The following is a 71932-nucleotide window of genomic DNA, read 5'->3' as shown; positions in this document are numbered from 1 at the left end:
TACACTTCGGCCACTACTTGCTGGCTTTTTGTAATTTTTCACATAGGCAGCCGGGCAAATGCATAAAAAGCCAGACAGCTGAGCATAAAATATTGTTGTTATATGAAAAGCAGCCCTGGCACAAAGGAGCTCGAATGCACGAAGGGAAGAGTGCAGGAGTAAGATGGTAAGATGCTGGACTGGACTGGCAGGACATTCAGATACCCTTAAGTGCGCCATAGACTCCAGTTTTATATTTTGGTTTACACTAGGTATAAAAGTGAATTTGTTCAAATATTAAACCAATCAAGATTGAGGGTGGGGGATGAGTTATCTATATGAAGGGAGGTAACATAACAATTTCCAAGCCTTAAGGATATTTAGAACTTGAATAATATAGTTTTTAATCCTGCATACCGTTTTCTCCAAAGGGTATTTAAAGTAATAAGGATACAATCAGCTGCAGCAGCTGCATTGCGCAGACTGCGTCTGTTGCTTTGTATGAATGAAAAATGAAGTGAAACTGAACTCCGACCGAACTTGGTGAACCCAACTGAAGGAAAGTGTCGCTTCCCAGCCAGTTAGGCTGTGTTTCGCCTCGTCATAGTCAAAGGTTTGAGGAAAAACTGGGTAAAACGAGTAATGCATTGAGAAAAACGTAAGGAAAGTGTAAGAAACGATGAATATAGGCGTTACCTGAGGTACAAATTAGACGGTCACATTTAAAGGAAATACGTTTTTAATGCGTTCCTTCTGAATGCGTTATTGATGCTTCTACTTATTAAATTAAATCACAAAAATTTGACAGTTGGGATATTTTTTAAGGTGTAAGGAAGAACTAGCGCGCTGAGAAAATTCCTTTACAACATCTTTCGCTGCCATAGAAACTTACCAACTGGCTGTAAATGTTTGATAAGAAGCATTCATTGATGAACCGGACAAACGAAGTTGCGATACTCTGTCGAAAAAGTACACAGACTGGCAAGAAAAGTAAGGGGGAAACTTCCCTATGCAAGGTGTTCGTTCAAGTATTCAATGGCTGGCGCTGCATTTTGTCCATAATTTCAATGAACTGGCGTCCATTCAGATTTACTGGCTTGCAAAAGATATGGGGAGAAATATGAAGTGATACGGATATTTATGGGAGCATGTGCATATTTATTTATGAAATCAATATGGTGCACACAAACTTTTTTTTCAATGGCAATGTTGTTGAAATAATTCAGTTTTTCAGTTTTTTTTGGGGTATTTAATCAACGGATTTTATTTAAAGATTAATGCCATTTGTCATGCCTAATATAAAAATTATAGGCCATTTTCAAGGTAGAACCTTGCAATTTTACAACATTTTTCTGTTGTTATATTTTGTTGTAGTAAGATTATTTTGCCAGGAAAATAACGACTAAGCCGCAAAAACTTATTTGCGCTGAAACAGAATTGCCAGCAGCTGCTGATGAATGACGGTATGTCATATCCGAGCTCTAAATTGACACGCGCCACTATTTAAGGTTTTCGCTCATGGGTGATGGGTGGGAATCCTGAGAGTGGAAGGCGGTCGGAAAATTGGGCGGAAAAGCTGGTACAGAAGCAGCAATGAGCTCATTGTTATGGCGGCGAATGCGCCGCTTCAAATCAGCGGCATAACTCAATGAAAGGCCATTGTTGCCGTTGCTCCCATGCCGCTCCTGCTGCTCCTTCTGGTGATCCAGGCAACCGTGCACATATTAAATAAGCAATATAAACAGCCCGAATCCGTATCCGTATCCGGATCCGCAGTCCGTAGTCCGCCGGCGCTGAAAAGGTAAAACGGGTCAGGATCCGGAGGCAAATGGGGGTTAACCGCAACATAAATTATGGCAGTCGGTTGGCTGCCTCATCACTCAGGCATCGCGTAGTTTGTTGCGTATTTTATTGGCCGCGTATGCGCGTCGACAGCCAGTGGCATAATTTCGCAGCAAATAGCTCGAAAAATTTGCATACGCAAATATGTGCGAGTGTGTGATTGGGTGCGGAATTAATTTCGGCGAGAAGGCGGCAAAAGTGGCAAATTTTACGGAAGGGTGCTTCTAATCTTAAGGCAAAGCGTACTGCGCCTAATTGGAAATTTGTGGCTGCCAAAGCTGAGACAATTAGAAGCATTTGGCAGTAGTGTGCCCTTATCGCAGATTACTCTACAATGCAATCAACAGCTTGATGAAAACATTTTTTAATAGTCTTTAATAATGCAAATATGTTTATTCCCTTACTTAGAATAGGGGTATAGGACAGCTATGTTCAGATTTTGAATTCCAATGGTACAAAGCCCACATGGAAAAACTTAGGAGAAGTATAAAGTGCTCGGTGATTTTTCATCCCTATCTAGATTGCAGAAGCAGAGTTTTCCATTTACATTTCATTTACTGCCTACCAGTACTGCCATGTGTGTGTTCGCAAAGGAAATTAAATAATTGAAAAATAGTGCAAAAATAAATTACACGTCAAGCTGAAGCTGAGACAAAAAAGCCTTGTGGATGATTTCAGGCAAAAGAAAGGGAAACGGAGATTTAGAGCGCTGTAAATCTCTGGATAACTGCCAAAAGGCCGCAAGATGTGGTGACACAAATAACAGAGGTAAATTAACTCTTTCACTCAAGTGTACTTCAGCAGTTAATTATGAACGAAGTTGCAATCAGATGCAAATGGCATCGTATAAAGAAAAAACCAGTGCAAAATATTAACACTCTGACAGTTCAATCAGCCACTAGATATGTTTACTCAGTAGCCAGTATACAAATGTTGTATGTAAAAGCAAACCAATTCGAATGTCGGACTACAAGAATTTTTGGGTCAACTAAACAAAGGATTTTCCAAGTCACACGTGCATGCAGGAGAAGCTTTCTGGAATATCAAATTTTATGGTAAACTTTTGAATGCACAAGAAAAAATATTATCGCTTAAGAATGTTTCTTTTCTTCTTACATATATCAAGTTTTAAATATTTTCTAATTCCTTTGTTCTTTTATTTAATCTGACATTACAGACATTTTAAAAATAATAATTACTATCTTTCAAGCAAGCTCAAAAAATCTCTCAAGATCTTATCTCCACTTTAATGTGGAAATAAAGTTGCAAATTGAATCCATCTGCGCGTTTTTCCACCTGCATTAGTGCGTTGCGAGCCTTTCGGTTTGTTTTCTTTTGCGGCCTTCCCCGGTTCGAAGGACATTAACATAAAAGCGTTACTAATATACGGATACCAGGAGACCAACAAGAAACACTTAATGAAGCAATTTTTAGTAGCTGAAGCAAGAGCAGAATCAACTGCTGCAGATGCTGCATAAAAAGCAACATTTTCCAGCTAAAGCCAGAAAGCTCTCAACATGTGGTACCCTCTGGCATTCTGCCGCTCTGCCCCATCCTCGATCCCATCCGGATGCCCATTCTGCGCGTGGGAGTAGCAGGCTGTGCTGTTTGCTTGTGCAAAAGTGTGTACAGGTGACTTAATCAACATGCAACTCATTTTGTTTTCCATGCAGGTGCATGGACTTTGCGACCATGTGAGTGGGCGGGTCGTTCCATGTGGCTTGTTTGCTTAGGCATCCAATGCCGAGTGGCATGAGGAGCCAGAGGAGGTGGCTCCAGTGGCAGGTATTTAGCTAAAGCTCTGCCTAGTTGCAGGCGAACTGTGCAGCAGCAACAACTCAGGTCGCATGTATAAGACACTAAATTGTGTTGATATCAACAATGAGCCCGAAACACTGCCACTACACGAGGAAAGGTCCTGAATGTGTTGGTTGGGTTGGGTTGGGTTAGGACAAGGACTCGGAAGTCTCCCAGGATGCTCTCGGTAGCCAAGACAAAGATACCCAGCCATCCACACTGAGAAAAAAAAATTATAACTAATTTCTAAAAGCAGGACAAAACGATTTCAAATATGGATTAGAAGCTTAAACATATTTGTTCTTTAATTGTTTTCCTACAAGATTTATCATTTCCAATACACGTAGACTGCAGCATAATAGTTTTAAACGATTTTTTTCTAAGTTGCATTGTAGATCTACGAATGGGCTTAGAACCGGGCTCAGTTAGGCAAATGCATACAAATGGCATCTCCATATGCCTTCGGTTCGCGCATAAGCTTTCCTCCATTTCCACCCTCAGTTTCCAACGACCTGTGGAAATTATGCACATGGAAAATAAGGTGGGAGTAGTGTGTCCTGTGTGTAACCCTGGCAATAGATACTTTTGGGTGTGGACAACATATTGATGATGGCCTGGAACCAAGTTGGTAGTTGACACCCGATCCCAATCCACACCTCCCGCATCCTGGAAAAGGACTCCAAGTGCAGAAGTCACTTAAAGGTGGCCGTCGTGGGATTTCAGCAAATTGTCGATTGCATTTCGGCACTGAGTTGCCTTCAATTAATTGAAGCTGTACAAGATTGCCTCTTCTTGTGTGTTTTTAGGTGGGCTAAACGGGCCATGAAAACTTGTAACATTTGATTGGGTTCGGGTGCTGAATTTTAATTATTTCAAGGACGGAATTATTTTGTCTGAATTTGAAATGTCTAGATGTCCTTAATGATAATAAAATTCATATATTTATGATTAATATTTATTTACAATTTTCTTTATATAATTGCTGTTTTGTTTTTTAAATCTCTCCAGTTTGTTTCCCAAACAAATAATAAATCCTCTCTGGCCAAGCAATTTGTTGTCCTTCCAGTTTTCAGCTTGTAGAGGAGCTCTGTCAAATAACTCGGCATATTAAAACACTCAAATTGCAATGGCAGCAGGGGGAAATTCTAGCAAGAAAAAAATGAAATGGAAAACAGAGTCAACGAGCTCGGCTTGGGGTCAAGTGTGACATGGCACATTCTGATTCTGGCTCGTTGCCGGCTGTCTCACCTGTCAGGTGCAACACTTTGGCTATTAGAACGCAAAATTTAACAATGTCGCCTGGGCAACCTCACCTGTGTTCCCTCCAGCCCCTCCAACACCTGGGGGATCCCCGGAATGTCCGCTCTGCAGGTTTATCTCGGTGTAAGTGTAGCGCCACAGGTCATAAATTCAATTTGGCTAACAAACACGTTGCACTCACACAAAGACAGTGGCAAGTTGGCTGCAACATGTGCGAAGTTGTTTGCTAGAGCCATTTTTCATTCCAGCAAATGGCTGCTGGAGATGTTAGTCTTACATTTCTCCATCTTGATACCCTACAAAGGTCTAAAACGACTATTGAGCAATCACAAATCCTCCACCAAAAATTGAAATTACTAACTCAAAACACTAGACTATTAATTGTTTTTTTTTTATTTAAGAAATATATTCTGATTTCACTACCATTTTACAGGTTTATGGTACCCCTTCTATACATTTTTTATCATTACTCTTATTATACATTCTTAGTTGAGATACATTTCTCCAAATATTTATTAAGTATGAACTAGAAAAGGTATAAGCAATGTCGTTCTACGATTTCCTGGGCATTCCATTCATGTTTTTTGTTGAGTTTTCCGGTTTCACCTTGTTTCGTTTCGGTGAAATCAGAACTGTAAACTAATTAAGATGATTAAAATCTTTTGTTTTGTTCTGTACGCCAAAACTGGATGAGGAAAAAAATGGACGAGGGCATATGTGTTGCCCACAAAAAGCAACGTAAATTTGATTTTCAAAAATTTCCCATTTAGTTTTCCCTGTCAAATGGAATCTGTAATAATCTATACAAAAACACTTGGATGGGAGAGAAAAACTTAAATAATATGAAACTGGCAAACGGAAGCTGGAACAGCAACAAACATCCGATTAAATTATGCTCAAAGTCAGAAGCGCAGACAGAACTGGCCAACAAACCACTTTTGGCCAAGTTGGGGGGGTCTGGTTGCATGAAATAAGAAAACTTTTCGGCACACTCTATCTCCATTGGCCCCTTCTGCAGTCTGCATTCTGCGCTTCGCTCCAAAAATAAATCAAATAATTCAATTTTAAGCTAAACTTATTTTCGTATTAAAAATGAAAATCAAATAGAAGATAAAAAAGGATCAAGCTGTGCTAGGAAATGCTCTTATGTCGGGCTGCACCGCCCATCCACCCCCTGTGACAGTGGGCGTGGCCGACAGTCATGCCGACGCACAAAGCTGCAACCGCATGTGAGGCCATATTATGTATATACAAACGTACATATATTTCTATGTGTGGGGATGTTATATCTGAGGGTGTTCTGGCAAGACACTCCTTATTTTTCGAATTAGGCTAAAATTCGAACTCTGCTCTATGTATCTGAATATCACGAGAGGAGCTTTAATGGCTAACTACTTTGATGATAAAATTTCCAAAGCTTCTATAGATCTATATTCTATGAACAGTAATGATATTACGAAGAATCCATTACGAAACCTTATAATATAATTTTTCTGCATTTTTCTGTATTTTTCTGCATCTGAACTCGTTTTGGGTCTGTGTAAAATCCCTACTCTATTCGAGTGTTTGTAACTCATATCCTTTTGCAATTTTCGTCGCTGTTGGCCACTAACCGCACTCATATACCAAAGTCCAGGGATATGTGCGAGTGTGTTGCCTGCGGGCAGGACAATAAAATTGTTTGTCGTTCAAAAGGACCTCTCTGGCTATCTGGCTATCTCCCTCTGTGTAGCAGGAGCTTAGATTTATGCGGACCAAAAAGTATCCGACTTCTCCCACTCTACTTTTATGTTTCTGCCTGCCTGCAAATTGCACGAAAGTTAAGCAGTTCAGTTCGGTGGCCAAGAGCTAATCCTGCGCCCCACTGCACAAAAGCCACAATAATCCGATGGACTGGGATGAAGGCATCTATATGGTACAAAGGCTAAAGGATCGCTGGGCGACTTGGAAACTACGATGGACCGAGAGACAAAATCAATTAACAGTTTTCGGTTGACCGCAGGCGTTCTTTAAAGTTTTTCCCACCCTCGCTCCGCATTTGCCAATTACCCCACGCAATTTGCTTGTTGCACTGGACTCTCTCACCGTTTTCATTCAGGGCATTGTGCATTGTCTGCGGGTTATAAATAATAAATAAATGTTTGAATCCACCTACAACCAACAGAAAAACCACAAGGCAGGGTGGCAGAATTTGGCAAAGGCAAAGAGGGAAAAAATTGGAAATAAAATTTTTCATAATCGAAAACGTGACTGTAATTTTTGAGCTGCCGAGCCAAGTTGCCATTTAAGTGGCGTTCTCCAAACCGTATTCCTCTGAATATCTCAATATTCACCTACCAGTGAGATTCGAACGAAATTTATTTGTTTATTTTTCAGAATAACCAATTGGATAATTAATTGTTGGAAAATTTCGGTCATTGTTAAAAGCCATATTGAATAAAAGACATTGCAGGCAATATTTACGCTTTCACTCGTTTTGGGAATGTCTTTTTTTCTATGAGGGGATCTCCTTTTATTTTCGATTTCTGGTTGGACGGCTTTTGTGCGAATGAAAATGCGATTTGCGCTTTTTATGATTGGCATGTGTTAATAAATTTTCAGGGCTCATGGCGATGAGTGGCACGTCACGTTGTCCATGATCCTCTTTTTAGCCCATCCTCTTATTATCAACTCCCCCGAAGGATTCGCGTGTGTGAGAGCTGACACATGTTTTGGGTCCAGGCTAGATGCCTCATGGGCTCACTTCCACTTCCTCAAAAGCTTTCTGTAAATTAGCTCAACACTAATTTTGTGCTTCGGTGAGCAAAAGTATTTTCCAAAAAGTGAGGCCAACGATGAGGGGAGTAATGAAGGACTTCTGCGTTTGATGTGACGACAGGATATGTTTTTATCAATAACATAAATAATTCAAGTCAAATGTCAATGGCTCAATTTTTGTACCGGCAAAAAGGCTAGCACCTACAAAAATATTTAAAACGAATTCCTGGTTTATTACTATCGCCAAAAACTTCATGGCAAATTAACTTAAAACGTTTTTTGCATACGCAAATAAACACGATGTGTGGCAGTGGCGGATTGCAAACATTTCCCTGATCTATTTATGCTATGAAAATACCTAAAAAACACAAGCCAAATAACACCAAATGGAGCGGGAATTTCAGCATATCCACACCAACACACGGAAATATATATAAATAAATTTTCATTTCGTTTCGCATTCATCAAACATTTTGACAATTTTATCTCAATGGGCGTCCGAGTGTCCTTTATTTTTCTACGTTTTTGCCATCTAAGCGTCGGCCAGCGTTGGGCAGCCAAAAAGTAAATTTATGTTATGTTTTTCGGGCCCCCGAGCCAAATTCTCACTCCCGAAACCCTTGGTCATATCGACTGGACATTGCCATGCAGGAAATGCGTGTTTAGCAAATGTTTTTAAATTGTATAACGAGAATTTATGACGAGCGCTTCATGGACGCGGGGTATCGCAAGGTACCTAATACGAGTAGGTACAACTCCAGCAGAAACAGCAAAATTTTCATGATTTCAGTTCGTTTAGCATTTCGTTTTATTATTTTTCGGTGTTGAAAGAGACGCCCATTTGAATGTGTGCATTTTAAACTTATTTGGGTAAGTTTAGAACAGGAAATTTACGTTGAATAGGAAACTAATTTAGTTAAATAGGCTAATAAAAAGTGCAATAAAAAGGTAAGAAACACATGAATATTAATTATACTGTTTGGTAATGAAGTTTGATTGACATTGACACTTGGCCCCAAAATGTATGCTACATTATTGCTATGTAAATACCCTCAACATTGTTGATATTGGCCAAGGCATCTTGGTGTCCTAACTGAAACAACCTTATCCTTCCGAATCATTACTGAGCAGCAAAATGATATCCCGCCCCGCCATCAATCCCCTTCTTTTCCCACGATTGCCATTTATTTGAGGCTCGTGGCACTTGGGCCCGTTTGGTTTGTGCAGCATTTCAATGAGCAAATGCAAATAAATTATAAACAAAAAGGGAGACGGAATTCAAATAAAAATATTGATGCTGCTGCTGGATGTCGGAGAACGTGACGAAATGTGTTTTGTGTTTGTTGTTTCTATTTGTCGAGCACTTAAAAGAAATAACCGCCACGTTCTATAAATTAGATGGCGTTTCTCGCTTTCAGGTCCTGGGGTTGCCTGACTAACGAGGCGTATGCGCCATGTCCTGACAAGTGAAAAATGTCCCGCACACGCATATCCTTGTCACTTCTTAGCCCGACATGTGTGTGTGTGTGAGTGTATGCACGTGTTCGACTCAGGGGCGCTGGGAGCGTAAGGGGGCGTGGCAAAGAAGGCTCGCAAGTGCGAGTGAGTGGTTGCGGTCGGCTGGAGCTGCTTCTTAATCCTGGCAGCGCCAACCGCTTAATTATTCATTGAAGCCAATGCATTGGAATGCCGAAAGCCGCAGGCTTATAAATAGCATGCGAACAGCGGAACCTCACAATTCTGCGGCCACCTCACTCAACATTAATCAGTTTACGGTCGCAGCTAAATTGATTCGAACAAATATTCCACAGCGTTCTCTCTCTGCGGAATTTCTTCTAAACTCGCGCAGTGCCATAACTTGGAACTTGGTCAGAAAATCGCTATCGCACCATCAAATAGGCGTTAGTTTGACTTTGAAAAGGGAGGCAATAAGATGGATTTCCTTGATACCAAATACCTCGATAGTAGCAAGTAAAATACCTATTGTTCGAAATATATTTATGAAAATATTCAAGTCTCGGATCTGCAAACATCTAATTGAAATATGTGTACATACATATGTAACAGCAATATTCGAAATTATTGTTAGCAAAATAAATATTGAAGAATCTATTATATGGATGTGAAAATATTCCAAGCCTTTCAACATTTCCATGCAAAGATCCGAACTGATTCCGGCATTTTTTGAAGTCTGCTTGGCAAACATTTCACACCCACCAAACACACATGCATGCATGAAATTGTGGGAGCCTCCTGTGCGTGCTTCCTAGTCCTTTTGCCGCAATCCTATTTTTTCTGTTTTTTTTCCCCGTCTGCTCCCTTTTTGTGCAGCATTTAGCAGCATGGGGCGTGCTTTCGACTGCGTTTTGTGCACCAAATGACCGAGTTCTTTGTTATAGTTACTACTTCTGATTCTGCTGCCTTTGCTGGCGGTTGTAAATGCATTGTATTCATGTGTGTGCAACTGTGTTTTTGCGGCCGCATTTATGAGTTTGCATGTCGTGTTTGCAACACTCCCTCCCAAAACCTCCCCTAACATCATCACTGCGCACAGCTGCCAACACTTTCAATTGTTTTCAACACTAAAAATCCTCGACAATGAGCCTGAAGTCGCTTTTTGCTATATGCGAACGACGGTTTACTTTCCTTTCGCCTAAATTGTGTTTTTCCTGCGGCAAAGAGTTCGTGGACAGAACCATTTTTTATTGAGTTCCTTCACTCGGCAGGTTCTTTATAATTATAGTGAGGTATTAAAATTGAAATACTTCTAATTGCATATGACTGTGTATATTAATGGGAATACTTTAGATTGTGATAAAAGTATCGACTATTACTGCCTATAATAAAAGAGTCATAAAACTCACGGGAAATCGGAAAGTTACTCTACTTTGTTTAAAGAAGTATACAATTTATCTGAAATTAAAAATAACATTTTAAGCCCGCATTTTGGGAACCGTCATCAGGGCAAAATGCGTCATTTGCATGCGACATGAAAGACAATTAGAGATTGAAAGATCCGAGAAAAGATTCATCCCGTAATCAAATGTAACATTTCCGAAATTATTTTCCAGTCTACTCTGCACTGGCACCATAAACATAAAGAAAATCCATTTGTATGCAAACAAGATACTGCCTCCGACTAAAACTGAGACTCCAGCGAGAGACTCAACTCAACTATTTGGCACTGACTCGCATTTACATGCTAAATAGCCTTTCGCTCGTCCTTGGCAAAAGGACCTCGACTCCCCTACTCACATGCCACTCCCCCATTCGGAATCGGACTACGACTGAGATTCAGTCTCGTCGCCGTGTAATTGAAACGTTAAATAATAAAGCCGCCTGTGGAGTGTAAGAGATTCAATCAGTCCATGACGAAGACAATTAGGGACTGGATTTGCCTGACAAAGGGACGAACTTAACAGGATCTAGAAGGAGAGAAAAGACATGGAGCAGACCGCAAAGGACAGGTCTTCTCACCTACACTGAATTTCAAGCAATCAAATTTATGCAATTTGCACAGCCACACACAAAAACCAAACAAAAGATACATGTCGAACTTAAACAAATGATGTTATAAAGTAGGTGTTAGGGCGAAAAGACACCCATTATTTCTTTACTAGATCTGCCTAGAATATGACCGTCAAATTGAAGACTTTTTGGAATTGGAAAAAAATGTGTTGGCTTCTTGGAATAAATTAGAAATCATTAAAATGTTTTAGAACAAGAAGTCTATTTATAAAGCGATGAAATGAATTTTCCTTCTTGAAGGTAACACTTATTTCTAGAACCCATATACTTTGCTATAAAAACTCCAGAGAACAGAAACAACTTGAAACAAAGCAAGTTGCAGAAAAAGTTGACGCAATCAGTAACAGTATTTCTATCTCTTCTTATCTCTCAATGTCTCTATGCCACCATCGCTTTTTTCCATCCATTCGAGGAAAAGGAAGCAAAATTAGTTGGCTGCAACCTGCAAAAGAAAAGTTTTACGCTTAAGTAAAAGTGCAAATGCTTGCCATTCTTTCTTCGCCCATCAGCCTTCTCTTTCGCATAGAGTCGCCCCATCTCTTTCCCCATTCAATGGCTATATCTGTATGTCCCTTTCTCTTTGGCATTGCCTTTGGTGCTTCCGACGCCTTTCTTCGCGCAAATTGCGCACAAATTAGTTCAAGTTGAGGCGCATTTCAGCGTTATGACTGTCAATGAGCCGATGCCGGCAGATGCACTGGGAGAAATTATAGTGGACATTTGGGAAGATTTATTAAATATGTATTGTAGCGATTGGCAAGTGAATTAGAATAATTTTTCATTATTAAGCATATTGTTGGATAGTCTAAGAAATAATGCTTTCAATGGCTATGGGCAAATATTTTATTCGCGGTGTAAGAACTAGGAGAGGCGAGTGAAAGCCGAAGTTAGAGAGAGGGGGGACTAGAAAGCGGAGAACTCCTAGCTGTTGGCTCAACTTCAAATTGCCAGCGGGGCATGTGCAGCACAAAAAAAAAGTTGGAGCCCCTTGAGCTAGGGTTACGATGGTCTAGAAATGATGTGAGCGGTGGGTTAGGGGATAGACGCTTCGGGATAGGGGTTTTGGGGCACGGAATTGGGGGAGTGGCAGGCTCCTCGCCCGATTTGCTTGCTGGCATTGTGCCCCAGTCAGCAGTTTTTGTTTGGGCTAATGATGCGGAGGATGATGTCGATGTTATTGGTATTTTCTATTGATGCCTCACTGGGCAAGGATCTGTGTTGCTTGTCCTACTTCCTACTTCTCCAACTTCCTCTTGTTCTGCTCCTTGTTCTTCCACTTGTTTCTATTGTTTTCGTTGTTTACCAATGTTGTGTGCGTATCATAGAAAATGCTGTTGGTGCAGGCTCTGCGGGACTTAACTAGGCATTTGACGAACATCATCTCTGGGTTTATTTGGAGGGGCAAGCGATGGAGTATTTGCACGAAGAAAGTTCTACTAATTTGCTGTATTTTTGTTAGGATCTTAAATCTTAACTAGTGATTAAATAAACGTATCACTACATTACATCCGCTTGCGTAGTGCAACTGGACTACCATATGCATCTCCAGATAATCATGGCATTAAAATAACTAATAACTTTTTTAATATTGCTCAATAAGAATAAAATGAAGTTGATGAATTTTAAATCGCAATTTTCAGTTTGGCCCAAAAATGGCATTCTGTTGTGCTGCTGTTAAAATTCAGCTGACCTGTAAATTTCCCACTATTTCTGCTGCCCAAGCTATAACATCCATACTGTTAGATGGGCTAACATATCTGTTAAATTACATGTGTGGAATATGGAATTGAAACAAACCAACCGCGAGCTCTCTCCCGCCTTCTCTTACTTTCTTTCCGGACAAAGAGAGAGAGCTCTCTCACGGTCGTAACTCGCAACCTCAGACAATGCGAACCAGTTTGTGCGTTCTAGTCGCTTTTTATCCTGATATCCGGTCGTCGTTTTTCAGTTCGGGAATTGGCTCGTGTGTGTTTTCGAGTGTGCGGGGGTCTGCAGGGGTGTGCGTGTTGGGCGCCAAGTAAAAACCAGGTAATAAGGAGAGCGAAGCTTTTAGTCTTGGTCGGTTATTGGTGCTGTGTGGTTGGTGAAGGCGACACAAGTCCGTGTGGCGGCAAAGTTCTCGATTCTCGATTCTCCGTTCCCGATTCTCCGTTCTCCACTCCAGTTTGCTCCAGTCCCCGAGTCCTGAAAATCGCGATAAAACCGAGGACACTCGTGCGTACGTGCGATTGTGTGAGTGTTTCATTTGCCAAGGTGTGTGTGCTTGTGTTGCAGTGAGATGGCAAATTATGAATAAAATGTAAGCGAAAGTAAGGAGAAACAAACTAAGTCCACTGCAGTTGGGTGAAAGAAAAGAAAACTAATCCCCCTCCCAGTTGAAATCCACGAATTTATTCTCATCAGCGAGTGGAACTTTCCCATCTCTTCCTCCTTAGTTTGACAAATTAAAATGCATAAATTATGAACGAAAGTACCGTTACGTGCGTGACAACCAATCATTTGTTATTATTATGCACGTGGGCCAGCGCCAACAAAAACGGTGAGAGAGCGAAAGGTAAACTTGGCTAAAACACTGTCGCCCACAAAAACGCCATCCCACTGAAGTTCTCTAAAGTTCTCTGGAAAAATAGCGCTAAGCCAAAAACAAAAGAAAGGCATCGCCGGCAAGGCAATAAGTGAGTATTATGCGACATACAATTTCGCTCATATTTCTTAAGGGATTTTTCAGGACAGATAGAGAGGGAAACACACCAACGTAGCAACACACAAATTGTAACTTAAAGTTTTATTAACTTGGCGCGGACCTAGGGGCCAGTTCAACTTGTGCACACGCCTCAGGTGTCAACATAAATTATTATAATTATGAAATTCTATAGCCGGATACGGGCCAACAGCAATATACTACGGGCAAGGGACAGCCAAGGACACAATAATATCGACTAACCAGAAGTTGTTGCTAAACTGTAAGCTTGCAAGGCTTTGTTGTATTTTTAAATTATTTTTTAACATGATTATATCATAAATTCTTAGTCCTTTGGGAGGTGATATCTATGATGAGCACATTACTTAAAAAACTTACGAATTAAATTGACTGGTCTGATACCCATTAAATCACGATTAAAGGTAGTTGCATTAAAATATGTTAACAGGAAAATACGACACAATAGATCCTATAATTTTGACCACAGACGTGTGGACACCTCCATTTTCCGCCATATGTTTGAAATGCCCGTACAATGCCAATTAATTTGAGTTGCCGAGCTGGGACATTCTCTGTCCGGTCTTTGAGTTATGGGCTTTCATTAGTCTCATTTAGATCAGGGCGAGTCGGGGGAAAATCAAGGAAGCGGGAAGAAAACTCCTACCAGCACATTCTTAAATTGCGAAACTCTGCCAGAGGTCAGTTCCATGGCTCGCTGACCCTTATGGCCTTATCAATTGACACTTAAAACTCAAATATTGCGATAAATAAAAAGATTACCACCCTCGTTATTGAGGGAAACATATTTTTCAGTTTCATGTAATTTATCTCATCCGCTCTGGATTTAATGGTTCAGGTCTTGGCAAATACTTTTCTTATTTATTATGATGTCATATTTTTGGAACGTGATGGACTGCTCAATAAACGTTTAAATTTAAAACGTTCAATAAATTTAAAAAAAACGTTACTTTTTTTATTATATAAAGAAGAAGTCTCAAATGTTATAATAATTAAGACTTCTAAAAATTAAAAATTTCTTTTTATATGCTTGCAGATGCTTTAATAGCATAGCACAGTTGTGGCTTAAATTTTAAAGCCATTCTCAGGTCCGTAGAACTAACGTCAAGGGCTGTTCAAGGCCCCAGAACTCGCACACATACCAACGCAATACCCACAATGGGTAACACACACACAAGCACGCAGAGGGCAATGCCAGTCATTCAGTCAGTCAGGCATTCAGTCAGTCAGTCAGTGAGGCATTTCTCGTATGGCCATTCAGTCAATTCTTCATACGGCATTCAGAGAGCTCTCGTTGGAGGCGCTTAAGCCCCAAAATTCCCCTTCTCCTTCATCGCCCCCAAAAAGTGTGTTTGTGAGTGTTACAACGAGCTATTGGACATGGCCTTATAGGCAAATCTTTTTAAAGCGCTGGACAAAAAACTCTTCCACTAGGGGATTCTAACCAAAATGAATTTAAGAAGGAAAATCTAGGAGCTATGATTTTAAAGATGTGAGTGACCTGCGGTGTCTAAGTCCGCTTAGACCTTGCTCTCCGAATATTTGCATATTTAACAAGCCAGTACCAGGCCTGCCACATAATTAATTATGCAAAAGACTCGGCTCAGGAGCCAACATCAAGTATACGCAGCGTGTGTGCGCTCAGGGTCCGACTCGACTATTTTGCATAAGCCACTCACCGTTCGACATGTGACTCAGTGTATGCGTGTCTCTTAAAATAGATGACAACAAGGTGCTAAAATTATTCATGGCCTCTAATTACAAAACATGATTTCGGAAAACTTTCTGCCCAAAAGGCTTTCACAGATTTTTCCCCCAAGTGCCTTGGATGCTTGCCGAGAGTTTTTGGTTTTAATTGATTTTATGCAAATTTAATTCTGCCTACCCGAGAACAATTACACATTTTCGGGCCATACAATGGTATTGTTAATTTATGCCTTTGCTCAATGATTTTTGGGTCTGAGCTGTGGGCTTTGCCTTTGAGCTTTCGCTTCGGAGGGCATTTAATTCAAATTAACAGTTATTGGCCATAAATTGTATGATTAATTCATTTGGTTTCTTGTTTCTATGCAATGACAATTGTAAGCGACTGTCTTTGTTGGCTTCAGGACATTGGCAGCTGGAATGTTGAGCTATGAAGAAGACTTACTCAGTGCGAAATTCAAAAATTTCATGCAGTATTTAGGCAACTCGCAATTTAAAATAACTTTTGAAATGATATGTAGACAGAAAAGATCAAATTCAGAAGGTGCGTTTTAAATACTCGTTAAAGGAGTTTAAAAGGATTATTTAGCAGGTAATTATGCGTTACAAAATGGTCAAAAAATTAAAAAAAGCCAATCTATTACCAACTTTCCATATACAAATATATTATACGATTTCTGTGGTGCAATGATCGCTAAATTAGGAATAAATAAATACGAGTTGAGTTAGTTTTACGCAAACCTGAAATATAATCCCTTTACCGTTCCAATAAAATATTGTTTTAATGAAACTTTAAGATTTAATACTATACGGATGACTGCAGAGACAAGAGCCAACACAGGTCCAAAAAAGGGGGAATTAAAATAGCTTCGAGTTTCCAAATATATAAATTTTATGGGGCCCAGAAGTGGATACCGGTTACATTAATTGGCAGCCAAAAATAGAACCAAAGAAAATGACAAATGACTTTTCCTGGTACCAATAAAGGCCATTATACGCAAATCAAACCACTCAGGCCAATGATTAAATAATAATAGAACAACTTAATTGTTTGACAAAACCGAGCTTTAACCAAGATAAATATTATACATTTTATTATTTATTCTATTTTCAGATGGTCTTAGGCGAGTTTTGCTGATATTTCAATTAAATTCAGTGCGTTGGGAGACACAAAAAATAACGAAACAGGAAACTACACCGAAAAAGGAAACGAGACTGCGAGACAAATACAAATAGTGGCAGGATATAACATGTAAATGTGACTGGCCATAGATGTCTCTGTGTGGGCGAATGCTTAATAGGAAAAGCAAATAGCAACGAGCTCATGGAAAATAAATATAAATAAGCCAACGACAGCGACAAGCAAAACAACAAGAAAAGCAATTGGTTGACGCTTTCCCTCGTTGGCGGTCAAGGAAAATTTATTGCATTGCACAAATGAGACATGAAGAAAACGCAAACGAATGAAAGGCAAACATAGAAAAGCGCGAGCATGGACAAGAAAAATAACCGAAAATTCCGCAACAAATTGAAAAACTAAAGTTTTAGCAGAAGCAACTAACAGGGAAACGCAGAGTGTGAAAAGAAAACACAGCATGGATCCTGCAACAAACTGTCGATATTCATTAGCCTATGGCGCCCTCATCTTTTTGCTGCTCCAGCTATGCTTCGGTAAGTTTTAAGCTTACACACTTGTTCCCTCTAAATGCAATTCATAATCACGTATTTCTCTGCGAGATAACTTATTTGAAATTCATTTAATAATCGATACTGGAGAGCCTGCCAAGACTTTGTTAAGTTCAGAAAGTCATGCGCAAAGTCAAGGCAGTCAGGTCGTGAGGATAAATCCTTCCTTAAAATCCCTTCAGCTCTCAAGACCTCGTAAAGCCTTTAATAAACAGCAAGTTTGCTACTGCCACCACCGCCTCTTATTTATTTTTAATTAAGTTCAACAAACTGCTGAGCAAAAACTAAACAAAATTAACTGGCAAACAAGCGAAAGTTGCGGTTAACCACAAGGGAGAATTAGCAGAAGACTTTTGATTTGCGGAGATAATGAAGATGTCGATTGGAGTTTACTGAAGTCCCTAAATATCCTCTTCAAATGGTAAAGGGGTTAGAAAGAACGATTTTACTATAGGTTGCAAAAGAAAACCAGTAATACTTGTACACAATTTAAAACGACTGATTCCTTTCCATGAAGCGGAATATGGTTTTAGTTTTTGCTGAAAAAGAATATCAGTTTTATTACAGCAAACAAAACTTGCGGATGACTGAACCATAAATTAAATTCACTTAGTTGCGCATCCTTTTTTGGCGCCCACCGCAATTAATATATTTTATTAATATTAATTTTTTGTGTGTGTGCGAAAACCTTCAACTTAATTAGCTTGATTGCCGAGTGGCAGAGCAAAAAACAAAAAAGATATCTATATATGTATAGAAAACACCAGTGAAACTTTCCTGCTGCCGCATTTAATTAAATAAATAAACATGCTCAAGTTTTTTTTTGCCATTTCCGCTTCCGCTTCCCTTTGCGGCTGGGTTGTCAAAGCAAAAAAGTTTCTGCGGCAGATCCGTGTTTACTATTTAACTTAGCTTTCCTTCCACGCTCAATTGCGACAGCAGAGCGAAGTAATAATAATGACTGACAAATACAATTTCTGTCTAGACAAACGGGGGACACTGAAATGATTATTATTTGCGGGCACTTAGCCGACTTGGGTTTGAGCGAGCGCTGCCTGAATTATAGATAGAAATCTTATTTTCCTATTATGGGGTCACGTACGCATGCCGCACAAGGGGGAAAAAATTGGGGAAAACTGGGAGCGAGCAACAAATAATGAAATTAAGTTAACGTGGCGCACACTTCTGGCCAAATTGTAACTAACAAAGACCGAGCACCGATGTCCGATGTACGATGTCCGATGTAGAGGGAGGTACACATTTATTGGCAGCACATGAAACTAATGTTGAGCGACACGCACTCCCCTCTTTTCCCACCCTCGGCACTCTCCACACTTCCAATATCTTCCGATATCCCCTTTGATTCAGTTAATGAAAGTTCCTGCAGACGGCAAACACTCGAGGTTCCTTCGAGTGGAGTTTATTAAAGATTTCGCTTGGCTTGCAAAGGCATCATAAATACCTATAAGGATTATTAAGTGCCTTTCCCAGCGATTAGGCTGAGTTAAAGTGTTCTTGAGGGCCCATCGAAGGGTCCGAAGTGGGGAGGTGCGAACAGATTGTCGGCTTACGTGTCGGCTTATTGGCCATCAGCATGAATAGTAAAAAGGTTGAATTCAGTCTTATGAATTCCCCTTATTAAAGTCTATTCGTAATTATATTACAAATGTATGACAGCAATTTGACACTATATTTAAAGCATATGCAGGCATTCTTTCTTAATTAAATTATCATAATTTTTTGGCAATCAGTACTATGATTAATGATTGAAGTTCGTGTATTTATTTATGTGTATGCATGTGAGGGATAATTTGCGACTTATGCATTGACATCTTTGATATTATTTCGCTTGTCAGGCAAAGTGAACTTTAATTATATTATTCCAGCTGTGCCTGGTTGGAGTAATTTAATTGATTTTCTAATTAAAGAAAATAAAGTGCATTATGCATGTCCCTTTGATAGACGATCCACCTTGGCCTGGTTAATTTTATGCAGTAGGTATTTCTCGGATTGATGACTAACTGAATTGGAGGTAATTATATGGAATAATATAGCCCCTGCATAATGAATGGATTTGTTGACACACAAATGTCGAAGGATTAAGCTTGTAATCCATACAGCAGTCGCATATTGCGCTTTTCACAGTGCTTACAAATGACAGTCGTAAGTTTGTAACAAAATTCTTTTAAGTCAAGTCGATATCGCAACTTTGCGACTTTATGCGCCCTGCGATTAATAGTCTAACATGAAACAGACTCAATGGGATTCGATCGATTGTTGCTAAGTTTTTAGCATCTCTCATCTTTCCCCTTACGTTATGGCGTATATTTTTTGTTTTTCCCTGCTGTTTTCTTTCGTTTTGCGAAATATGCAAATGAAAGTGCGCCTGCAATGCAGCAAAAACTGAACTGAGTTGAGCTGAGCTGAGCTGACAACTGGGAGCTGTTGGCTTTGGTGGCCAGAAGGGGTTAAGGGGCGTTGGGCCGCCCAGGGGGAGTGGCAGACGTGCTCCCGTTTTCCCGCTGCAATGACAACGACCAGGACAACGAGGATGCACTAGTCGTCAAAAGGAAGTGGAAAACGTTAATAGCAACGAAGAATTTAATACTCTTGAGATATTTTTAAAGGGAAAGGATCGGATAACAATGATCTGCTTTCGAAATATTAAGCGATACCTACATGCATCCAAATTTATCTATATCCATACAAGATATATAAAATGCATTGCAATCAAATCAAAAGTATAAAAAGAATGCTTTTGGTTTGACAATTACATAATACATGTGCCTGCATTGGGCAACAATATTTAGTAAAAGAATCCTTATTTAGATATGTAAAAAGGATATTAAGTTTATGCACTTATTCTTTTCACTAATGAGAAAGGATTACTTTCGAGACTCAAATTACAATACCCTTTCCAAGAGTATCGCGTCGAGGCTGAGACTGAGACTGCAGCTGAAATAAAGAGGGGACCGGACTCTAAACTAGACAGAAAGACAGACGGAGCATAGGAGGAGGGGCAGGCTTAAGAGGGGGAGACCAACTTCCGCCTCTGATTGCAGATTAAGCACGTTCTAGGCGACTGACTTGGCTGGCAAGAGTGGTTATGGTGAATCTGCGGAGGATGCAGGCGGGGATTGATGCGTATTGACGCTGCTGGCGTCTGCGAAACATTGGAAAAACATCTTTATTTGCTCAAAGCTCCGTATCCGGACCCGCAACGCCGCCCACAACCCCTGAAAACCCATGGGTAAGCTCTCGAACCCAGCCGCATCATAATTTCCTTGTCTCCTCTGTGCTGTCTGGAAAAATTTGCATTGTAAGTGAAGCCTTGGCCGGGCCGTAAATTCTTGGCTTGGCAACCTTCCGCACAATGGCCTCCCTTATGTGGGCCGATTTTTCAATGGACTCTAATAAAATTAATTGCATTTTGCATTTGCCAGTTGCCAGTTGCCAGCTTTATTGATAGGAGGAGCGAAATAGGGGAGTAAAATCCAGGCTGAGCTGAGTTGAGCTCATGTGACAGTCAGATGTGAATTGAAAATTGCAATTGCTTTGCACAGAATTTTCCGGACTTATTTCCCGAATGATCAAGGGGAAACAAGTGCCGAGATTGATACACAAAGTTTGCATTGTGTAACCAATCCGCTTCAGTGAGTTGGTATCCTCGTAATTTGACTGCAAAATGGTCTCTATGCCAAATATTAATTCTCTTGTATGTTTGTTTTGTGCCGTTTTCAAGCAAAATTCCATATAGCGTTAAGTATTTGTGACAAAAATAGGAGCATTTAAAAAAAATGCAATTTTAAATTTCCTATCGCACCCCTTCACATAATTGGTTATTTGTTTCTTCTATAGGGAAATGTCAATTTAAAAAAAAAATTTTTGTGCATACAGATGAATTTAATTGATATGTCCGTTCTACAAATTCATCAACCGTCCCAGATCAATTGCCCGACAAGTTTCGCCTTTAAAATCGACCGCCCTCAAACTTTGAAAAGTTCATTAGTTACTTATGAAGAGCACCCGCTGGCACAATGTTTAGGCTACTAAGGACATTGCTCACCCCATCAGAGAACCATAATGATATGCAAAGCTAAACTTTGGCAGTAAAGTTCTGCACTTGACACCCATCCCCAGCAATTTTGGGCTCCCCCTAACATTGAATTAGATTTCGAGCACAACTAAACCTCAAAAAGAAACTCATTTCGGTAAATGGGGGTGGATAACTTTTGTCTGTGGTTGACATTTGTTGCCCTCGGGTGGCAAATGAAATCATTTAAAAATCAACAATAATTAAGTAGCAAACTTTTGTCTGTGACGCTTCGTTTTAAGGTGAGCCGAAGAAAGTGGTGAGTGATCCCTTTTCGGCCATATCTATGACGTTTACACGACATCAAATGGAAAACTTTCCGGCTGTGTCAGGCGCACAATCCTAACTTGGCTTTCTGGCATTGGCTTTTCTCAATTAAGTTAAATGACAAAACTTTCCAATTTCTGTCTTATTAATTAGCTGCTGAAGGCCTACAATTGCGCACTTGAAAATTTTCAAAGCAACACACAGATTTTGCCATATAAATGAGTAAACACCTCTTACTAAAGCTAAAAACTAGCGACGACTAGTACTAACGTACAAAATTTGGAATATCTACTTTTTTTAAGAAAATTTATATTTTGATTATATGTTGTAAAAAAGGTGTCTATTGAAAAGGATTTTAAATAATATTTCTGTGGGTTATGTCAACAGCCGAGTTAGTCCCGATTTTTATTTTGTTTACTATTATCGCTTTTTCTCCTGTACCATATAATTTTTAATTGGTATGCGATCTCTTTAGTTTGTGTCTTTCAATTGGTGTCGTCTTTGCACACTCTTCTGGTGCGATTCGTCACTACGTGGAATGCTGTTCACAGTGATTACTTTGAGTAAGGACTCTTGGAACGAATTAATTTTAAAAAACTATTCATTTCTGACAAACATTTTAGTATTTGCTTAGGATATTTTATTTGGAAGTATTATCAAAAGTTTTTCCTGATAAATAATTTTTGTATGGGCACTTTTGTTTATCCTTCGGACAGGGTCCGCTTATAAATGATTCAAAAGCTGCAAGTACATATAATAAATATCTATAGTTTAATTTGTATATTTCTACTGTAACCCACTCGCTTGGTTTTTATGGTAAAAAACATTTTTATGCAAGTCTAACAAGCATTTGCTATTCAGTGTGAAACCGCAATCCTCATGTACAACACAAATTGGATTGTAATCAAGAACGCAATTTGCTATATCACTCCGAGCAATTGTCCCACTGAAAGCTGCAAAAGAAACAAATTATTGAAACCCAAAGAACTTTTAAAAGCCAACCAAACAGAAGAATTGAAAACAAGCCTTCATATCGAAACATTTGAAATACAATAGAACTTTAAATAACGAATGGCCCGAAGAGGGCATCGGGGTAATTAGAAATCTGGCAATTTGGTTAAGGCGTGGGATCAGAAAGTGTTACGGTTGATTTTTTACATTAAGTTTAAAAATACAATTATTGGACTATTATGGGACCATACAGCACACAATTTAACCATAGCGTTCGCAATTATTTCGTTTTAAATTTTACAGTGGCTCTAAAGTAAGCTTAAAAATGCACAAAAAATGAGAATTCCTCAAAGTCACTGGCCGGCTAAAGCTCCTTAGAACATTGTTGTGCCTCAAGGATGTTTTCATAGTGGTTCCTTAAAAATTCTCTTACTTCGCGAAGAAAAAGGAGCACTGAGGAGCCTTCAGTGTCGGCGGTCCTTTGTGTGATGGCCTTTTGGCAACGCACTTTGTTTGTCTACCGCCAACGGAGCAGCAGTAAACAAACTACTGGAGAGTGCAAAATGCTAAATTATACTTAAGCCGCACATACACAGGTGAAATACACTCGTAGATTGCACAAAGTGTCCGCCAAAGCGGAGCCACGCACCGGCCGGAAAAAAAGAACTCAAACGACGCCGACGTTGCCTCCGCCGCCGCAAAGCGGAAATGCACTCAAAGGGGCAAAGCCCACGGAACGGCGTGGCACGAGCACCACGCCCACTTCCCGGTAGCCCAGCATTTGCCCCATCATCATCTACGTCGTCATCGACTTCAATGGCGGCGGCTCTTCTTTTTTCTGCCTTTCTGCATTGTGCTTTCTGTTTGTTTGTTTGTTTGTCGCTGCGTTGGTTTAACTACCACAGAAAGCATGAAATCGGAAAACTGGCCGAGCTCAAAACATTTAGTACCCTGTAAAGACACCATATAAAGCTTCTTTAAAAAAACGCACAAGGCCTCATCCTTTTGGGCAATTAAATTGAGCCCTATATTTAGGCACACGTCATTTTTGTCTTTCGAGCCGCCAACACTTGTATTTTTAAACATTATTGCTTTGTTATTTGTGAGCCCGTCCAAAAATAAACTTCGAAAGCTGTTGACGGACTTAATGCTAAGAGTGGGATTTTCTTTGAGTTCTATTTCTGAATTGACAGCGAGAATATGTGTTTACCATGGCTTTAATTGAGCCCAAACATGGCGTTGATTATTGTATAAATTGTATAAATTGGTTCGAGAATTACATTAGTATGAGGGGTGAATAAGTAAAGGTCTTGGTTAATTTACCCTTTTGTATTTTGTGACGCAAGACATTCCAATTGAGAGTGAGTAGAGTTAAGCCTTTGAAAGTTAGGAATATTTAATGAATTGAGGACTTGTTTGGTAATGATATTACAAGTCAATACAATACAATACAATACAAGTCAAACAAGGCCTCTCATAAGCTAAGGTATTTTAATGAACGATTGGCTTGAAAAACGAAATTAAACACAAACAGGGCATTTTATAGTTCTTTAATTTATTTTGGAAATTTTATTTACCATTTTTTTTTTTCTTTAATAACAATATTTACTTTGTTCGTTTAGAACGCTACAATATGAAGAAAGAAAAAAATAACTTTTCCGTCCCTCACCCGTGGTACCCAAGTTGAAATGTTTTTAAAGAAGCATTTCAGCCCGCATAGATATACAGATTGTACAGAATCAGGCACATCCTAAATTCCTGTGGGATGGCTTAAGCAGCACAATCCCCTGCTCTACCACGGATTGCCCCACTTTCCGACTGCTCACTTTAGAGCTGCAATATTAATTTCATATCTCGATTTGCGTGACCCAAATTGCCCGCCCAGTTGCGAGCGGGCGTACTACACACAGTTTTCCGTCATTGTCTTGGGCTGTTAAATAAGTTGGCAACTTTTCATTTCTCTGCAGCATTGTCTCGAGTACTGAGTTATACTTTGCCGAGGCCCAAGAGCTTTCCACCGCCAGCACCCAGGCAGCATCTTTGCCTGGGAAAGAACTTTCCAACCAGGACACGTTGCTCAAGTTAGTCGCGTTCACTTTCTCTCCCAGCCAACTAACCATTGTGTTGGCAAAACAAAAGCGCATTGTTCTAGTCTGGGGGTGGCCTTTCTGGAGTGCAGTGAGTGGGGAGGCCTTTCCTTCGATTTCCTTGACTTTTATGCACTTGCTGCAAGTTATTTATGTCCTGCCACTGGCATTGAAACCGCTAACCAGCCCACGCCTAAGGACCTATTAAAGTCGTACACACTACGTCTGAATTTCAAGCAAATAACTCTTTGTCTCTCCTCCGCTTTTTGTCTTCCAGAATCCGTGGAATGCCTGACAATGACCGAAATCAAAATCCCCAAGCACATCATGCGCCACGAGGATGCCGTGCTCGGCTGCAAGTTCGATCTCGACGGGGAGTCACTGTACTCGGTCAAGTGGTACAAGGATGGCTTCGAGTTCTACCGCTATGTGCCCAGGGACATGCCCCCGGGCCAGGTTTTCCCGCTTCCAGGAGTGGATGTTGAGGTAAGTAATAACTGCAGTGGCTTTTAGGGACTCTCCATTAATTATAAATTGCGACCAAATTAGTAACAGCAATTTCATAAATATACTACAAAATCTTTTAAGAACTTACAACTTTGTTTTCAAATCATCAAAGATTTATTTCGTAAATTTGGCAAAGAGAAACATTATTTCAGATACAACTATCGGCGTTTATAGAATCCCTAGAAATAATTGTTAGGTTTGAAATTTTAGAATGTATAGTTCTTGAAAATTGTTTCATTAGATTTTGGCCGGGCTTAAAATGAGCAATAGAAAGTCAAAATTGGTGCAATCGCTGGAGGAGTCGGTGCCGCCCATCGATCACGAGGACGTCGTCCGTTTGATTGCTGACCAAATTCGCCAGCCTATGAGCGACACAATAGAAAGGAATTTAAGCAACAAGGAGAATCTAAGCATCTTAAATCTCGAGGATGCCATTAAATTCAGAGATTCGATGCGGAGCTTTCACGTCTCGCCCACTGCTGAATCTATAGATGAAGTGATGCCCGTGAAGGATGAGGATCTTGGGGAGATGCTGGAGTCCCTGACCGAGCTGATCCTTGGAGAGGAAGAGGATGAGAATGATGGCGATAATGATGATTATGAAGGGGAAGAGGAGGAGGGAGACGACGAAAAGAATGAATACGATGAAAAGGACGCGGATGATGACGACGAAAATGCTCCAAAAACCAACTCAAATTTAGGCTGGCTATTTTAGATAACTGGATACTTAGATAACTCCAGATGCATAGCATTAATTAAATTTCAAGTTAATTCTTAATCAGAGTTTGTTACTGGATATATGTACCTGTATTGTAAACTAATAGTAAACTCATAGTCCATTCTACTTTAGTAGGTGTGTGCATATATTGTACGTAACCTAGATTAAATGCAGACTGCAATATAACATGAGACTAATTCCATCCTTACTCGATATGTAAAAGGATATACTACACGATAACGGCCGCAATATCAAAGCTCCGTATCGTTGAGTGCTCAAATATTTGTTCAATAGCTATCTTTTAAGTTAAGGAAATCGACGTTGCCTATTTTTTAAACATTAAAATTAAATTTTATTATGTAAGCTCCTAAAGAATTTTTGTTTTCTGTTTAAGAAAATACAGTTTCCGTTTTATAGTACGTAAGTTTACGCGCTTTCACTTTTGTTTCTGCACTTAGTGACCCTATTTCCCTTGCGTTTTTCTTGCAGTTACAAAACTCGACGGACGTGGTCGTTGTCCTGCGCTCAGTTAGTCTTCAGTCAACTGGCCGATATCGCTGCGAAGTGTCCGGCGAGGCGCCTTCGTTTCAGACGGTTTCCGGTCACGAGGACATGATTGTTGTGGGTAAGTGAAAGTGGCCAAAAAAGTTGCCAGAGAAAGAGAGGGCGCAAGGCGAAAACAGGATGGATACATTTTAGGGCGAAAGAGAGGGACAGCTAGAACTTGGCGGAAGAAAAGCGCTAAGATTAATTGCAGCAAGGGAACTAAGCGACGAAAAGTAATCTGTTATTGAGCAACAAAAGCTGTCTCTTTCTCGCACAAGCCACTCTCTCTCTCTCACTTTCCAACACACTGTCTCTTTCTGACCCTCTACGAAAATGTATAAAATATTTCACATTTATTTAGTTTATGCCCGGCATTGTTTCTCGCTGCGATTTACAAATTCTCGAAGAAAACCTGTGCCAAAAAAGCCAGCGGGCTCAGAGAAACAGAGATAGGGATGGCGGGGTGAAGGGAACGGAAGGATTTCGGCCATCCTTTTTCCTGGTCGACACAGAGCTTTAATGTGTGTGTGTTCTTTGTATTGTATGTTTTCCACTGGCAAATTGCCCATGTACGTGATGCAATTCTGTTGCTCACTACAACTCGGGATTTTTACACAGCGCCAGGCTCGGTCTCCATCTCTCTCTTTCTCTCGCCATCGTACCTCTCTTTCGCCCAGTCTGCAACTTAATTTGAAATTTTTGCGCAATCCAACCAAACATGGCGTAAAAATATGGCCGAACGCAATATGAAAAACTGTTGCGGATGAAAACTTAGAATAAAATGGAATACGAGCAGGATTCTTTACCGAGGTCTTTAAGATAAGCTTAAATTGGATCGGAACAGAAAGAAAACCATGTAAAAAGAGTTGAAACTAATAGAGTAATTTACCTTTAAATAACAAACTTTGTAAGTATTTAAAGTGCACTCTTATTATCAAATCATAAACAAACCTGGTAGGCCAATCCAACCAAAATCATCCATCTATCCTCGAAGAGGATTTGGTGCGTAGGATAGGGACACATCTGACCCAAATACTCAAATGGTAAGCCCCATTTCGATGACGATGTTTAACAACAACCGCAGTCAGCAGTCAGCACAATTGCTTGAAAACGGTTAATTTCACCTTCATTTCCGTCCATTGAAATGTTGAGATTGTTCCGGTGAGAGGCTATCAAAATTGGTGTATCGCATAATTAGGCTAACTAAATATTTCCTCGACTGGCGAACAGAGAGAGGGGCGAAAGTCCACCAATCGGAGCTTCCGTTTTCGGCTGGAAATTACTCAATTACGATTAGACTTTAATGAAGAAAAATCGGAAGAGAACGCATTCCCCTTGGGTTGATTACGAATGCCGCTCTTCGGTTCAGATGTAAGCGGATTAAATCAGAGCCATAATGACTATGACGATTTGCGGATCAATGAACCTAATGAATTTCTGGGCCAGGAGAAATGAAAATAAAATTAGTGCCATCAAAAGGCATTTGGAAAAGTGAGACAAATATGGTGCAGTGGAAATGGAAAAGAAACAGAGGATTTAGTACAATTAAATTGCGGTTTGGAAATCTGATTTGAATTGTCGAATTACTTAAAATTATAGATTGGTTCCATTATCTGCATTGTGGCCAATATAATAGCATGCAATTAGGGGGAAAAGCCTTTCAGTCTGCCAAATGCATTTGACCCACTTCCTTGGATTAGACAGCATCAACTGGGGAGTCAACATATGCGATAATTGCAGTGTACGCGAGGAAATTGAAAATGTGTGTGTGAGGAAAACGAGGCTTCCCCAGTTGGAAACGCGCCGTAAATGGTCGGAAAAGGCTGTCGTCCCCGTTCAGCTGCATATGATGGCCGCATCCGGTTGGGAAAATTGGTTAAACGTAATCTCTGGCAGAAATGCAGTTGCACATGTAGAAAATACTGGACCGAATTGGTAAAAAATTCAGTCTAAACCAACAATGCTAATCAATTAAAAAAGAAGGCAATTAATTACATTTCGCTTTTGTTTGTAATTTTTTAAATTTTATATATTTTTTTTTTAACACAAAACTATATTAAATTATTTCATTGACAATTAATTTATTTTTCATATTATATAATTATACCCGTTACTCGTAGAGTAAAAGGGTATACTAGATTCGTTGAAAAGTATGTAACAGGCAGAAGGAAGCGTTTCCGACCATATAAAGTATATATATTCTTTATCAGGGTCAATAGCCGAGTCGATCTGGCCATGTCCGTCTGTCCGTCCGTCCGTATGAACGCTGAGATCTCAGCAACTACAAAAGCTAGAAAGTTGAGATTAAGCATACAGACTCCAGAGACATAGAAGCAGCGCAAGTTTGTCGATTCATGTTGCCACGCCCACTCTAATGCCCACAAACCGCTCAAAGCTGCCACGCCCACACTTTTGAAAAATGTTTTGATATTTTTTTATTTTTGTATTAGTCTTGTAAATTTCTATTAATTTGCCAAAAAACTTTTTGCCACGCCCACTCTAACGCCCACAAACCGCCAAAAACTGTCAGTGTTGAAATTTCTTCTTCGCACATCCACTAGCTGAGTAACGGGTATCAGATAGTCGGGGAACTCGACTATAGCGTTCTCTCTTGTTTTATTAGTAGTTAGTTAGTTAGATGGAAGGCTCTTCTTCGCACATCCACTAGCTGAGTAACGGGTATCAGATAGTCGGGGAACTCGACTATAGCGTTCTCTCTTGTTTTATTAGTAGTTAGTTAGTTAGATGGAAGGCTCTCGTAGAAGCCCTAAGTTCCCGAGAGAAATAAGAAGGAATTAAAGAAAAAAAAAATTGTAGTTAGCCATTAGTAGCCTTTTCTAAAAAAAAAATACGTTGGTGGGCCTAATTTCCCACCCACTGAAGAAATGCTACAAGTCCCAGCAACTCGTTCCTTTTCAATCAATTGCGCTCCCTTGACCCTTTTTGTGTGGATGCGTGGGCCAAAAAGCTATTATGGTGAAAAATGGTTAGTTTATTTAGGCATCCGATTTACTTAGATATTTGTTTCAGTTGCTCAATTGAATCCATTGTTCGTCAAAATTCGGCACAAAGAAAAACCCGTGGGCACGGCCCAAGCAAAACAAACTGGATCCATGTTGATCCCTTGTCTGAAGGACCTCGGAGGCAAACAAAGCCGGACAATGGCGGCCGAAGAATAAAAATGCCCAGCAATTATTACCAATTGATACTGGAGCGGAGCACAACAGGGGATATGTATAAGCCCCAGTCGCTCAGCCCACCGACAAGGGAAAATATGTTGAACAGTTAAGCAAATATTAAAGGGAGCAAAACGCAAAAGGAGTGCCACAAAATATCAACCTCTTAATCAATGTCAGGGGAGCGTAGAAATATTCGCTGAAAATAATAATTTATGCAGTTTAGTTCGGTTAAGCCGAACAATGGGAGGAAAAAATAGCAGAAAACACAAAGGATTTTGCCCGGAAGGGAAAAGCAATTTAGTTTGACCTTATTTGGCACACTACTGTGCAACAAAGTCACCTGGTATTGGATCTTCTATATTCTTTAATAGGTAAAACATAAAGTTGCCATAAAAATCGATCGACCCTAAAAAATGTTTAAAACTATATTTTTTTTGCAATTTAAGTTTTTCTGCCCGTCATCAGTTTATAAAAATAAAACGTTGCTGTTAGATCGTAATAATGAAAAAGGGTATATGATCAAAATTGCTTCACTGTGTAACCTTTATAAATTTTCTCAATCTTCTTTGGTTCGTATTTGGCAAAGTCCGGGAGCAATTATTGCCATTATTAAGAAACAGATGAAAAAGTGGGAAAGAAAAATTCTTTTGTGCGATAAACGTTGAAGTTTCCTTTCATTTTCCTAACTTTTCATCAATGCTGAACTATCGATTATGTTTAATTGAAGTTTCGCTTTAGTTTTGGTCGATTTTCACAGCTTTTGGCCAAATTGGCATGCTGCCAGTTGGGCCAGCAGACATGGCTCTGCTCTCCTGCCCCTTGATGCTGTCCTTTTGGGTCACCATCGCCATCTGTCCAGCAGATGCACTTCATGGCCAGGACCAACACTGTGACCTACAAAAGGCACACAACGGCAAAGAGATACAAATCAATTGCAACTATAACGTGCAAAGATTGCACACCGAGGAGATGCATTTCGACATTTTCGTATTTATATTATTTTCCCTTTTAGTTGAGCTTAAACTGCATTTGCATGTCCTCTTTGTTGCGAATGGGAATTGATTTAATTGCACAACTGATAGCTCACGCTTAACAGCTGGGTATGGAATTTGGCTGAAAACTAAAACCCAATTAAACATCAATCTTGTTTGGCAACAACAGCTTCATTTCAGATATGCGTTTTGTTTGCTTTTCTTTTCGGTTTTAGCGAAGAACAATTGGCTTAAATTTGAGCGAAATGAGCAATTTGGTAGTGTTATTGCATTTGTGATATTCTTGTTTTGAATTTTCAGACGCTGGCTTCTGAAGCTAATAAAATTTAAATTGCGAAGGGAACCCCCCAATCAGGGAAAATAATATTAAATTTATACTCTAATATGGTCAAATACAAACATTCGCAGACCAATACATAAAACAATTGCTAACATTGGAATTAGCCATTGGCCATAATATTTTCAGTTTTCAGTTGGAATAGCTATTTTTGCCAGCTGCTCGGTGATTATTTGAGACTTGATTTAGAGATAAAGCGAAATTTAGAGTCTATCTGATAAGAAAATCTAAAATTAAAGTTTGTCTGAATTCCCTCTATGATTAAAGAGCAATCCCCCTTATCCTAAGCCTCTGCTCTCTTCCGCTATTGCAGTGACCCCGAAGCACGGACCACAAATCACCGGCGGACAGCCGCGGTACCAACTTGGCGACATGGTCCGCGTCAATTGCACTTCGGCGCCATCCAGGCCGGTCTGCCATCTCAGCTGGCTGATTAACGGGATGCACGCGAACCGCTCCCTGCTGCGACCTTATGAACCGTTGATTGTGGGCCGCGAGGGGCTGGAGGTCGCCCGATTGGGCCTGGAGTTCCGGGTGAAGGGATGACATTTCAAGCATGGCGACATGAAACTAAAGGTGAGTTAGTGACGACGACTTCTCAATAAAGTTGAAAAATCTTTCATTTTTAAACATGATGGTATGATGTGAGAAGTTATGATATGATGGAATGGCTTTCTAGCAAAAATACACGTTAATATGGGAAAAATTAATGCAATAAATATTAACTTTAAATATGACACAATTTTAATTTAAAGTTAAGGGTATTCTATTTAAGGGTCACAATAAAAGTCCCCTCAAGAAGATGCGATAAGCTGCTTTTGGGCACAAGGACAGCCCATGAAAATTGATACATCATCAGCTATCCGTTTCATACATATTTGCCAGCGCACTGTTGCTGTGATTCAATTTGCGACAATATAACATGGCAGCTCATGTTGATTATTATCCATTCGGACCCAGTTGGCCAGCCACTCACCCACCGGCCATCACATCCCGCTGATCCGCTCCACCGCTCCGCCGAGCCACCAAACCACCCAACCACCCCAACCACTGCGAGTGCAAATGTGTGTTGAACAAGCCACAAAATTTCATGCGAACGCGGGAGGCAGATGAAGGGCTCTTATGACATGTATGCACAGTGGTTCCAAAAGAAGTCAATAATTAATTAATACTCACAATTCTAAATAAAAAACATTTGCGACCATATAAAGTATATAACGTCTTGATCAGTATCAAGAGCCGAGTCGATATAGGTATGTCCGTTTGATTGGCCGTTTATTCCGTCCATTAGCTTTTATTCTATTCTATTTTCATTTGATTGCATGTAGTATATATGCCGAAACATATCGGATCACATGGCTGCCTTAGGACTAATTGCTAAATTATAACTTAATTATACTAAACGAAAAATGGAAATATACCTTCCTTGATCACAAATTGTTCTTATTTGGTATATATTAGTTTTTCTTTTTTAATATATACATTCGTTTGCATACACTCTTGTGGATTCAATTTCCGTAGGATTACAAAATATGTTAATACTATGTGAGGACATGAGTTTCCAGAGGATCCACTGTGCAACGACCTCTTGGTCACCGTGTGGGCCACAGTCCGTTTGCATATGTGGTGGCGCAGGGTGTGCTGGTGTGCATACTTGTGTGTGTGCTGCGGAGATGTATGCGGGTCATTTTCGGGTTATTTGGATGTAAACGGGGGGGAGTTAATGAAAGCATAAAATTTTTACTACGTCGTCAAAAGAATGGCCAATCCGCCATGGTCCCCAATTCCCACAGCCCCCCACACATTTATCAATGTACACAGATTTGATGAAAGTTTTCCCTGCTCGTTCGTTCTTGCATTTCCCGGCCATAATCCGAATGCAGTGTGTCGCCAAAATCTCCTCCGTGTACTGGCAGAGCAACGAGGAAAGCGTGGAGAGCGACAAGCACCAGAGGATTCCCGTGCTGGAGTCGCGGGAGACGGTCATGTCCAAGTCCCGTCAGTCCATGGACAAGGCTCAGTCCTCGGTCGAAGGTGAGTGATCATCAATCATCCAGCGGTTAGTTGGTCAACAAGAACTGTGCACTCCAAGAAATAGCTATTGCAGTTGTCGTAAAGTAGAGTAAATTAGATTTTATAAAATGAATATTTTTCCTTATACCATTTTAGTCGTTGTAAATAACAAGTTTTATTAAATTCAAATATGCGAATTTGGAGAAGTTTTCCTAACAAAATATCTCTAAAGTTTTTTACATTAATAATCTAAGCCAATTTAATTAAAAAGTTATTATGGTCGTTCTGTACAAGAATGCAAATACACTTGTTTCAAGTATTCCACCAACTAAAGCCAATTTTCCGAATAAAGTGTTGTTCGTTACTATGATAATCAGATTAGGAATTTAGCTTTTGGTGGATCAGAAGATTAAAGTTAACTCAATCAAAATTGGAGTACCATTCCCAGTTTTGTTCGAGTACATCAGCAACAGTTGGGGCCACTATTGTGGCCAACCTTCCGCACCGCTCTCCATTTGCCATCCCCTCTGACCCTCTACCCGCTTTGATTCCACAAACTAGACAAACAACTGAAGAAGAGCCGACGCCCTGCTGCAGCAACTTCAGCGGCCGCAGCTGCAGCAGCAGCAGCAGCAGCCTCGTCCAGCGCTAGTAGAGCAACTGTGGCGCCATTTGGGGCGATGTGGGGCTCATCGGTGCCCTGGTCACGCATATTAGCTTCCAAATCAATTGCACGCATTTCCCTCTACGCGCTGCCAGTCTTAATAGCATTTCTCTGTAGCTTCCGCCCGGCAGTTGGGCAGGGATGTTGCTGTCAGAGGAGCACTGGCTGCCGTGGCAGCATCACAAGCAGCACAAGCAGCAACATCAACAGCAGCAACACGGGAAACAGCAGCAACATCAACAGGAGCCGCCTGTCTAGCCAATTAAGCGAGAAGGCTGTTCAGCGTAGATAACAATTAACCTGGAAGCAAATGAACAGTGGAGCCAGCCACTCGGCCTAAAACCCCATAGAGTTCTGTGTGTATATATTTCAATTTTTGTCACATCAAGTATACGCCGCGTGTGCGGCTCGCTTAACTAGTGTATGTACATATCAGTAAATCTACTGTACTTATATATTACACATTTATTAGTGAAGCATTGAAATGTCGTTGTTCCTCTTTGGCCTTTTTTGCTTGTCGTCTAAGGGAAAATGCTCAAAGTTGTTGGCTAAGAAATTGCTTTAAAAGTAAGAGGCAGTCAAATATTTTCAATGGAACGCATAACTGTATAAATGAACTCAAGTAAGTAGCCAAAGCCATAGAATTTAAGAAACTAACGTAAGACTCATAAGCTATTAAAATTTTAGGATAACAGCTGTACACATTGTTCTATTGAAAGAAAATAACAAATTTTCGATTAAGGCTCTGGTTTTAATTAAATCTTAGAATGTAATCTAGCCAACGAAATCCTAGAATGTATTTCATTTGGTACAAGAAAAACCATTTTAATATTATTGTCATATCTCATATAACGTATCAATTTCTCACATCGAAGTCTAAAAACTGTAATTACATTATTTTCATTTGTTCTAACTTTTTGTTGGAGGAAGTATGAATAATTTGTCTATTCAAGAACCTTTCCATAATCGAATGTGTGATGTTTATTTTAATGATTTTGCTGCACTTAAATGTATGGCGCACAACTTAAGGCATATCTCTGCTGAGAAAATCCTTTTCTCTCTTGAACGATGAACAGATGGTTAAGTGTTACCTAGACTAAGATCATTACTAGCGAAATCATATCCAACCATAGACAACTTAAGCCAAAATCCCTGTGTAGCGTAAAATATATGCGGATAATGAATGTTATTAAGTCTTTAAAGAAATAAAGAATGCAAAAAAAAAACAAATTAGATTGCCTGATTGTTGTTGGCACTGCCCCAAGGAAGTGACTGCCAACATATTTTCGAGGCCGCTGCTCTGTCTTGTAGAATACCGTGGAAATGTTGCGCGTTAAGTTGTATGGAAGACAAACTTCAGTAAGTATAAGTTGGTGAGATTGGTGGTACTACCGTTTTTTCTGATAATTACATTAATTTAACTGACATCTTTACCGTCTTAAGCGATTCTTGAATGGAATCCCCACTATCATACACCTATATGGTTTTTGTTCAGCAGGGTATAAGGCATTTGCAATCATCCTTTGTTATTTCCTGGCGTGTCCTCGTGTCTCCTTAGCCATTGTGAGCGCTCTTGACCTGAAACAGAAAACCCAGAACGGGAAAGAGATTCGTGCTGGCAATTGTCCTTGCAGGCATTCTTTTCGCTGCTATACTTTTTTATTGTTGCTGGCAGTGTCATAATATCTCGCCTTGGCGCTGCGATGGCATTCATGTCGTTGCTTCATTTTATTGTTATTATATTTACTTGTCGGATTTTCTGCGTGTACGCTGAGTGCACCCTGCCACCCACTCTAATAGGTACCCCTCATATTTTCCGATTGGGTGGTGGGGTCAATGGGTGAGTGCGATAGAGACCTCCTTGACTTGGCGATGCGTGTGCCATGCACTTAAACATTTGATTACGTGTCATATATCAACACATTGTACGATTGAATTTGCTACGCATACGGCGGTTGCTCCGATTCAAGTCGTGATTGGGTGCTATAAAGACCCGGGTTCAGGGCTACGAACCTCAGTCGATGCCTGAGTAAATGCAGTTAAGAACATTCGTATCGCCGACCATAAATGTGAGCAGCTCATATTGTGTTCTTGCTTATCCAGACTGCTTTTTTAACGGCGGGCTAATGACTTGGGGAAACTGCAGGCTAGCACATGGAGTTAGGGATGTGTGTTTTGATAAGTTTCATGGCTACACGGAAAAAATGCGACTTTGGACAATTATATTTCCAGAATCATACTAATGTTATAGTGCTTATTCCTTTGACCTCAAGTTAGCTTCTTGTGTCACCAAGAAGAGAATCTACTTTTCTTTTATATCAAGCATACGCCCCTTATTCCGTAACATAACAGTGATTTTAACCTTTAACTTAAGATTTAGTCTTAATGAAATGCTTTTAAGGAAATGATATAACATTAAAACTAAGCAAATTAAGAGGAGATGGATGTATATTTTTTTATTTATTTTCATTTAATTTTTTTTGTTTAGAATTGATAACATCGCATGCAGCTATTCTGCTGTCCTTGACTTTTTTATATTCATTAAATCCGCTTCATTTCGGAAAGCATTCACGACTGAGTTGATTCGCTATCATTGATGAGTTTTGAAGAGCGTTGGGGCACCCTTTTCATGGGTCAACTTTGTGGCGCCCTATAAAATTAGTTGGACACTAACAAGAGCTGAAAAGGGTTTCGTTGAGCTAACAAATTTACTTGAATCTCCGGTACTTTTCGCTTCCCTATTTTTTGTTGCTCTTTGCTCGGGCATATTTGCTTAATTTCACAGCACAAAAGGCAACAGAAAGGGACGGCGGGAACGGAAAGAGATGGGGAGATATGTGTATAGTCCACATACAGTGACATTCATTCCGAGGTCTTTCAGGGCCTGGGCTGTTGCTTTTTATATTTATCACAGCCACTTGCATTGCATTTTGTTTATATGCTTTTAATGCAATTAGCACGCTTTTCACTTTGATTTACGCCCGGACGGAGACTCAGAATCCGGATCGGAGGGTGCGAGTGAGAAGTGGCGAGGGGAATTTTTTAAAAGGGTCGGGGACGAAGTGCCGGAGTGAGCGACAGAGATAGGGACAGAAATCAGAGAGAGACACACACGCTGAGTGCAGTGGGTTTTCCCGCCCTCCCCTCGTTTTCCACTTGTGTCACCCTACTTATGAGTGAGCCGCTTTCATCTTTTGTGCTGCCCATTTCAGAATTTGTTTTGCAGACGCTAACTCCTTTCAGCCGCGCTGCATTTCTCATTATCCTGTTACTCCTTTTTGTTGTAGCCCTTTTTGCCGGCCGAGTCCTTCAACTTCTGACGACTGTAGATGGTCCCAGATACAGAACTTTGGGAGTTTTAGTTTTGTATTTGATGTATTCTTGGAGGTGTAATGATTTCATAAAGAAAATGTTTGGAATTGTAAGTTTGTTTTGTAATATAATTAAATATATGTATATTATATTTGCAGAAAACCATGTTATAGTTGGCATAAAATTGTCATCGATTTATTTATTTATTCACTGAAGTATTAATATATCAGCGTACGAACTCCTTTTGGCAGTAATACTCCTGCTTAGAGCTTCGGATTTCCGCGACTGCCACTGCAACTGGTTATGCATTTTCATTAGTGTCTCGTCTCTGTCAACGTCATTGCCATCAGACAGCCGAGTGCTTTGACCCGTTCCCTCTACCGCTCTGCCACGCCCCCACAGTGTTCAGCCCTAATGCATATTGTTTGTGTCCTCGAGCGTACTTTGCCGCCTCGATTGTTCCTGTCCCGCCGCCTCGCCCCGTCCCGCCTTGCTTTGTTTTGTTTTTGCCCTTCTTGGCGCTGATGGGCGCAATTTTAATTACTATTTGCTCACTTACATTTCATTCAGCTGCTAATACATGGCCCGCAGCTTCTCCGATTGATTGACTGAGTGAAGGAGCGACTGAATCGCTGACTGACTGCCTGCTGATTACACTTCAATCAGGCGAAGCGCGTAAATATCAATCAGGGCCTGAAGGGAGGTGAACGGCTCGGATGGCATCGGGTTAAGTGAGGCACTGCCGCCAGCAAAACTCATTTAAAACTAATCAACAAGTAGCAAGAATATTAAGAAAGAAACATGTTGAAGTAAATCGAAATTACCCGACGAGCTACATGAGTGCTGGGCGAGAAAACATAGTTTTTGTAAGAAAAGTATTTACAAATCGAAGAACTAATCTTATTTACTTTTGAGGTCAAACGTCCAAAATTAATCATATACTTATATGGATATATATTTACTTGAATACTGAAACTAACCAAGAAAATTTACGAAAAGAAAGCAGCTGAAGGAAATGGCGAGAACTTCGTTATGCTACAAAACAGGGATAGTGATTAAAAAACTTGTGCATATTTTAGATCGGTCAATAAAAATTTGATTGAGTCCCAAACAAACATGCTGTCACTACGCCCGAAAACCGTTTTAGGCTCACCTTACCTGTAATTTAAAATCTAATCCAACCTCTCAACTGCGCTTAATTCCTTGCTTAATTTCACACAATTTCTGGACCAAGTAGTGCACCTAACAACTTGTCCAGAAGTCCACAACTTCCAGCTCCTGGCTCCAAGGAGGCTTATCGCCTCTTGTTCTGACGCTTCAGCCTTCATTTCTCCTGTCCATTTATAGATAATTCCAATTGAATGCAATCGCAGGCGAAGGCAGGACATGCAACAATTACATGGAATGCCTTCAAGTCAGGCCTGCTTGTACAGAGTTCCAGTTTGCCACTTTCAGTCCGGCTATTTGTTAATTTTTTAATAGCTCTGTCCTGCTCGTTTTTGCTTGGGCTGGGTTGGATTGCCTCGTACATTGTGCAGAGCAATTTCCATTAATTTTGTGTGCAGCTCCAGTGAAACGTAAGTGAACAAAGGATCTTGCCTTCAGGTAAAACCTTCCTTACCCATCAGGATGCCAGCGGGCTACTAGCAGAGAAATGTTTGCCATTGATAAAATTTACTAAGCTCTCTCCCAAGTAGCAGGATATCCCTGCATCACCAGGATGCTATAGTAAGACAAAGGGGGAAATGAAATCGGGCAGGGGCACTCACCATCAGCGGCATCGGGTGTTGATTGTGCTAAATAACTGCGCAACAATGGCCTAAGTACGTTGATAGAAAAGTAATGAAAAGCCAGCGGCTAACGAAGGTGGAAGTACACAGAGAAAAATACCAGGGGGATGAGAGGCCTGGTCGCCGGTTGATTGGTTGCCCAACAAAGGCTAATTCGCTGGCTGGCCCCGCACTAGCAATAATTGGTAAAAGTCAGGGCTTCAGCTGGCCAACAGCACGAGAGCCAACGACTGCAAAACAAGCAGCGAAATCAAAACGGAAATATATTTTCCCCAAAAGAACTTTTTTATACCCTTTTTTTCTGACAAGCATTAAACAGAACTTGAATAAAATGCCTTTCCTTACTAATAACAGCTTAAAGTATTTCATATGTACAAAGGAAAATGTTTTAATTAATAAGTTAGTTTAGAAATCTTTGGAATATTCAGATGTATTTAATGCCATCCTCTTAAAACCAATCAGTTCGCAGCTTTAAAATAACTGAATTTCAATAAGGGCATTAGAGGAGCGATAGAAGATATTGCCGAGCAGGGCAACATGAAGAAAATCGAAAAACAAAAGACGAAAATTGTGTAAAGTGGTTTTATAGGGCAACAAAATAGAAAAACAGGATTTACCACACCACACACACAACACTCGGCAATGGCAGATGGAAACGGGAAAGCTGGACTGGGACTGGGATTGGGATTGGGATTCGAGCGCCTTAAGGTTAAAGTAAAGATTGCAGCAGCGGCTCAAATGGATTTACGTGTTGCGAATTTTAATTAAACGATAAAAAAGCGAGAAAAAACAACGGACAGCAGACGTAGACACATCTCTCAGGCCAGCGAAATAGATGACCAGGCCAGCAAGGGAACCGTATTCCATGGAACAGACCAGGCCAATGGAGAGCGCACTGCGTGTGCTTAGTACAAATTTATGGGCCTAGTCTGGCAGATGGAAAAGTTAGGGGGGAGACCAGCCCAGTAGCGGCATCATTTGGCCATTGTGAGCGGTGCTATTTTTCACACCCTTCCTGCGGCTAGATTCAAAGTAAGTATGATGAAGCATTCTACGGGGAAAAATATCTTATACTATGTTTATAAGGGAACTTGTAATAATATGAAAAGTAATTACAAATATATTTTAAATTTTCTGTCATTTTCTGTAAAAAAAAATGTAAGAGGCAACAATTTTAATCAATTAGTTGAGTTATTGAGTTATTTTAAAAACAAAAAATATAACACAAATTATCTATATTTATCTTTGTAGTTTGGCACCGATAGTGCAGCTCCCAGTTAAATTCCCTACGTTTGTATACAATTTTGTTTGCTATTCATTGCGATTCGCTGGTGTTAAATTTAATTTACGAGCTTTTATTTTCAATACGACCGTTTCGACCGCCTCCCTTTTCCTCCCTTCCATTCCTTTTTCTACCGGACGCCCCCATTAAATGTGATTAACATTAAATCATATGGACGAGGGGGCACGGTCATATCTCTGACAAACACCTGACCACACGCCAGCGGGAAAACTCCACGCGAACATCGCCAATCTCTTTGGAACCGCAACCATCTCGGAAAGCATTTTCCCAAGCCATTGCCGGACAATTACACCGGGCTCCCTAGCCATTCATTTTCACGCACGTACGATTTTTTCGCACACAATTTTCACCTCTGCGGAAAACCCAAAATGAAAAACAATAAATGCAAGCGGCGAAGGAGGGCTGAGGCAAGGGCAAAGGCATTTAAGACTACGCACATTGTTTGCTAATTTTCGAGGTCGAGCGGCTTATCAACGAGCCAAATGCCATTAGCTTAGTGCCTTCTTTCCCCTTAGATGGGGATGACCCTGTCATTTTCGTGTGGATGAAAACTTTCCAGCAATTTGTTTGATTTGCCGCTTATTGGAATTTGCGCTTTGCATAAGCAATAAACATAAATTATCAAAATGAAGGTGGATATTCACGTTTTAGGGAGTGGCACACGGCCACTAAACTAGGAGGGCAGTTTAAGGAATGCTGAAGTGTACTTTCGCCCATTAGTCATTAGGTTATTAAAGAACATTTGTTTAATAACTTATAGGTAATCACAAGAGAAACCAGTAACGTATATAAAAATCAAAAAGCCCCTGCTAGTGGCCTAATTTAATTCAGCTTCCTCATTAATGAATCATTAAAAGTACAAATTGATTGAATCGAAACTGAGCTGGGGTAATTTCATCAGCCAAGAAACCGCATAAAAACACCTGCATAAAATTCGCGCTGAAAACCCACAAAAAACGACACGTTAAAACTGTGCTAACAATTTAAATGAATTAATATGCGAAAATCCGATACGCTTAGAGCCGAAATGCCGATATCAAAAGGCTGCCCGACATCGACCAGACTAGGTGATGAAAAAAGAATTAAAAGCAGCGGATGAAAACCTGCGAAAAGAGAGAACAAAATCCAAACAAAACCGAAAGTTCCATCGATATGCGGGAAAATGTATGCCCCCCTCCCCCGTCTGGCGAATGTGTGCGTGATATGTGAACTCTTGTGATATACATGAGCAGTTTCTAAACTGCTTAAAATATTTCGAGGAAGCTCAACAAAAACAAAATCAACGAAAACCCAAAAGTTAGCCTCGCCGATACCCTCTCCATCCCAATTTCCCATGGCCTCCTCGAGCTCTTCAAACGGTTGCTGGGCGTTTAAACGAGAGGTATCGGTTTCTTATGTGCTCTGATGCACTTGAAATTGTCAAAGAATACATTGTATTTATATAGGTAAATTAGAGTAAAGGGCTGCAAAGAGTGCAGGGTTGAAGAAACAAAAAACCTAGTTTTTTAACTTGCCTTTCAAAATATTGGTTTTACCTCACAAAATGATCATAATTATTATTGATTTAAGCCACATAAAGCATTTCAGTTTCATTTGTTTTCACAAGAGCATTGAAGACTTATAAATACATTTATTTAATTAATTTTAGAAATGAAGTTGTACGAGACAAGTTTTTTCGAATAGTTTTAGTCTGGGACACATTTTTTCTCTCTCTGCCTTAAACAAACACACCCATAGAAAGCGAGCTGCACCTGTGTGGCAATATATCTTTCACTTTTCCTGCATGTGGCAATGAACCGTGAAACCGTAAAATGTTATGTTCCGAAAATCTGAAAATTTTTAGCGCGCTTCAAAGCGTTCTCCCCGCCACGCCCCCCTCAGCTACCTGCACGGCTGCTGTTTCCACCTGCCAATAATGTTGTGTGCGCTGCGCTTCGCTTGGCATCTGCAGCTGAATTTTGCAGAGTTTCGGGATCGAAGCTCCGCCACATCTCCACTTTGCGGTGTCTGCCCCATTGGCTTTGCCTCCTCTAATGTTGCACTTGATGCGCCACTTTCCTCCGCCCGTAGTATTACCACACTTATCGTTTGGGGAGTGCACCGTCTTGGGTAAACCTTTGATTATATCGATTACAAAATCTAAATGCAGGAAACTGATCTTTTGGGCGGAAATCCTTGAAAGCGACGAGCTTGCATGAGTGGCAAGATTAAGATAGTTCTAGTTTAAGCTGTTTAACAAGTTTTTTAAATAGTTATAACTATAGCAAATCACACATGATTAAGCACTTTACTTTTACAAATTCTTTGAAAATTGTCCAAGACTCATTCAAACATCTGTTTAGCCACTGAGACACTTGCTTATCGTCGGGTTTGTGTTCAAAGAAATCGAAGGCTGGTAGGCATTCGGCCTACGGGCAGTGTAATTTTTAGAAGCTTGTTAAATAAATTTAGTATAGCAGCGGCTATCGATGGACATGACCACTTAGGACTTGTGCAATTTTAATAAGCATCCTATCCCAAAGAAATGGCTCAGGCACGTGCCGCACCCGCTCTTACCACACAAGATGCAGGCGCCGCGGTTAAAGCCCCAATGGGCTTCCTTTTTGGCCAAGTTAGCCAGCGATTTGCTTTCCAACTTTCAAAGAGCAACAGCCCCAGCACACTTAATTTACGAATAAACGCGCATAATTTTATATCTACACAGGACTTGGCGGGAATCCGGAGAGTCGTGGAGCCGGCGGGCTCGTCCTGTCCAAAGTTGTTGGCATATGAAAAGGTTGCCAACGTGGCGTGTTATAATAATTTCTCAAGCCACGCATGTGTGTGAGTATGTGCGTTAGGTAGTTGAAAAGTTTGTTAACCAATGTCTGCTTGCGGGCGAGGTGCACAGTTTTCCTCTAGGTGTGCCTGGCACGCAGCTAAACACACACACGCGCACGTACACTGTGAGACAAAAGGGCAGAAACAAGTGTGTTTTATAGAATGATTCGATTGAAATACAAGTAATAATTGAAAATAATAAGACTTACTTTCTTTTTAAAATATGTTAATGTTTGGTAAAAATACTTAAATTATTATTAATATTAGTACATCTAGATATTCCCACTGTTTTTTATCCGTGCATTTCTACAGTGGACTGCTGTCTGACTGCTGGTCTTTTGTGCAAGTTTTGCCAGTCGCCTTTGCTCGAGCCGCTACCGTTGGCGTTACTTTGCCCCGCCGATCTGCCTCGCCCCTTCCGCCTCCTCGGCCGCTATGTCTTCAGGTGTATGCTAAAAACTTAAACCAAACTTACACACACACAGATGAGTGCACCTGCACGCATGTGGAACCCTTTTTCGCCTCCATTGGCATGTGCAGAAAAACTTTTTTTGGGCGAAAGTTTTCGCCGCGCTCAGAAATTGCTTGTTGCTGTTGTCTTTGATGATGATGAAAATGGTAAGGAGAAGCCGGGAAAAGCGGAAACGCGGAAATGTGGAAAGGGGCGGTGGGAGGTGGGCGCGCGCGTTGAACCGCAACTGAGGAAAACGCGAGCAGCGCAAGCAATTCGCAATGACGGCAACAACAATAACTGGAATAATAACAAAAATAACTAGAACAATAACAACAAATCAAGGAACAACACCGTGGAAAAGGAAAAATAATAAAACTCGTGATAACCAACGAAAATTTGAGCTATTCGAAAAAGCAGAAAAAACCAAAGTAAGCTGCGTGGCCTAATCGGTAAATGCAAGTTAAGATATTAAAAGTTATAAGTTTTTAGGGAAAATGTAACACATTTGTAAATAAGCACTAGTTCTCTGTCTCTCTATATTTATACACATCCCTAAACGCAACAGTTTACAACAATGTAAAATTTTGTAAATGAATGTATTAAAAACGTTTAAACGAAAATTAAATAACATTTAATTACTTCCCTTTGTTAAGAGTTTAATAAAAGCTTTTCTCTTTATTTTCCATTTCTCTTCGCATAGTTCATGTTTAGCGGTTCGATTTTTCACATTCTCCGCATTTTTTCTTTCGCTGCTTGACTCGCTTAAGTTTGAAAAGTTTTGCAAAGCCCTTTAAGTTTTTCAGTTATGACGCACACACACTAGCATTTGATTTTTGACTGATAGATTTGTTGAAAAAGACGACAGGAATCGTACATACCCCACATTCCGTTTTAGCCCTTTCGACAATATTTGACTTGGCTTATGTAAGCAAGCTTTCATTGATATCATTTTATAAGCAATCCATCACTCAATTAGTAACATTATGCAAAGCAACATTAACGAACTGACAAGCACAGACAGTTCCTGCAGAAGGATACGTAAGGACGGGGTTTTTCAGGATACCAACCTGGTTGAAATTAGTCGGTAGCTTATCCCTCTGGACCAATCACACTAAAGTCGGATTGACGAGCCCAGATTATAACGTTGGGTCTGCCGAAATAAGATAAAAAGTGTTCTGTAAATGTATTTAACGGTTAATACCCTAGAGTTCTTTCAATAAATATTAGGTAAAGTAAAGTAAAGAGCCGATTACGCGAGATTCCAAGTATCAACTAGGTGTACCTGAACATGGCAAACTTTAATAATAATTTTAATAATAATATTTGAGAGCATTTCCGGATATATCCTTCGGGACTCTTTGTTATAAAAAGCAAGGACACGGGGACAGATGTCAAGCGCAGCATCAATTGGAGCCGCAAAAACGATGAGGAAAAGACCAGGGGCTGTGGAAATCTCTGGAGAAGTGGTGTGGAGGCACTCTGACAGGCGGTAGTTTCCACGTCAATTAGATGATGTTTACTGCATTTGCTACATATTGACAAACTCGTCAATGGCACAAAGGGATTTTCCTACTTGCTCCCTCGGCCAATCACCACACAAAAGGCAGAGAAAATGTATAAAAATATGTAAAGCAAAGACAGCGGAGTCGAGGGAAGTCAGGGAAAAGCTAAAATGAAAATTCAAAGACAAAGACAAAAGAAATTGTGCCAGAGCAGAGACAGAAATTGTTGCTGCTTTTGGTTTGCGGCTATGTTCAATTCTGTTGTCGTTATCAAAAGTTGCGGCACAAATAACAAAAAGCAGCCAGACAATATATATATATATATATATATTTGTATAAATATAAAAAAACGTTGTAAAGGAAGAAAAGGATACAAGTAATTTGCCAAGGGCAATGTGGGCACAGCGGAAGTTAACATTGAAAAGGATTACGGCGTGCCAGAGACTCGTCTTTTGTGACCAACTACCCCTTTCTCCATCTCTCCATTTCTCCGTATCTGCGAGTCTCTGCCTCAGTGTGTTGACAACAACCAGTTGGCATTGCCAAGTATTGGGCCATTTGTCCTCGCCCCTTGGGTCCTCTGGCTGCCACTGTCTTCGGCGTCTTTTCCCTCGGCGGGCCAAGGTAGAAAGTCAAAGATTTTCTGCAATTGGGAATTTGTTATTATAAGCATTGTTAGCTTCCACGCACTCCACACTCAAAACCCAGGCAAATGTTCCTGGAGAAGGTATAAAATAAGCATCAGATTTTCATAAAGCCATTGACAAACAAACATGAATATAGAAATATTAAAACTATATATTTACGTTGTATTAATTTTCCCACATCATCGGCGTAGCGCAGCATGCGTTCCCCAGTGTATCCTTGCTACATTGTTTGTATGCTCATACTTCCGTACGGTTGTCTTCCTCCTTAATGTTGGCCAATTGAAATTTGCATTTTGATTAGCTTGCGCTGAATGGCAGTCCAAGGTGTCCTGCTCCCCGCATCTCATCTCATTAATTTTCATTTGCCGGAAGAAAGTGAGAGGGAAAGCGAGAGCTCAGGCATATGTGTCCGTAATGACTTCGTAATCCCCTCTTCATGCACAAAGCCCTTTTCCAGTGGCTTCGGCAAATTATGACATTTACTTACTAATTTCCTTCCTAAATGCATTCTCTGTGCGAGATGTCCTTCGGCCTGAGTCCCATGTCCTTCGACCCGCCAGCCGAGCAGTTGAGCGCCAGCTCTGCGGCCATGATATCTCCACAACTGGCATAAGTTGTTAATTTAAGCTCCAACAGCAGCTTTTACTGTCGGGTTGTGTGAGTTCCTGCTATCCTCCGTATTTCTCTCCGATTTTCCCATCGCATTTCCCTCGGCAATTCTTGTGCTTCCCGCACGCTTTTCGAGTGTGCGGAAGGAAATGTGAAATTTTAAGTGAACTAGGATTTGGCTATATAGACGCAGTCCGACTCCTGACTCCGACTACGACTCTCACTCTGACTACTGACTTTTCTGACGGTCGACTGTGTTTTGGCTTGTTGGGAGTGCTTCGTGTGCCACGTTGTGATGGCTAAAAACCTGGCGAAACCCACACAGAAAAAACCTGAGTAAAGATTCGCCTTGACCATGGAATCAAAAGTTGGGACAAAGGTTAATTGGAACCTTAAATTGAGCTTTTCTCGAAAAGCGAAATTGAAAGCAAGTCGTCACATAATAATATACACAATCTTCTATACTCCGGTTAACTGTTATCAGGAAAAGGTCCTACAATATATACTTAACCGTCAATTTTCCACCGCAGTCAGCTATTAATTTGAATATTTGAATAGAAAAAGCACTGTGAAGTACTTCTTTCCCGATCTCGTGGTATTTATAAATTTGTTTGGGCCGTATTTACTGTGGTTTTTCGTTTGGGGGCTCATTAATTTGGCAATTTGCATGCAAAATGCACACACAAAGGCGAAAATCCAGGCCCATTCTGTTTGTCCTCGAATGTCTGTTGGCTGTTATTGTCTAGTGCAATTAGAGGGATGTGAATGAATTTCATTTGTTTGTCGGTCTTTCGCACTTTTTTCCACATTTTAGGTCTGATTAGTTTTCCATTTTCTAAACTTTTGTGCTTGTAATTTATTTTAAATAGAAAATGCCCATTTATAACAATATTTACTTCTTTTGTAACTGGGTATTGTTATTAAAAATCATTTTTTGATTAACTCTAAAAAGTGTATTGAAAGGAGTTATTAGTTCTAACATCCTTTCAGAGTATTTTTTAATTATCCGATTCTATTTTGTATTCATTTTGGCCAGCAAATGCCCTTTTTTTTGTAATGCATATTCTGCCATCTGGCTGATAGTTATTTAATTTTTAATTACTAATGACGGTCGAGATGGAATGGTAACGTCCACATTTGAGTTGGATTCGGTTCTTTGTCCATTGAAATGTGAAATTAAATTTGCTCTCGCGGACTTTTGCGGGGTGGCCATGTCTTTGGCAATTAATTGTTTAATTTGGTTATTTAAAATTAATGATATGTTTTTCATATGTCATTGCACATTTGTGCACTTATTTTATATAAATACATGTCCGGTATATATCCGTTTTTTACGTATACTTATATCGGTATTTAAAACGGCAAATAACGTTTTAACATTCATTTCAATTATGCAGATAAGCGCAAATGTAATGAAAACTGAACAAGAGGATTAATGCGGCCAAAGCGCAATGCAGCTTAAAGTCAACTTAATGAGAGCCAGTTCCAATCTGACTGGATGGCCATATGGCATATATGCTATTTACGAAGGTAGAAAATATTAAGGGACTCAAATAAAAAAAATTAGGTCTTATTTGCTACACTCCCACGAATAACACTATATAAGCTTATTTCATTTCTTATAAGCTAAAATAGCTAAAATAGAAACTCTAAAACGTTTTGTTAACATAGACTTGAATTTATTTTCCCAGAATATGAAAATAACTTCCTGTACCACTGAAACGCTTTTTTTGTGGTTTATTCCTATTTTTCCGGGTCTTTTTCCTGTTTTAATAGTCGCTGGAAACCGATAATTAACTTTTTTTGCAGTGCACTTTTTTAAATAGATTTTATTGCCAATAATGCGCAAAAGTACTTGACTAACCAATGGCATAAAAGCTCTCAATGCTGGATTAATGAAATCTCATTACAATTGGCATAATAGGACGCATTGGAAGAAAGCAAAAAAAAAATTAATTTAGACCAATAGTCGATGATGGCATGCAATTATTTAATGAGACAATTCACTGGTAATATTTGAATAAATAAAATGGAAAGAGAGGATTAAAATAAGGTAATATTAACACAAACAAATAATATACCTATACATCTTTGAAATTGCAAGAATTTGAATTTGCACAAATCTTTATTTTACTAGTTAAACATACCATTAATCTTTTCACTGTAGCCTTTAATCGGTATGCTGGCTTTTTTTACCCAAAGGGATAAAGGAGAGGCTCACATCCTTTATAGAAAATATTTCATTTCCATTAGCTTTTCCTTCCCCAGTTGAGTTTCAGTCTCATGGCCTGACACTCGCTGATCTTTTTATTGTTTTTACCACATTAAAACGAAAATACACATCACACAGTCACTAACATTTGCGGCTTCACTTCATGCAAATGTTTCTGTTATTGTAATACATTTATTATACATAATTTGAGCGCGTAAATTTCAGAGTGACGTGGAGAAGGAGAATGAGCGAGTGAGAGAGGTAATGAGCGGGAGAAAGAGACAGCCTACCCATTGCAATTAACATTCATTGTCATGTGCGACTTTTTGTGTCTGCATTTTTCACCATCGATTGAGCCTGAGCCATTTCCAGCGATAATTATGGCCACAAAAGGGTCGGAGGTCGATGGAAAGGGGCTGGGGCTTTAATGGGGGCATATTTAAGTGCATTTAAGTAGCATTTAAACTGGCAACAGTTCGCACTGCCTGACAACTCTTAATAAGGGAATAATTGCAACTCAGCGTGGATTATCTAGGTAAAGTTGTGTGGATTTTGCACTATTTTTTTATTTAAATGAGCGTTTAAATCACAATGTATGTACTATTTTTACAATAAAGTTCACACATACAATTAATATTTAATATTACGAATTAGATTAAGTGGGCAACTGCGAGTTGAAAAATTCGTACACCACTTCCCCTACCAAACTATAGATTTATTTAAACAAATCTAAGATTACCCTCTGAAGAAGTGATTGATTTAATTGGCATTGTGTTTAGTCCTCCCGAGTCCTTTAAAGTTGTGAAAAACTACGTCTGACTATTAGAGTTTTGCAGGCAGCACTTTCCGAACTCCCAGCGATGCCAATACTTCAACGCACTTTTCACAGCGCTGAGCCAGCAGCCGATGGTCAGGTTTTGATGATGGCTAAAGTGCACACGTAAACACTTAACCTGGCCTGATTGGGGGAGTTGGGTGTGGGTGGGTGGTGGGTTGCAGAGATGGGTGGGTCAGAAACATGACAGGTACAGGTGCCCAGATGGTTGACTTAATTTCTCAACCGGCAGCTGCACGACTAATTTAAGAGTGAAAATCATTTTCGGGGCTCTGGCTTGCTGGCTAGTTGCCAATCAGGTCACGAACTGTCGCTTCAGTCCAGTTTCAGTTTTCGGGGCCCCTGATTTTTCATGTTTTCATGAAAGGGTCACAGCGAACATGTTCATAATGTGCGCTAATGTGCATAATGTATGCGAGCCAAGAACCAGACACGCATACTTCCACAGCGACAACACACGTCCACATACACACCCTCGCACACCTTCGCATACAGGCACATTTGAAAATAGAGCTACATTCAGGTTACACGTGCAACAATAACAACAACGGGAACAGGTGAAACAGGCAATTTAACAAGCCATCAACGCTGATGGTGCCGACAATGATGTTGATGATGGGATGGCCCGTTCTCCGGCAATAACAACAAACAGCAGTCAGCTGCAATAACAACACGTCCAAACAGGAAACATGGGGCAGCTACAACAATCGGTGACAACACGGCAATATTATGTTGCACCTTTGCCCACACAACCGCGCAAACACACTCTTTTTCTAAACCCTTCCGTCAGACAAATTTTCCCAAAAAAAAACCTCATGCTGACAAGGAAACGTTTGCTCACAAATTAAAGGAGTTACGTTGGCTAATAAAAAAATGCATGTAGAAATATTGGCACTTTTCCTGAATGTCCTAATCATAGATTATGTTGAGTATAATTTAGTCTCCCACTCTTACGCAAATTTAAAGCACATGTTTTTTTCGAAAGAAACTAATCTTAACCACCATAAACTTCACATGGCAGGCAAAGGAAAGGTCCGACCCCTCTTTCCAAGCATTGCATTTCACGAGGATGGAAAATAAGCAGCCTCCTTTGAGCTTTGCACTTTCCACTTTGCACACGGCGGCGGAAGCACGAAAATTAAGGCAATTCAGTGCGGGCTCCGCAGCTCGTCACGTCTTCTTCCGAGGATCACGTAGTGACCCACACGCCTGGCCAAAAAGGGAATACTTGATGCAAAACTTTGGCCTTTGCCGGCAAGAGCTTATCGCTGGTGCTGCATTCAATATTTATTACGCATACGACCGGGTGACAAGCTGGGCTAAGGAGAAGAAGATGCCAAGGCCTTGGTCCACCCATAAGTGGCTTAATTAGTGCGACAAAGTGTTTGCCAATCGATCTGCTCCTGCTAAATTTACCTCTTGTATCCTCCTTTTGGGGGCTGCAAATTTGTGGCCTTTAATCAGCTTACACACTGTGTGGTATGTGAACCCAGCTCCACGGATTTTCGCTTTTACTGGTCCAGTAGAAGGGTCTTGACTTAACTCGACAAACTGCTATCAGCACAAAAAGCTTATATCTCCGGCTGAGAAGCATATTGTTAAGCAAACAGAAGCGCCCAGAAGAAACTTCTATCTAAAGTATTTTCTTTCAGAAAATTTTGCAGAATATATACGAATATACTAACCATATTACGTTAAAGAGCTCTATATTGGAAATATAGAAAATATATTTATTTACTATACAAAATGTTGAGGACTGACCAGCCTTTAAAGGCAATTGGATTTTGTTTAAAGGGCTAACCAGATACTTCATTCGCTGTGAGAGGCTTTTCCCACTTTACTGGTTCAGACCTCGAAATGTAACGATTGGGCGGCAGACACGCCCACTCCCCGGCACCCACACACACATACACACCCCGCGGAAACACACACATCAAACCGAGCTGTTGATGGCTTTCAGTCAGCGGAGGGAATTTGCGGATTCGCATTGGCCGGGCGCACATAACTCAACCGAGTGGCAATGAGGGCACTGCATCCGGCTCCTCGTGGGCTGCCAACAATTAACAGCATAAATTTAAATATGCAATTAACGCAACAGCTTGGAGCTGAAAAAAGTTAAATAAAAACAATTGAATAAGCACAGAGAGTGGAGTCAAAACCTGTGGCACTTTGAAGAAATTTCTGAAAAAGCATTTTGGCCAAAATAATAATAGGGTAGCTTCAGAAACGTGCACATTGCTTTATATATCACTAAATTAGGAAGCAATGCTGTACCTTGTACATCCAACAGTTTCAACACTTCTAACCCAAGTTAACATCTAAAAATTTCATTTTTTTTATATTTCACGTATTCTACATATGTATTTAAAATGTGTCTATGATCCACTGTAAGTAAACAATACATCGAGGACAAGGGAGACCAAGCGACAAACTGAGTGAGTGGGGAAGCCAGAAAGGTCAAAGAATTGGTACGAGTCGTGGGAAGTAAAGTGCAACAAAAAGCGGGCGACAATAAAAGCCAAAGGTCATTTTAACACATGCACAGACGCACGCGGACCAGTGAAATGCATTTGATTGCTTGTACTTTTTGTATTTTGCTCATTGTTTTTTTATTTCGAACACGCAAAAAACAAGTCCAGAAAAACACACAATTTTCCGCTTTATTTGCGCAGTGCGGGCCGAGCCACAACAACAGCAAAAATGACAAGGGCAATGCCTGTGCGTTATATGATACTGCCACTGGATCCCCCTTTCTCGCAGCCCCCTTTTTGTCATTCCCATGACCTCCGACCACCGACCCCCGAACCCCCCGAAAACCCAGCAGCAATCGTTGCCATAGCCACATGTCAATATTTTTGCGCTTCGGCCTCGGTTACATGGGCCCGCAGGGGATTCGTCCTGGAAAATTTATTTCAGTGCACCGGCGGACTCTTTACTGATGTGTAAATTGCTCCCTCTCCCGTTTAATGAAATTAAAACAAATTTTCAGTGAAATTTAATATATGCACAGGCTGGGCGCTGCGCACAGTAGGCATGATAATAATAAGCAGAATAATGGTATTAAAATTATTGCACCTGGCCGCTGCAGTTGACAGCAACACCAATAACGTGGCAAAGCAGGGTCTCAATTACGAAAGTCAAAGTGCAAAAAGCTTAAAAATTCCAACGCGCTTGTGCATCCATTTGTAGTATCCATCAGTAACAAATGAGGTTTTTCGGATCCCCAAAGAAATCTTAAAAAATGGTTTTGTCAACACTATATTGGCATTATTTACATTAGAGTCTATCGTTTATCGGCATTGAAGTAATGTTTATTTCAGAGATTCAAGTACAGTGATTGGAAAATGGTAAAATGTTTTTAATCAATAAGTTCAGAATAAATTCGAAACTAAACGATTAAAAACTTCAATACATTCATGGAGCGCGTCTAAATGAATCGCACAGAAATCCCAAGCCTAACAGGGCCTCATCCACACGGGGCTCCTCAAGTTCTTCAGGCTGCGGCTCTAGTACCAGCAGTTGATCGATGCTATAGCGCTGCACGATCTTGCCCCGCTGATTGAGCAGGATCTTCAATGGAACCTGCGGGCTTCGACGGATTGTCCAGTTGGGAAGGGGTCGGAAGTGGGTGAGATTTCCCCTGCGCTTCTCCGCATCCAATAGTTCAGAAGGTGGGCAATAGCGGGGTTGGGTTGTGGCTCTCAGATCCCCCAGGCGAATAACTCCCCATGGAGTTATGTTAACCACATTCGCTTTAATCAATGGCTGCTTTGATGAAACTGGGGATTCAGATGACGATAGCGCAGGGCTCGCTTCCTGGACACCCATTGGGTTTTGCTTTTGAGCTTCCACCTTAGCCAAATTCTTGGCACGACATTGCTCGTCCCATTCCTTGGTGGTGGGTATGTATCTCTTTTTGGTGACCACGGGTACTTCCTCCTTCTCCGAATGATCATGAGGCTCCTTAGGCTTAATGGGTTCTTCAGATTTATTATCAAAGGAAATCTTATCCTGCTGGAGCTCCTGTTCCTCTAGTTGTGTCTGCTTCGCGTTTGTCATCTCGCGAAGGATACGCTCGATACGCTCTCTCTTCGCAGCCTTTAGACGGGTTACTCTAATCCTTTCCTCCGGCGTGAATCTTATTGGGGATCGTGAGAGATTTATAATTGGTCGCACGTCCTTCGAGTTTTCATTGCCTTCCATTGGGGTTATTACAGGATCCCTCATTCGGCGCTGTTCGGTCAATTTTAGGGCTTCCAAGGCTACTTTTCTCTCGTGCTCGCGCCGCTTTTCCTCGTTATCAAAGCGATTTCCAGCAGGAGCCGGAGCATTTGAATAGACCTTAGAGGAGGAAGTGGGAACATTTTCCACATATAGTTTGTCCTCAGTGGGCTTTTTCAATCTTTTGGTGGACGGTAAAACTACATAGTCCACGTCCTTTAACAAAACCACCTGTGGGCCACGGGAAGCTAAAACAAAAGATAAATATAATTTTTTATAAAAGTCATATCAATGTGCAGAAATTCTTTACGTTTTTCAGATTTATTGGGAAATCCTTTCCACGGCAACATAAGGTTAGTTTTCATTTTTTGGCCCTCGTTAATCGTGTTGTTTATGTTACTGTTACCAACTATGGCATCGTGGTTCGGCGAATCTTCCCTCTTAAAACGTGGCACAAACTCTTGCGCATTGGCATTTAGCTTCACTGTACCTTCACACGCTAGCTTTCCAGTATTACCATCATTTTCCCTCTGGCATTCATTGAAGTGTGGACCCTGAATCCAGTTGTACATGGTCTTTAAACTTCTTCGCTGTATTTTTGTTTTTTGAATTTTTTGTAATAAATGTTTCAGACCAGTACCTGTATATTTATGAGTACAGGCAGACCTTCTCGACATAAAGTGTTTTGAAGAATTTGTCAAGGCCTACTGGAGTCTGGGCTCTTCGACCTTTCGCCCTATTATTAATTAATATGATGATTATACGCTTATTTGGTATAAGATCTTCAATGGATTAAAGTGCTTGGTAATTTCCTTATAAAACGGCCACCGTAAAACTCGCCAGGAGAAATTTATGATTCTAAATCGCTTGGCAATCCACGTACATTTCTCCATTGTTGACATTTATTCGCACAATAAACACAAAGCCAATGCAGGCGGGGAAAACGGCGGTAAAATAGGTGCATGCCAGAAGGAAATGTGGAGATGAATCTGAAATTGGGTACCTGGCAAAAGGAAAAGCCAGGAATGGCAAGCAGTGCTGTCGGTAAGCGACATTCAATAAAACGTTTGAAAATATTACAGAAATAGAGAGGAGGAGCTGCAGACGGAGAAATAAAATGAAATGAAAGAAGCGCACAGAAATATGCAATTTCACCTCAATCAGAGTTGTAAAAACAAACAAACAATGGCCAAGTGCAGTGAGCTAAGCTCCGCAGGAGTTCGTCCTTGGTGGCCCTCCCCCCCACGCCGACTACAGTGATCACCCCCTTGGCCAGATGTCATGTGAGCCACATGCTGGGACTCCTTGAATCCCCGTCACCATCCCATCCCAACCCATTCCATTTCCTTGCCAGCTCCTGTATCGCTTTGCAAGCTCGAGCGAAAATGCAAAGAGCTGAAAAATGCAATAAGTAAAACGTAATAACTGCTCAGGAGCTGTGAACGGTTGGCTATATAATCAGGTTGTTTGGCGGGGCTAAAAGAGCATGGGCTTGGGGAGCTATCCACTTGCGTTTTCGATAGCCTAAAGCTGAGCAAATCCAGACGAGGGTGCAAATCGCGTAAGAATGGAAATACAGAAAGCTGCGATGAGTGTGTAGGGTAAACACCAAGTGATATGGTTCTTTAAAGAAAAAAAGTGTTTCAGTTGCATTCAGTTTCTATTTAATTGATTTATTTCTTGGGTAACAACTGGAAAATCAGGACGCAACCCTATATGACAAAATTAAGCAAAGCAACGAAAAAGAGAAGCGCATAATAAATTATTTAAATCAATTAGCCAAAAATAAGCCGTGCGAAATTCTACAACGTTGCCCGACAACTTGTAGGTCATCTGGGGATTACCACAGAGATTGGCGTCCACACATTCTCCTATTTATCTATGCATGGCATGGAGTGCTGCAAATTTTTGTGTAATTCGCCTTGGGAAGTATGTAGGTGAAATTGGGGGCGTCCGCCACTAATGCATTTGTGGTCAATTGCCGAGCCGCAGGAAGAGGGTGGAAAGCGAACTGAGGCACTGACATCATTTTAATAATAAAATTGTTAACAGAATTGCTGTGCTTTCTGTGCACCGAGCCTCACAACACAAAAACACGTGTTGGCCTTGTTAGCAGCAATAGCAACGCACACGTGCACTGCAAAAAGAATACGAGTTTTTTACTGTTCGATATTAGTATAGTATAAACCAACATTGCAATTAAATATATTTTAATAGAAATACCAACCTTAAGGCTTTTGAATAGAATATTAAGGACATAACCTTAGAACGACAGATCCGCTCTTGCAAATTAATGTCTAAGAAAGGAGTTATAAACAAAGCCTTAAGTATTACTATTTGATTTTCCTGTAAATTTGGTATACATTTGCTTGAATTATCGCATATTAGACAACAATTCTAGTTCTTAAATATTTTCTCCCAGTTAGCCAAACATTTTTGAGGGCCCCACGACGACGACCTCAATGTTGTCGTTGTCGTTGCTGCTGTTCCTTTTACCGCCTCTGTTTTTGCCCTCCTGCAATCTGAATAAAATGGCCGCCGTGTGTGTACGCACAACTTTTGCCATATTTAATCGTATTTGCAGCAAATACAACGGTAGGGAGACGTGTATATACTCGCACGAACATTCTGAAGGGGACTTTTAGTGCTGGCAATTGTAGAAGTGGAGACAAAAACAACTGGATCCCACTGCTCACTTTTGGGCATTTGCTTATTATTGTTAGAAACTTTTTGCGCCCACACAGCAAAAAAGTCAAAAAAGTCAAAGAACAGAGCTCACACACAATTGGACTGGCCTCCTTGTTTCTGTTTCGAGCGGACAAATGTGTTTTTACAATATTTTGTAGCACATATTGTAGGAATGCAAAATGTAGCTAGGGATGGTAATCTTGAAAAAAAATAAATACTAAAATAATAAAATAATTTCAGAAAAGGAAAACTGCAGAGTTACACAATAAGAATATAGATTTGTTATTTACTAAAATTCCAAAATATTTTCTAGATATTGTTAAGCCTTACTTGTTTTGGGTTGACAAAAAATGTATAAATTTCTTATTACGAGCAAATAATTCCACAATATTCCATCTCGAATTCAGAGTAGGAAATAAGTGGCGTTTTAGCCATTCCGGCATTATTCACAATTTTTAAGCTTGTTTCGGACGGTTACTCTGCAGGGGCAGCTTAAAACGTGCAAGCCAAACTTTTGCCTTGGCCAGGTGGAAAGTTTTAAGACACAAATTTATGCCGGGACGGACATAAAGAGAGCATGTGTGCTTAAAAGTGATTAAAAATTGGGTCAAGTATTCGTGCGAAGGGAGATTAAGCAATTTGGCATCGGCACGCACACAAATCAAAGGATTTGGTCATCTTTTTGTATGAGTCCGCTACTCACGCAGCACCTAAAGTTTCTCGCCCGCAACAATTTGTCATTTAGCCAGGCCAGGAGCACAGCTAAAAGTATGCATTAAAACAGGAAACTTCAACTTAATTACAAGACGAGACCACAAACTATCCGTACAGGCGATTCCAACAGGAGTAGCTCGACGGAACAACGAGTTAACCGAAGGTGGCATCAACATCACCTGCCCCTTAACCTCAATGAAGTCAACCGGAGATTGCAGCACTGCGCAAAACATAACCAAGGAAGTAGAGTTCAAAATCCGATATCTATAATAATCTAGGATAATATCTAAATAGTTTTGGGGAACTATGAACAGAATTAAAATAAGTGTGCCTTAGTATGTCTGCACTATTGCAATAACCAACCGACTTAAGGAAAGTGAGATTACCCCAATCAAATTTTCTTTGCTTGGCATGCATAATTCTCCTCTAATTCTTCCAGTGCAGGTGAATATTTGTACCAGGTCTTACCATATCCCCGTATCCCCGTGTTGTTGTTTGTTTGTTTTGGCTGTGGTTTCACTGGCATCCCCGGAAACGGCACAGACCCAACAACCAGAATCACAACCATGCCCCAGCACCAGAAACTACGTTGAGTGGGCTTCAATTCGGATGGCATTCCGAGAATAGTGCATCTCCATCAGGCCTGCGGGTTCTTCTCCTCGGTTCTCTCGGTCATTAAGTCCACCTTTCGTTTCTGGGAATGCAAATTCAACGGTTAAAATTCTACTTCCAATGAGACTTCGGTCTTAGCAACTCATATGTTACTGAATATGCAAATATTGGTATTCAGTTCTGAACAAAAATTAAGGAATGTGTAAGCTCGTAACAGTGAAATGTTTATTTTATCTGAAGCTTGCATAATTATTTTGTTCAATGTTTTTATTCATATGGGCTTAAAAAAACTTTAACGCTTCAAACGCTGACCATGAGTATGCCAAAATCAAACAACTGTTTGATGTTATTACAATATCTTTTAGTTGATCTGTATCTCTGTATTTTGTTGCTTTGTTTTTTAATGTTTTGTTTATTAATTTATAAATGGCCAGAGAGTTGTAAAAAGTATTACTAAATTTTTAAAAACATTCGTAAAAATGTACATGTTGTCCTCTTTTGACAATGACCATTATGCCATAATGCATTCTCGGTTATAGGATATGCTGAATAATAAGTACATTTCGCCACCAAATGTCGTCTTCTTGTTGGTAAGTGGACATAAGTGGGCGGTTGGCGGGTGTGGGGGGCGTGTGCCTGCATATTTTATGGCTCCATTGGAGATGGAAGGACGCAGGACGCAGGACGCAGGACGTGGACGTGGACGAGGAGTGAAGTGGAACTGCAGCTGACCAAAGGCCACGACTCCACTTACGACCGTCCGTCCGATTGGCTCTAAATTGTTGTTGTCTGAGCTTTGATTGTGGACAGTAGGATCACCCGCCCCCCTTCTCTTGCCAATTTTGGGGCACACATACAGATATGTATATACGCGTGGGTGGAAACGTGTCTGTGTGTATTTAACGTGCCTTAAATCACATTTGGTCTGTAATCAAGCTAAACAAATATGGGCGCTTCGGCTGCGGAGGAGGACCGCTTGTGTTAGGCTTTCGTTACGATTGGATAAACTTGAATTTGTGCCGCCCAACGGAAATACACACACTCACACTATCGGTGTTTGAGTGTATGGGAGAATGTGGGTGTTGGTGTGCGTGGCTAACTAGGTCAATTGTTTCAGCTGATTTCGGCTATAATATAATGTATATATTATATAAATATAATATATAAAATATAAGGTATAAGGTATAATAAGTGAGTTAAAATAAAAGTGTTATGCATTTAGAAATCATTAAATATTTTAACATTTTGTAGGGCTAAAAACTATTTTTCTATATTACATTTATTTTGATGCCAGTCTCCTTTGTCATCGAGTCCTGGCCGTTTTAGAGCTTTAGGTAATAGACTTTAAATCCATCCAAATGGAAATCATCATCAACTGCATTACACTAATGCAACGCACTGTCCATAAAACTATGGGGAACTGCAGTTAAAGCGCTTATGCCCATGCATCCATGGCTACATTTTATGGCCATGGCCAACGATGGGCACTGCGGACATTTTATTGTCACATCGTCATCATCATCATCATAGTCATCGTGCTTGTCGTCGTCGTGGGGGGTTTGGTTGGGTTTTGATTTTGATTTTTTATGCAAAATCAATATAAAACTGACAGTTTAAGCTAGGGACAGGGCACAAAACACAACAAAAAGGAAATGTTACGGAAATCTGATTGAAAAATTGCCATAAATCGACGTCAATTCAATTAACATAAATTGTGTGATTAATGATTGACAAATGCTAAGCAGACAGACGGAGGAAGGGCACTGGTGCTTCGATGATTCCCCCAAGTAATTGCCGCATAATTCGATAACGATAACGATGAATGATGCCCACACGTATTGCACACCCACGCCCACCTCTAATAACTTTTTAATTCCTGCCCCCCAAAGGCCTGCGCCCAAAAAAGAGCCCAAAATGTCTGCAGATCATTAATCATGCATTGTACTCGTACTTGTGAGTCCCTGACCATCCATCCACTCTCTCCTCCACTCACTGATTCAGACAATTGAATACATTTCAATCATTAATGGACCAGACCGGCCAAGGTGGAATCGTCGATTCCCACCCACCTGACATCAATTGATTCGACTTTTCTAAGGGTCAGAAAGTCCGCAGACGAAAAGAAGCAGCTTTCCGCTCACGTCTAATTGATGGACAGTCGTTGAAGTTTTCCTAATGATGGCCAGGGAATTATGGGCTTATGATTGTCAATGGAAAAATATGCATTTGATGGGGCAAACATAAAGTATAATAATAATCTTGAGTTCACTCACTATAGTTAAACTCACTAACTATAGTTAGATGCGTTCGTGAATATTGATAGAATGTACTAACAAAGCTTGTTCGAAATGTTCATAGCTATATTTAATCAACGAAAGTATGTGGCGATATATAATATATAAATACTTGATTTAGATTTTAATCGAACCTAAAGTGCGTAAATAAATACGAATTGTTCCATTTTAATCTGGAGGGCAGCGCCTGGGAGCCACAGCAATTATTTAGCCACGATCCATTTCGGAGGTCGTTAATTTGCGAAACATTTTAGTGGCGCCTCTAATCGATGTTCATTCATTGTCCGCGACATGAAACCCTTTACCCTTTGCCACCACCGCCCACCAAAAACTATAACTACTCTATATTCGTGGTACTCCGGTCCGAAAGCTTGCTGAAATTTATGCGAATTGCGTATGGCAAATGCATCGCATTGACCAGACAAACACGAGATATTTTCGCTGGCCTGTGCCCAAAATGTTTTTTGGCAACATAATTACAAGGGGGCATGTTCGGTGGGGTTTCGGCATGAATAGAGTGGTAAGTGCCGTTGTAATTAGCTTTTGTAATAACTGCCAAATTATTTACGTCCATTTAATAACGCAGCGGTAGGCAAAATAGTTTTGACGGAGGACTGATATTCGAACAGAACTTCTATCTTTCCCGCATGATTTTTTAAGAATTTTATACCGTTGACAATTTTTTAATATTTTTCTGCTTCTGAACTTTGTTGTCTTATTTATGCTGATTGATACTTTATAGTTTATTGGTTAGTTCGTTTAGGGAACTTAAATGATTTTATACCTTCTATACATTCTAGAGGAAGTTTTATCTCAACAATAGCAATCACTTTTGCCTTACGGCTCCTTAATTGGGATGCAAACCTTAGATTACCTCCTTATTCAAGTAGACCAATGTTAATGAACTTACCCTCCTTAGCTTACCGTAGAATGATGCTTGGAACAGTTTTTATTTTTAACCTTATTCGTGGTGAAGTTGATAGTCTCGACTTCGTTAGTCGGCTAAACTTTACTGTTCCAAGCAGATTTACTAGAAATTACGTACCGTTAATTTTATATCAATGTAGATCTAATTATGAGTTGCATAATCCCTACAGAGTATTATGTTCTGACTATGATACATTCTGTCCTATTATCTGTAATTCTTACTCTCTGGCGTTCTTAAAGCGATCTATACTAACGTATTTAATAAATTCTTAGATCTTACTAGTATATAAATATATATTTCCTCGTTCCTTACTTCTATATCGCGTCTATCGTCCCGCGATTCGAGCCGTACGATACACGGCAGCTCCCCTCGGTCGGTTGGGCGGAAGGTGTGGCCGTGGGACTCGCGCGTAGAAAAAAAATTCTACACACAAACTATTTGGATTAAATTTAAGAGTGTTTTATGTTTCGAATATGTTTTTCAAACATCTTCCCAACTTTTGCACGCTGCCTAATCATTTCACCCCTTTCAATCAGCATGAGTTTTGTTTTTCTTGCCCTTTTCCCGCTAATTTCCTGCGCTCTTTTGTCAAATTAAAAACACACAGAGGAGACACAAGGAAAAGTTTAGCCCGTTCTGAAACTCTCTGTTTCTCGCTTTGTTTGTTTGTTGGTTGGGTTCATTTATCATGATTTTGTTTGGCGAACTTTGTCGCGTATGTTCGGCTCCTTGATGAACGGGAAAGTGTCTCTGTTGCTGTTGTTTTTGATGTGAATGCCAGCAGCAAATGGCAGCTGTTAGTGGGGGAAGCCCCTTGCCCCAGACTTTTCTCAGACTTTTCCACCGCCTTTCAACGTAGCGCCCTTTCTAACTCTCTTGTGTCAGGCTTTTTCCTTTTGGCTCACTTTGTGTTTGTCTTTTTGTCGAAAAATTTCAAAGTGATTACTTTTGATTAGTTGCAAAAAAAACGTAATTTGTTTATAGCCATCGCCGTTGCTGCCGCCTTGATAAATGTAATTTTGTCAAACTCGCTGATTACAACAGAAAATTCCTGCTAAAACAATGGAAAACAACGGCTAACGAGCGCTTGTTTGATGTGTGCTTTTAATCTGGGTGGGTGATTGTTTTTATTGATTTGTATGACAATATCCCTGTTTATAACAAAAATATATCGAATAATTCTTTATTTAAATTCTAGCTAGCTGTTTGAATTTCATTTTAGTAAAGTATTAGTAACTGGTATATTGAATTAGCTAGTTAAAAGCAATATATTTTTAGGTGAAATGTGTAAACTAAAGCTGTAGCGGAAACTGGCCCCCTAAATGTTGACTAATAGAATCGTATATGGAATGTGGTAAAAAAGTTGCTCAAAATCCAAAGGAGTAAAAGTAAAATGGAGCGGGAAAGAGCAAACTTAATCTAGAAGCAACCGAGCTTACATTTTTAAGCAGCTGTCGCTGCTCGCATGCAAAATTATGACTTAAAGCGCAGCTGGGACTGGGATATAGTACACACAGATATATATTATATGGGGTATGTGCCTCGACCCAAGGACCAACCCACTAACACACACGCACAGCTGCAGGAGCAGCAGCAGTGGCAGCAGCACAAAAGGATAACATAGAAGTAAGTTATTCATTGTGCACGCAAACATTACGGAAGTCATATGTTTAAGGCACTGGGGGAGGCCAACAAAATTCGAGGAGCGGAAGAAACCTGGCTAAAAGGTTGCAAAAGGTGAAACCAGCAGGCGGTCTAAAGCCCAGCCCAGACCAGCCACCTCAGCCAACCCATCCATACAGCCGTTTTGGCCAAGTTTTTACTGAGCCAAAGAAAGAAATATGAAATATGACTCCAAGTCGAATTGTGAAAACTTGCAGAAAGGTACGAATAAGCATATCAAGATCATAAATAAAACACAGTGCGAGGGAGAGCTGGGAAATTAAATTTTCGACTAGGCAGCTAACCAAAAAAGAAGGAAAAAATAACATCCCTATGCGAGTGCACATTGCTAATATACGCAGCTCGCTGCCAACTTTGATTTGCAAATAAATTATTCCCTTCGCTTTGCTCTATGGCCCAAAATGAAAGTCCTGGCCGGAAAGCTGAAGGCAGCCGAATGTAACCAAAGTAGGAAACAATAACAGGTGAGGAATCTCTTGTAAGTGTACAATGTTGAACGAACGTAGAAATTAGTAGTTTCCATTTACAATGATTTGTAATATGTGCATTGCGTTTATTATTTATGTTTTATATTTTATGGTAACAATAATGATAAACTTATAGAAAAATCAGAAACTAAATCGATCCCTTTTTTATGATATTATAGAAAACTAAAAATTTATATAAATTACACTATGAAATAAATTCAAAACATGTCCGTAAAATGTGGGGTATCTGAGATCCCGAAGCTTTAGAGGTTGAATACTCTCCTCTACCCCTTTTCCATTTTGCCAAGAATCTTTGCCCAACATCCCTCCGCGGCATTCTAACCAGAAAGTTAACTTGAACTTAAAATAAAAGTTTGCTTCGCTTTTTTCGGTTGGCATTTTTTGGTTTCGTTTTTTTCGGGAGATTTTTTTTCTTAGCGTCCCACAAAGTCAAATATCATAAAGTTCGCTACGCCTTTTTGCATATTTTATTTGCGCTTATTTTCAAAGCGAAGGAATAAACGGGGTGGTGTGTTGGTGGGGTGATGGGGTGGTAAAAAGAAAAACTTTTTTCTGGCATTGCTGCTCGGATGCTTTGGATGCTGTTGATGTAGCCGTTAATAAAACAGGCTGTTTTACACAGAGAGAAAAACTACATCAATTAAAACTAAATAAGTTTTTGCTTAACATTTAACAATTGGTACGGACAAGTTAATGTTATTCAAAATATATTGTTGATGTCTTTTTTGTTCATTATTTTAAATGTTTTATGTTTTGCTAAAACTTACTTACATGATTACTGCAAACAGAAGGTTTCACTGGAAAAAAGTACGCTTTCGCAGCACTAACCCACCAACATTCAAGGTTTTTCCGCTTTTCCCACGCTGCTCCTCCACTCGCTTTCCCACCGCCCTCTTTTTTGGCAACAATTAAATTATTCAACCGAAATTTGTTGAAGCTCCCGAAAAAGTCACGCGCACTTGACGGCAAAAACTACAACAAAACTCAGCGAGCAACAACAACAATAACAGTTGGGAAAACCAAGTTTTCCTTTCGCCGCCGTTGTTGTTGTTGTTTTAGTTGCTTTTGCCGCTTTGAGTTCCAGTGTCTTTTGTTTGCCGCTTTTTGGGTTCAGGTTTTATTTTCCAAATGAAATGAGTTTGAAGTGCATTTGACGGCGGTCGCCAAAGTTCACCGAACGCCTTCTATTCGCCAGTGGGCGTGGTCGAAATTTGGCAATTTGTTGTTGTTATTGGCGCCGTTGTTCCTGTCGTATTAAGCATTCTAATGAAAAAGTTTTGCAGTTAAAGGCGCTTTGCCCCAAATAATATTTTAAAAGCCCCAAAATAAACAGAAAACAAAACTTGGTTCCTCGAAAACTAATTATACAATTTGTGACATTTCCAATGAAATACCATTCCGTTGAATACCCAAAAATGTCAAATAGTTTATTTGTGTTCTGTATTTTTTATAGAAAGCCAAATGCCTTCTTAGCTAATTAAATTATTTTTAGTTCTCTTAAAATATAATTCGCATTTCATTTAAACTGCCAACACGGCAGTACGAGTTTAGAACTAAATATTGCTTGCGAAGAGTGCTGAACTGACTGGCCTCTACGCAAAAAGGTTTTATACCAGTTATTTCTGTGTTATATGAAGCTATCCATTGATGATTTTTCTCACCTGAGCTCTTCCCAAAACCCGTTCCCCGTCTCCGTTTCCGTTTCCGTTCCCCATTCAACATTCAATTCAGTCCTCTTGCCCCGTGGAACATCAAGCGTATATCCTTCTTGAAAGGATCTGCTGCATGTGTCACTCGATTCCGAGCGACATTTCCCTTCGGCTCGACTGTCTGTACTGCACTTTAGCACCAATTTAAACGCAGAAAGCAGCACAACTGTGGGGGACAGGGAGGGACAGCTACATGCATCTTCATCTTCGTGTAGTTTTATACTTTTCTAGTTTCCAGTTTCCAGCTTCTAGTCCCAGCTTTTCCCGTTTCATTTCCTGGCCTAATGGCGCATGGCGTTCTAGGCCTTCCACTTCTGGCCGTCTCTGCATGTGCCTGTTCCTGTGCCACCTCTGTCATGGCCAGCTTATTTACGGCTATAAGCCTTTCGCTCTGGGACTTACTCATGAAGTGGTACTCTGAAAATATGTGTTCATATTCGAGAGCCCTGCATCACGCTTGATATGAATTCAGTAACTTGCATTGGTCTCAAAAAAGAACTGAGAACTTAGACTAATTCCTATCTTAAGAAACAGATTGATACGTAAATTTAAAAGGACCCTCATTACGAGACTAATTCCTATCTTAAGAAACAGATTGATACGTAAATTTAAAAGGACCCTCATTACGATACTCTGTCCTGTTGACTAAGAAACCAACAGTCTTGTAAATAAATCAAGCTGTATTGCACTTTTTGCCAGATTGCTTTATACATTTAAATTATTTACAATAATTTACGCAAAACATATTTAAATCCAAGGTCATTTACATTTATATTTTCCACTGTACTGTCCTGTCTTTCATCCTTCGATTATCTTTGGCCAATATGCAGTTGTTTTCCTTTATTTCCCCTTGACAAGTCAAATAAAATGAACTTAACTTACGCATTTTATTTATGTGGGATTGGAGTAAGTTGGCATTATCATGCAGCCTAGATGTTTGGGAGTGCACACACTGTTTTCTATATCAGCCAGATCCTAACAGCATTGCCAACAGTCTCTCTCTCCCATGGTGTCTCTGAAGTAATTCAGTCGCTGCAGAATTTTTAACGAAGTCAGTCGATGCGTTTATTAGTGCGAGAGTCGTAGTTCTTTTCATTTTTATAATTATTAATTTCAAACTTTGTGAACAATACCCTAAATAATAAACTTAATTTGTACCATCCCTACAAATTATTGGGGGCTCGTCCGGGAACGTTCAAAGAATAAAATTAATAAAAGTGCATTAACACTAACGAATTTGAGAGAACGAAGGAGAAGATAAACTGGCGTGCGACAATTCGACGAAGCAAAACTGGAGCAAATTCTGGATCTTTTCTCGACAAAGAAGAGACCCTTTGAAAGAATATTTAAGTGACGGTTGCATCGACGACGCAAGAGCAACGGTGAGACTAGTAGAAAGTCTTTCGACGTGCACATGAAAGTTCTTGGGCATTTTGAAGACGTGTCGAAACAAGAATTTTTCGTGGTGAAATTCCGTATCGAAGAGCGGATAGAGCTGGCGAAAGGAACGACAACGAGAGGATAACGACAAAGAGAGGATAACGACAACGAGAGGACAACGACAACGACAAACCAAATAAAGAAGGAAACAGTAAACGAGTAGAGGAGATCATACGACGCAAAAACAAGAGAAGCATCGACGGCGTGAAAAAATACGTGCATTTCGACGGGAACGACGAAGAAATAAAAACAGCAGCTGAGACGCAAATAGAGGCAAGACTTGGAGCTGGCAATATAGCAACAACTAGTTTGCACAGCGACGAGTATATAAGTACATATTTTTGAACAAAACGACGAAATAACGAAGAGCAGGAGCAGCGACGGCGACGTAAGAGCAATCGACGACGTGATCTGTAACGCAATACGGAGCGAGGTTACGGCGAAGACGAATTTCGCAACGCAGAAGAACTTAAATACGACGACATTGAAGAGACGAGAAGTGCGGCGGAAGAGAGTCGTAACAACTGGTTGGGTGAGCGAGAGGCTGCGCATTTAACAAATTGGTTTTAAAATTTGTTTAACATTGTTTAATATTTTTGAATTCATTGTTTAACATTTAAATTAATTTGTAAACGGCTCACGCACTAACATGGATGCTAGACAAATTCTCGAATTGACCGTGCCCTTTTTAAAAGCAAAATTAACGGAATTGGGTTTGGATACCAATGGGCGAAAGAGCGCTTTGCAGGACAGATTATTTGAACACTATGGCATAGATGCGGGCGGTGAGGAAGAGGATGCAGTAAGTGTTTCGGGTTCATCTAATTATCAAGATGTTAGTCACCACGTAGGCTCGAGATTTACTCTACGCGATGTCCAAGACAGCATTTCATCATTTTCTGGCTCAGACCACGAAGACGTCAATCATTGGTTGTCTGAGTTCGAAGACGTTGCAGTAACCGTAGGCTGGGACAATTTGCAAAGATTTATTTATGCTAAACAACTTTTGACCGGAGCCGCCAAGCTTTATATCAAAAGCACAAACCGAATTAGAGGGTGGGTCGAGTTACAGCGCGCGTTAAAAGATGAGTTCGGCAAAAAATTATGCTCGGCTGAGATTCATAAGCTTCTGCGGCAAAGGCAAAAACAACCAAAAGAGACATGCATTGAGTTTTTGTACAACATGATGGAGATCAGCAAATCGATAAATCTTGATGAGGAGAGTTTAGTTTCTTATGTTGTAGAAGGCATACCGGATGGCAGGATAAATAAGGCTGGGCTGTATCGCGCAAAAACTATCAGAGAGCTGAAGGACGAAATTTCTATTTACGAAAAGATAAAGGGAAAAGGAATTAATAAGGAAATTGTTAAGAAAGAGGTGGCAGTGAAACAAGGACAGAGTAATGGCCAGAGAAAATGCTTTAAGTGCAACAGTGAAGGCCACATTGCCAGAGATTGTAAGGGCGACGTAGTTTGCTATCATTGCAATCAGAAAGGGCACATATCCAAGAACTGCGCGGAAAAGAAAAATAATGTTGTCGTCAAGAATGAGAAAGCGAATGTCCTGGAAGTCAATGTTGAAAAAGGCTCAATATATAAAATGATAGTAGCAAATGGTTTGACATTCGTAGCGATGATCGATTCGGGATGCGACTTGTGCTTGATGAGGGAGGATATTTTCAGAAGCTTTGAGGATTTAAGGCTGAAGCCTGTATTTAAACATCTGAGAGGCATTGGCAAAGGTGAGCTAAGGACAATAGGATGCTTTGATATTAACCTTCAGGCAGATGACGTATGCTTTACCTCAACTTTTCACGTAGTAAAACAGAATGAATTGGAGTACGCAGCCATTATTGGAAATGATGTGCTCCAATGTATCGATGTCGTGTTCAGTTCGAAGGGGGTCTTATTTAAAGAAAAAGAAAAGGATTTCGCTACGGCATTCAAAGGAATGCGTGTCACTGAGATCATCGATGAGTCCTCCGTGCTCGACAAAATCGATCTATCTCACCTTGAAAAGAGTCAGAAGCTAAAGGTAGAAAATCTAGTTAAAGATTATAAACCAGTAAAGTCATTGGCGTCTCCAGTTAATATGAAGATCATATTGGAAGACGATGTACCCGTTTATCAGCGACCACGACGAACTTCGTATGAGAACAAATGTTTCATAGACAAGCAAGTGCAAGACTGGCTTTCAGAGGGAATAATCGTACCAAGTTGCTCAGAGTATGCATCGCCTGTGGTACTAGTGTCAAAAAAGGATGGATCGAAGAGATTTTGTTGTGACTATCGGAAACTTAACCAGAAAATCAAGAAGGACAACTTTCCAATGAGCCTGATAGACGATGTTCTGGATAGATTGCAGAAGTCGAAAATCTTTACCACTCTCGACATGATGAACGGATTTTTCCACGTGCCGATCGACGAAGATTCAAGGAAGTTCACAGCATTCGTGACTCACAACGGACAGTATGAATTTACGCATGTTCCATTTGGCATCTCAAATTCCCCAGCTGTGTTTTGTCGTTATGTTTCAGCAGTCTTGCGAGAACTCATTCAAAATCAGACAATCGTAGTATACATGGACGATATAATAGTACCAAGCAAGGACGAGAACGATGGAATCAAGGCTTTGGAAATCGTATTGAGCGCAGCGTCGAAGGCAGGTTTGCGAATTAAGTGGGAGAAAGCACAGATTTTGAAAAGAAGAATCAACTTCTTAGGCTATACGATTGAGAATGGAACCATATCCCCAACTGACGAGAAAATCAAAGCTGTTGTTAACTTTCCAATCCCTCAAAGCAGGCAAGCTTTGCAGAGGTACTTGGGCTTAACGTCATACATGCGACGCTTTATCAAAGACTATGCCTTGGCAGCAAAGCCTTTGAGTGACATGCTTCGAAAGGAATGCAATCAGAAGAACGATAGGAACCTCGTGATGACTGAGTTGGGTATCGCTTCCTTCAACCACTTAAAACAACTATTGGTATCAGCACCAGTACTGAAACTGTTTGACCCTTTAGCTGTTACAGAAGTACACACAGATGCGAGTAAATATGGCTTTGGCGGCGTTTTGATGCAGAAGGACCCAGATGATCAGCAATTTCACCCGATTGAATTTATGAGCCGCAAAACAAACAATTGTGAGGAGAAATACAGTTCCTATGAGCTCGAGGTTTTAGCCATTGTGAATGCGTTGAAAAAATGGAGAGTGTACTTGTTGGGAAAGCCGTTCACAGTGGTCACAGACTGCAACGCTTTTGCAATGACCATCAAAAAAGACGATCTGCCTCCTAGAGTTGCAAGATGGGCAATGTCATTGCAGGAATTCGAGTATAAAGTGGAGCACCGAGCCGGAACGAAGATGAGACACGTAGATGCACTCAGCCGTTTGTCGTGCTTTCTTATAGCGGATTCCACAAAATCACGCTTGATCGAAGCACAGAACAGGGACAACTGGATAAAAGCCGTCAAAGTTATATTGGCAAGTAATAAGGAGCACGAAGATTTTTATATAAAAAATAATATCCTTTGCAAGGATCCAGTAAATGAGCTGATAGTTGTTCCCGACTCGATGGTAGATGAAATCATTGCTACAGCACACAAAGAGGGTCACTTCGGAATAAAAAAAACCAGAGACATTTTGGAGAAGTCCTATTACATTCCAGGAATTCTGCCTAAAGTAGAAAGAGTGGTTAGAGCATGTGTAGAGTGCCTGATCATTGACTCTAAGCGCGGAAAAAAGGAGGGATTACTGTCGCCGATCGACAAGGCTCAAGAACCACTCGGAACCTACCACATCGACCACGTTGGCCCACTTACCGATACAAAAAAGAAGTATAACCACATATTAGCAGTCGTGGATGGTTTTTCTAAATTTGTTTGGCTTTATCCAACAAAGTCAACAGGAACAGATGAGGTTATAGAAAAACTCAAGAAGCAAGCAGCAGTTTTTGGGAACCCTCGCAGAATAGTTACGGACAGAGGAACCGCATTCACTTCAGGATCCTTTACTGAATATTGCAATCGCGAAAACATTCAACTACTCCACATTGCGACAGGTATTCCCAGAGGCAATGGACAAGTCGAACGAATACACAAAATTGTCATCCCGATGCTCGGCAAAATGTGTCAAGAAAACCCACTAAATTGGTATCGCCACGTAGACAGAGTTCAACAAATCATAAACAATACTCCACCTCGAACCACTAAATATAGTCCATTTAGAATTTTGACAGGATTGAATATGAGACTTAAGCTGAATGATATAAAAGACCTAATAGACGACTTAGAACTAGAAGAATTGAACGATGAGAGGGAAGAGATTCGAAAGAAAGCACAGGAAAACATAGAAAAAGTGCAGCAAGAGAATAGGAAAAACTTTAATGAGAAAAGAAAGGTTGAAAATGAATATGAAGAAGGAGATTTGGTAGCCATTAAGAGAACACAGTATGGAACAGGAATGAAACTTCGGCCAAAATTTTTCGGTCCGTATAAAATTACAAAAAAACTAAACCACGGTCGCTATGAAGTAATAAAGGAAGGGAATCAGGAAGGGCCAAAAACAACAACGACTGCAGCCGAATATATAAAAAAATGGAGTTCATTCAGGGGCGAATGAATATTCAGGATGGCCGATTGTGGGATTGGAGTAAGTTGGCATTATCATGCAGCCTAGATGTTTGGGAGTGCACACACTGTTTTCTATATCAGCCAGATCCTAACAGCATTGCCAACAGTCTCTCTCTCCCATGGTGTCTCTGAAGTAATTCAGTCGCTGCAGAATTTTTAACGAAGTCAGTCGATGCGTTTATTAGTGCGAGAGTCGTAGTTCTTTTCATTTTTATAATTATTAATTTCAAACTTTGTGAACAATACCCTAAATAATAAACTTAATTTGTACCATCCCTACATTTATGCGCTTCATTAAAACTTTAAGCCGCCTATTTATTTATAGCTTGTGCAGCCAGCGACATTGTTAATATTAAAATTAAATTTATTTTATATATTGTCCATATACGGCTCGAACAATAACTTTACGTTGATGATGTCCTTGTTTACTGTTATTATTCTGCACATATATCTCTCTTTGTATTGGCAATGAATTGGCTGACGCCGTCTGATGTCGCCTGCTGTCGTATAAATCGCACTCAATAAACCATATAGAAGGCATAAATTATATTTTGCCTGCTCGGAATTTTCATTAAGCCCAGCCAGACAGTCGGAGAATGAGACGGCGGTAAGGATCGAAAGACTATTGCACAGAATTAAAGCTCTTGAAACTTTAATGCAATTCCTGAGCGCTGAGGCTCTCGACTGCTGGCAACTGCCATTCCAATTTTTATTGTGTTGGCCAAAACAACCGAAAACAACAGCTCTTCAGAGAACAACCGAAAAATTAATGAGCGCAATAAACATTTTAAGTGGAATTGTTGGTGAAGTTGTTAATTTTTAGTGCAATTTATAATTTTATTCGCCGCTGTGTGCGGCAAGTGTAATAAAATTCTGCACACTAACTCTTTCCCGGAGTCCACGATTGGCATCATAAATAATCTGTTTACAAGTTAGTTACGCAGTTAATTCTGCTTCGCACAGGAGGCAACGTCTTCGTTGACCTTTTAAACTAATTTCCCAAAAGATTGCTTGTCGGAAAAGGAATCGTTGTTGCCCAAATTCCCAGGCACGCAGCAAAAGGACCTCAGCTCCTGATCTCTCAGCCCATCCGGTAGCCTTGTTTATTGTTGTGTAAGCCAGGCACGACACCTGTCGAGCCATTTTTGGTCTAGTTTTGTTTGTTAATATTTTATTTCCACCTTGACCAAGCAGTTAGTTGTTGCCATACCCTCGATTGGGCGCCAATCCAATTCGCATTGCATACCGTATGACGGTTTCATCTCGTTAAAAGCCTTAAAGCCTTTTCGCACTACACACCGCTTGAGCCCCCCTTTCGCCAAAATGTCTGCGTTCTCCCTCCGGGAAGCTGTCCGTCATAATTGCGCAATCGGTTTCGGGCGTTTATAGCATTAGTGGTTAGCGCGCTGCCAA

At 40.2% G+C, this 71932-nt stretch overlaps 4 protein-coding genes and 3 long non-coding RNA genes across 8 annotated transcripts; 4 read left to right on the top strand and 3 right to left on the bottom strand.

Moving 5' to 3' along the window:
• Positions 1-13207: 13207 nt before the first annotated feature.
• LOC6529487 lies at positions 13208-34859 on the top strand. The gene is given in 7 exon segments (XM_039372240.2): positions 13208-13838; positions 16701-17257; positions 24948-25156; positions 26385-26520; positions 31263-31525; positions 32833-32983; positions 33524-34859. Coding segments are annotated over 6 exon segments (1230 nt in total). The 5' UTR covers positions 13208-13838; positions 16701-17181; the 3' UTR covers positions 33919-34859.
• LOC26534621 lies at positions 22237-22729 on the bottom strand. Of its 2 annotated transcripts, none has more exons than XM_039372242.2 (3): positions 22635-22729; positions 22433-22585; positions 22237-22373 (listed from the first exon to the last, which is right to left on the bottom strand). In XM_039372242.2, exons 1-3 carry the CDS (start codon positions 22672-22674, stop codon positions 22273-22275), a joined length of 294 nt encoding a protein of 97 aa, XP_039228176.1. In that variant the 5' UTR covers positions 22675-22729; the 3' UTR covers positions 22237-22272. The 2 variants fall into 2 exon arrangements, with proteins under 2 accessions (XP_039228176.1, XP_039228175.1); XM_039372241.2 differs by having other exon boundaries at positions 22640-22725.
• LOC26534798 (trigger factor) lies at positions 25326-26081 on the top strand. Its single transcript, XM_015197359.3, has one exon. The coding sequence runs from the start codon at positions 25437-25439 to the stop codon at positions 25890-25892; it is 456 nt and encodes a 151-aa protein (XP_015052845.1). The 5' UTR covers positions 25326-25436; the 3' UTR covers positions 25893-26081.
• LOC120321027 lies at positions 29184-30145 on the top strand. Its single transcript, XR_005560585.2, has 2 exons — positions 29184-29417; positions 29472-30145. It is a non-coding gene; the product is annotated as an uncharacterized LOC120321027 (long non-coding RNA).
• Positions 34860-39140: 4281 nt separating the features above from the next.
• Positions 39141-39396, bottom strand: LOC120321154. The gene is made up of 2 exons (XR_005560741.1): positions 39346-39396; positions 39141-39208 (listed from the first exon to the last, which is right to left on the bottom strand). It is a non-coding gene; the product is annotated as an uncharacterized LOC120321154 (long non-coding RNA).
• Positions 39397-39487: 91 nt separating this feature from the next.
• On the top strand, positions 39488-40659 carry LOC120321147. The gene is made up of 2 exons (XR_005560732.2): positions 39488-39760; positions 39980-40659. It is a non-coding gene; the product is annotated as an uncharacterized LOC120321147 (long non-coding RNA).
• Positions 40660-52399: 11740 nt separating this feature from the next.
• Positions 52400-54011, bottom strand: LOC6529486. The gene is made up of 2 exons (XM_002090452.3): positions 53642-54011; positions 52400-53579 (listed from the first exon to the last, which is right to left on the bottom strand). Exons 1-2 carry the CDS (start codon positions 54006-54008, stop codon positions 52525-52527), a joined length of 1422 nt encoding a protein of 473 aa, XP_002090488.2. The 5' UTR covers positions 54009-54011; the 3' UTR covers positions 52400-52524.
• Between the last annotated feature and the right edge of the window lie 17921 nt (positions 54012-71932).

This window comes from Drosophila yakuba, chromosome 2R (assembly GCF_016746365.2).
Source record: "Drosophila yakuba strain Tai18E2 chromosome 2R, Prin_Dyak_Tai18E2_2.1, whole genome shotgun sequence".
Classification (NCBI taxonomy): domain Eukaryota; kingdom Metazoa; phylum Arthropoda; class Insecta; order Diptera; family Drosophilidae; genus Drosophila; species Drosophila yakuba.
This window is presented reverse-complemented; position numbering and strand designations above follow the sequence as displayed.

What these genes read in the sequence shown, in the direction of transcription:
- LOC6529486 (XM_002090452.3), bottom strand. Translation starts at nt 54,008, where the DNA reads ATGTCGAGAAGGTCTGCCTGTACTCATAAATATACAGGTACTGGTCTG. An exon ending in TCCCAATAAATCTGAAAAAC is followed by an intron (nt 53,580 to 53,641) that starts GTAAAGAATTTC and finishes CTTTTGTTTTAG; the next exon opens with CTTCCCGTGGCCCACAGGTG.
- LOC26534621 (XM_039372241.2), bottom strand. Translation starts at nt 22,721, where the DNA reads ATGCCCTCTTCGGGCCATTCGTTATTTAAAGTTCTATTGTATTTCAAA. An exon ending in GGCTTGTTTTCAATTCTTCT is followed by an intron (nt 22,586 to 22,639) that starts GTTTGGTTGGCT and finishes TTTCTTTTGCAG; the next exon opens with CTTTCAGTGGGACAATTGCT. An exon ending in TTACCATAAAAACCAAGCGA is followed by an intron (nt 22,374 to 22,432) that starts GTGGGTTACAGT and finishes ATGTACTTGCAG; the next exon opens with CTTTTGAATCATTTATAAGC.
- LOC26534798 (XM_015197359.3), top strand. Translation starts at nt 25,437, where the DNA reads ATGAGCAATAGAAAGTCAAAATTGGTGCAATCGCTGGAGGAGTCGGTG.